Genomic DNA, 67,591 nt, shown 5'->3' with positions numbered 1-67,591 from the left:
ACCATAATAGTAAATAAACTTGTTAGTCAGTTACAATGACAATGGAGGAGAAGGCTTACTGTTACAAGAAAAATTTACTGTATTTAGTGACATCATTTACTGTTAGACACACTATCAATATGCTTTTGTGAGGTTTGATTTTTAGCTGTGAAGGATCTCTGCGACTTCTAGGTGTAAAGAGTGCAACAATCTGTGAGTTGGAATTAATTCTGATGAAAGCGGTGAATTTCCTATTTTCTTATTTTAACTCACGTAGACTAGAAATTCCAGTAGGACTGAAATAAATGTCAAGGTATTTATTAGTGAAAATGTACCACATCAAATAAATCAGAAGCAGGTCTGCTTGGATCTTTGGCTTGACTTGGAATCTGGTAGTCCAGGGAGGCAAGCACATCAGTGTGGCTGTAGGAGCAGAATAGAAGGCAGTAGAAGTAGAAGGCAGAGAGAGGGGAGGAGGTGGGATTCACAGATAGCTGAAGGAAGGAATGAGAGGTCATTGTTTGGTTTGGTTTATGTACATAATTTGCTGGTTTTGATTGGTTTTGGGAGAGTAAGCATGGATATACAGTATTAATTCCCTATCCTCCTATACTCCGGTTATGAAACCACTATTATAAGTACAGCAGTCAAGAGTATAACATATACATGTAGGCTGCACATGTGGTAAGAAGTTGGCAAGAAAACTTTTGACAAATTAGGTGGACTCACAGATAGCGCGTAGTGTTAAAATACTAGAATTCCCTATCCTGTAGCACCTAATGGCTACTGTCTGAAAAGGAAAATGAATGTATTTTAAAACATTCTGTCAATTACAGAGTCCATCTGCTCTGTTCCATGTTAAACATTCATTACATCAGTGAGCAGCGAGGTGCTGATAAGGTAGCAATGCTCTCTGTCTCTTTTTATGACCACAGTATGAGTAATGGACTGAAATTCTCCACCTGAGGGCTCTTGCCAAGATCTAACAGTACTTTGACCCCTAGCTTTGAGTGAGAAAATTGAAGCAGAATTTATGGTTTAATTTAAACAGAACATTTTTCATTCATTTCAGTGGCAAATTTATAGCATCATGTGGCTAAGGAGAAGTGAGAAGTACCCCTCCCCGCCTTCTGCCCATCTCATATAATTGAATATGGGCCTTTTTTTAGTTTGTTTACTGTATTTAGGTGGAAAATAGCCTTTAGCCATGTTTCCAGTGACCCTCCGTAGGTTTAGGTCAGTTGCACCTGAGATTAGCCAGATGCATTTCCATGGCAAACTGACCCTAGCAAACAGCATGTTTGCCAGCTCCACAATAACAGGCTGGCCCAGAGCCCAGGACAATCGAGCGGAAATAAGCAAATTTTCCCAGTTTAAAAAATACCATCACTAGAAAGTCTTTTGCTTACTCCTTGCTGTGTAACAGACATATTCATATATCAATAGAAAATAAACAATACATTGTCCCCATTCCTGTTGTAAACATCTCCATAAATGAAATGTCAGAAGTGGGATATTTTGGGCTTATTGAGAGAAACATTTTCACAATATTTAGTTAGTTTACTTTATAAATATTGTGCACTTAAATGTACCTGTCCATGAATTGCATTGCATTACATTGCAGTATTGTGCACTGTGAATTAATCACAGTATTGTGGATGTGTTCTGGTTCAGAAATGACAGGGCATGGAGAACAGCAAGATTCAGGTCATGGTCTTGAGACAGGTGTTCATAGCAGGACAAGACAGAAAGCACACGCACTGAAAGGATGAAGTAAATAAATCATCCTCTGTCCCCCCTTGTGAGCTCATGGATGGAAAATAACAAACTAAAACAAAAAAGACAACACAACAAAGTAAAGCAAAGACCCCCGCTGGGAAAAAGACCTTTGTTGTCTTTTCTGACTTTTTTTTACTTTGCTGCTTTCAACAGTTCTTTCTCTCACTCTCGACCTCACTCTACCTTTCTGTCTTGTAAAACAATTCATTGCAGCATTTCATAAACGTCAGAGACTGGATTGTCACGAAACGAGCACCTGTCTGTATTATCTCCCAAGGGTTCTGGATCCACAGTCAGTCAACACTATTTGTTGTGATCACTTTGCTGTACATCCTACAAAACAGACAGAACAAAAGAACAAGCTTCCAGACTTCCTCCTTAGTCATATGCTGTTGAGCATTGATGCATATTCCTTACCCTATTTGTCTTATTTACAGGCAAAAATGATACAGTATGTGTCACTGCAGGTGGTGCCAGGAAAGATGTTCTAGAGACAGTAGCACATACGCAGTACATAATACTCAGTCATTTGCAAAGCAAACTGTCCAACAGGGTAACAGCAGAAGAGGAACATTTTGTTTGTAACAGCCATAATTGTACTATAATTGCAAAAACCAGAAACAGTGAGGAGTAATGTGGCCTAGTGGTAAGGGGTAGGGCTCATAACTGAAAGGTCACTGCTTCAGCTCCCTGCTGGGGCACTGCTGTTGTACTCTTAGGCAAGGAACTTAACCCACATTTGCCTCAGTAACTTTCCAGCTATATAAATGGATAAAACTGTAAGTCATTCTAGATTTTGCATCTGTTAAGTGACAATAGTGTAATGTAATGAGGAGGCCCCGTGGCAACCTAAGTGGAAGTGTGGAAAACCACCCTTCACAGAAATGGAATTTGACTTGAGGACCAGGCTTTATCTCTCAGGAGGAAGCATCCACACAGTAAGGGCTGTTGTTATTGGGTTGCAATGCCAAAGCACAGTTCTTACACAAGATAAACGTAACAACATAGCCTTGGTTTAAATGGAATCATGTCCTTTCCTTTCTTCTAGTGAGACAGACCAGGATATGTCACATTGAGCTGCATGGAACTGAGACCCTGACACTGTGAAGTAGAGAAAAACAGTCAGACAAAATGCAGTACCAGTCAAAAGTTTGGACACTCTGACTCATGGAAGGGTTTTTCTTTATTTTTACTAATATCCACAATTTAGAATAATAGGACATCAAAACTATGAAATAACACAAATGAAATTATGTAGTGACCAAAAAAGTGGCCAAAAAATATTTTTTAAAATAAAAAATACAAATTTAGATCAAAATGTCTTTGAATGCATGTTTCCCATTACCAAGTGTGGGCAACCTTAATAAAGCTGATAATAAATGGCTTCCTGATAGCTACAAACCCCATTTTCTATCTTTACTGAAGTTGCCCTTCACCTAACGCGTGACTCATAATCAGAGGTGGAAAACCCCAGCTTCCGAAAGTAAAAGTCCTGCCACGTATGTGTTCCACCCATGAACTACACCAGCTGAATTTAATTAGCACAACTCTTCAGCCAGTTAGAGGAGCTAATTAGTGAAATCACCTTGTTTAGTGAATAGCTAGAACAAATACATGGTAGGACTTTTACTTTCTGAAGCTGGGGTTTTCCACCTCTGCTGGTAATGGATGAAATCAGGTCAATGCCATGTCCTGAGTGAGAGCAATCTGTGTCGTGTGTTTGTACACTGCCCATTCCCTACACAGCAGCAGAGCCCAGCAGCCAGTAATAGTTATTGACAGGTTTTGGTCAACCAGGCTTGTTAATAGATGGTACTATTGATTTCAGTTGCCAGAAGGATGGTGTAAAAATAGTCCCCTTTTTCCTATTGATTTGAGGAAAAGAACCATGGAAAAAACCATAGCATCTGATTCACTGCATTTTAGTTCCAGTCATTGCAGTTTAAGGTCACCGCCCCTCATAGCTCATGTATGGCGTATTATGCCATTTCACCACTGGAGCTCAAAGCATACTGGATCGCGAACAGTTTGTGTTTAATTTGTCAACTACGGCTTTAGTTATTTTTATCCAGCTCAGTCATTTTGGATGATGTCATTTCAGCACAGTAATGCAAAATAAAAGCCATAAAGAGGTGGGGCTATCTGAGTCTACACTTGAGTCTAAAAATGCAAAGCACAAATGAATCCTTTCATCAGCCTGTCAACGATCACTTTATGAGTATTTTGAGGTTGTCAGCCAAATTATATTTATTCCTTACAAGGCATGCCACTTTCAATTTCATTTGGCTGGCTGAAAAATATGAAAAAGAAATACACATGTTGTCTCAGATGACTGTTTCACTTCACGCATGTAAGGCATATCAACTGTAATTTTCCTTTTGATGTCAAATGAGAATTGGCTGTCATAATTGCATTGAAATCAAAGCTGAACGACATATTAAAGAACATAAGACACTCTTTCCAGGGTCTAGTCTACCCTTGCCAACTTCTTTTTAACTGACAGGTTGTACTGTGTAAATTCCGCTGTCTGTGATTTGTCTGAAGTCAGCACCTTAAGCCTCTCATTCAAATTTTGCCATGCATCCTGTTATAATCCCTGTTCCAGAGAGTACTTAGATTAGTTCTAAGATTCCTGTCAAGAATCATGTGGAAATAAAAGACATTTTTTGTCACTTAGCCAAACCAAATGAGGCCATAATTCACTTTGTGTCAAATAGCACATTCGATATTGTTGTAGCACAAAATGTTCTAAATGCCCGTGTATTTTCCAGACCGGAGATGTCAAAAGTGTTACTATACTCCAGTTCATGCGTTTGTATTGAAAGTATACTTTTATACCATTATGTATAGCATATATAATAAAACATGACAGCAAAAGAACTCGACCACCAAATGGCCATGGCTGTATGTGGCCTTTCTAGAAACCTGGAAATTGTAGATTTCTCACAGGTGCATTAACGCAACCTGACTCAACCCTCAACAGCAGTCTCATTCCAGCATACTCTGCAATAAAACAGCTTCCGTGGACAATTTATATTCAAAAGCACAAATTCATTCCTCTGCATTCTTTCACATCATTGACATAAACCACACCCGGGTTGCAGAATCGTGGGCTGAACCGTGTTCTACAGTGCAGTGCACTGATCCTTTCATCGCATCAATATTTCATTGATTCTTTTCAGTCGTGTCCCACGTTCCATTACCATTGTCTATAGCAATGTTAGGGGCTTGCTCCAGCTCCAGCATGTGAAACTGGGACGCACTGTAGAAGTATATGAATTGTTCATGTTGCCAAAAGGGAACATCTTCTGACTCAGAGAAAAATCATTTTGAAATACTCAGTTTTTATGAATAAATTCCTTGGTTTCCTTGGAATAAATTCCTTATTTTAAGTACTTGTAAGAATACTTCCTTGCCACTAGACACTTTTTAAGTCTCCCCTCATTCAAAAGTGCACCGCAGAGTTTGCAGATTGAACAGCAATATTTGATAACCAATGCTCCAGCCTAATTAATTACATCTGTGTATTTAATTCATAAAAACATCAGTTTTTGTTTCTTTTCCTTCTTCAATGAGATAATTATTGTAATATTCTTTGTGTGTTTACATTTTAATCTGACCGCATAAATGAAAGTTAGCACATCACTTGCTGACTAGCTGTGAATTTGTGCTCCTTTCATTTGCATAACCTGAGCCCTGGGCAATCAGCAGCGGTGAAGTTGCCTTCCTCTTTTCCTGCATGATTTATGAAGAATGTACCTGGAGGGAAAGCAATACCTGTGAATGAAAGGCCATCTTTCACTTGGCGCAACCTATCCATCAATTACCTCAACCTGAAAAGATGTGTGGGATATGCATGGCGGTGGCTCCAGTCCTAAAGCCCCTAGTTGCATTTGCAGACTAGTGGTCCACTACACAGATTAGTGTTCACATTCCCAGGTGAATGATTGGGTGACTATAATGTAATGGCGTGCACATGAGAGAGAGAGAGAGAGAGAGAGAGAGAGAGAGAGAGATAGATAGATAGATAGATGTAAATGTTTGGTAAGGTGAAAGTATAGATTTGAGGCAGTGGCCTTTAAATTCAACCAAGCAGTGATCCATAAGACAACTTTCTTAAGCCTTAAGGTTGCAATACTTAAAGCCTTTGAAAAGTGTAGAGTTTTGTTTTTATATGTGGCTGTCTACCTTTCTCTGGCCTTCTTTCACTCCCTGAGAAGAGTGGAATGCTGTTTGGTTTGCCCCTGGCACTTATCACCTCAGGACATCTGGGGTTGTAGATTTAATTAGGATCAGAGAGGACAAAACCCCTGTTCTCTTACGAAAATGTCTGATGACGTGAGACGGACTCACATAATATTGCTTCTGTCTTTCAGTCTGATGAACACATAGTTACATTGCGTTACCATGCAGGCTTTTAGTGCCCATAAAAAGTAGAACAACCAGTGTTGCTTCAATATGTTGTGGTTCGTTAATTCCGGACAAAACGCAGGTCTGCCACGTGTTCAGGCATGTTGTCTGCTTAATGCTTAAATTTCAAATATGATATGGGACTCTGCAATTGATTGTCAAGCCCATTATGTGTTCCTGTCTGAACGTGTTTCTGCTAGTCAAATCACACCGTAAGAAAAGAAGAGTCCATGCAGAGTGTACTGTATCAAAAAAGAATACTTTACATTGTGTTTTTGTGGAATTGCATGCGGGTTATCAGTGATTGCATTCCACTTAGTTCTGGCTTTTTCCTCATATCGTGTGAATTACTTTTGGCCTTCTGTTCCCTAAGCGGTGTCACTTACTGCAGTTGTTTTAGAGAGACAGACTACTGCCAAACACCCCCACCCCCCTAAACTCTCCGAACTGCCCCACACAAATACTCTCAGCATAATAGCAGGATAACAGCAAATTCCCACCAGTGAATGATGCAGTTTATTTGGAAGGCAAGGGAGTGAATGTGTGTGGGAGGACAGGGTGTGTGATTGTGTATGTGTATGCGCCCTCATTCTTTTAACATAGTGCAGTTCACATCTGTGTGTGTCAATGGTTAAATTTGTGTGCTTACAATCTATTTACAAGTCACTTCATTTCCTGACTTGGAAGCTTACAAGTTAGTGTAAACGCTGTCTACAACTCCTCTCCCCCCACCAACCCAAAGCAGGCATCCATTGGCAGTACTGTCACGCACACATCTTGTGTCAAGTTTGTTCAGGGAAAAAGTGTAAAGTGCTTCTGAGTGGTTTTCAGCATTCTAAAATCTCAAAGACCCATATTTCATGATTTTATAAACATGTACAACAGTGTTACACTTTTACATTATTTTTCTGCAAGACGCGTACTAACGCCCCATGAGAGCGTGATAGAATTTTCACATTACATCAGCTCCTTTGCAATGCAAACCACCTTGACCTCAACCACCCAATGAGTAATTAAGATGAATGCACCCAGTGCAGGTTATTTTCCCTCTTGGTGTACTACCTCATTTTCACAGGTGAAGACGCCATGCGAGGACATGTCTGGCAGGACGGTAGTTCAAAGTAAGCATAGTAATTTTTTTTGTTGAAAGCAAAGATGAATTCCCTTAACTGTAAAGACAACGTAAACATTACCTGCACTCCAGTGATAAGAAAACCTTTGTTCCACTTGAAAATGAGTCACACTATGTCACGATAACAGTAGACCGGGAGAAGCAGGAAGAACACAGCCTGCACATTGCTTATTTTGGATGGCATTCCACCTACCGGTTTTGTGGCTTGTCCTTAAATTTGACCAACAAATTGTAGTGGTCCCTTTTTTCATGCTGTACACATTTTTATCTCTATATCCACCAAAGTTAAAATGACAAACTTAACTCTTCCCTGAATTTGTTTTTTTTTTTCAAAATTGAGAATTCAGAATTCAAAGCAAGGGGCTGTTATTAAATCTCAGATATCTGAGATTTGAATTTCTCAGATGTCTTCATTTTAAAACTTCAGTAACTTGCAATTCCATACCATTTCTAATCACCACAAACATAAGAAAGGGGACATGTGTTGCCTTCTTGACCTGTGACAGAATGTGTAAGCAAAAGCTGATATTCAGGGTGAATCTGCCAATGATGTGTGGCAACTTCCCTACCTGCTGTGGATTTCACAGAACACTAGTCCACTCACAACACAATGACTGTGTTTTTGCACAACAAAGGCATGCTGACCATAGAGATGTTTTGCATTTCTTTTTATGTTTTTTTTTTCTTTCGATCTCCTTTTTCGATATCATTGGCATGGCCCTCTTGACCCACCCCTGAATGTGAATGTTCAGAATGTGGACATGCAGCACAGTTCAGCACACAACGAACCCTGAACAGCAATCAAGTGGTATGTCTCCATAGTCTCCACAAACATTATGTATATTTATTTTAAAAAAAAACCCTGCCCACACACCCATGCACACAACTGGTAACATAAACGTGATAAACTATGAACTATGAACTAATGACTATGTATGTTGCTCCACAGTGTTCTGTAGACTTGAGCTGCTGCAACCCAAAGGTGCTGTCATAATATCCTGCCCTGACATGTTCCCCGCTGTAATTTTTGGGCAAACTATATGATGTCATTTTAATGTCCCCCATTGCTCCTACCGCAGTGCATTGTACAGGGGTGACAGCTCCTCTTACTGCTTCCAAACTCTGCCAAGCACATTAGTATATTATACAGGCACAAGCAAGGAGTGTTTTGGCGTACGGACTGTGTGGGCTAGAGGCTTGTTACAACGAAAAACAACACTTAGCATATGCCATTAACACTTGGCTCTCTATACAGAATTAACAGAGGAGTTAAGATGGAGGAGTCACATTACATTCAGGGTCACATACTCAGTGCTGCATTGTAAGTCCCCCGTGCAGGGAGCTCACATAATGTCAACGCCTCTGTGGTAGCATTCCAGGAATGTGAGTTTAGACTGATTTGCATGTCAATCACTGCCTTCCCCCATTGCTGGCAGGAGAAAAGAATGACAGAAGTTACATGAAACAATGCAGTGAACATCTTCAAAAAAGTCTTTGAAAATAGACTGTAGATAAAGGACAACCACACTTGGTGATCTTGATAAAGAGGACATAGTTGTATGTTTACTGTTGTATTTCAAAATATCTTCCCTGTATCTATACAATAGTACAATGCAATAGTTCAGATTGCTACTTCTGTAAAATGTGTTATTCATGTTTTGTATGTCATATCCAGCGTTTATACTGTTAAACATGGAAACATTGGTCTAATGAAATTTAACTGTTTGCTCTCTGTGGATTATGCAGTTTTTTAAACCACCAATTCACCAATTCTTCACCTAGTGCCCCAACCCCCACACTCCGGCTGCATTCTTTCCTTAGAGTCAAATGAAATGACCCCATGCTTGTGAGAGAGGTAGACTCTGCCTCCCCTTCTGAGACGAAAAGTGAGGCCTGTCAAAGCGAGTGTGATTTGTGTCACCCATTCATCTGCAGTCGATTGAGTTCCTCCTGGGCATCTGCTTTACAGTTGTACTCTCTGCGGCAAAGTTACAGGTGCCGAGGTTAATCAGTCTGAGAGATCTCACGCCACGTGCCCGCTTACAGACAGAGACAGACTGGGCTGATGCTGCAGTTAATAAACAAACACAAGGCTTACTCTCAAAACACAACTACCAAAACCCACAAAAAATGTCACCACCGTTCATAACCACGGACATCTCTATGGTCAACAAGTTTTTTTTTTTGACAATTCAATTGCTGTTTTTTGTAGTCCAATGGTTTTGTATGAGCTACAGTTATGACTTTCAATAAACAAGTTTACAGTCACATTCCATTATGCTGAATGGTGCTTTCCACCCTGCTCCCCCGTCTCCATGTGACTTTCTCCCATGTTATGATCACCCAGCTAAGGATAACGTCTGTTACATTGCTAGGCACTGTCTACCATATAAGGGTAAAAGTCTGTCAGCATGCATGAGCCAACCTACAGACCCTCTCAGAAAACAGTCTCGTTAAAAGATTCTGGTATGGGCACACAGTGCAAAAATCATGGCTTTATATGGATTGCCATATGTTTAGTTTTCAGAAAATTTTGGTTTTGTGCCCTGCAAGAGGAAAAATAGAACAAACTCATCCGTCTGCCCTGAGGGCTCAGAATGATTGGATGTTGCCCTTTGTGGCATAAAGCACATTAGTCAATAAGGGTCTACAGCCCATATGTTCGTATATCTCAACATGCAGTGTATCATTGCATACCTTTCAAAACAGATCAGATTTAATTTACATTCTTATTTCAGATTATTGCTGGTAGGCTTCACTGGATTATGGTTGATAATGTGTTACAGTGATTTAGCGTGTTTCAGTTTCAGATTCTGTTATGATAAAGAAAAGCTAATGATTTTCTCATTTAAAAGGATTTATTTGATGATTCCAACCTAGCTTAAAACAGAAAAATGCATAGTCAGCTGGGACAGGAAGTGACTTCATATTCTGAGAGAATGATGGCTGGTAAAACTCTCCGATGGAAACTACTGTTGTATTCTACAGCAAGGTACTTAACCAAAATTGCCTATTTTAAATATCCGTATGTATAAACGTATTATGTAAAAACTGTATACTAATTCACTCAGTATAAAAATGTTTGCTAAGCAACTGTCATGCAATGTCATGGGAGTCAAAAGGCCTGTGGCAATGTGGCAAGCCATGGCCACAATGACACAGATGAACTAAGTTGCACTCTTCTTAGCGTCTAAAAGGCAGGTCACATGTTTCACGGTCATCTCCTCTGAGACACTGCTAGACAGGTCCTAAAGCAATCAATTCCAAACAGTGCAGGTGAGGTGGTGAAGCTGTAGAGGGCTCTGCATTCAGCCATAGGATGTCAATTTATTTGCTTTGTGAATAAAGGCTTCCTTTATATTCATATGTACAGATGTTAAATACATTACAACAGGATGCTTCAGTGAGACAAAGTCACGTTAGGCCAAAGTGATATCATCAGATTCCCTCTGTCTTTCACTGACTTTAAAGCCAATGAAATGTTTCACAGGACATGACCATCATCCAAAGTCCCAAAACCCAAAATCTGATGTTGGAAAGAACTGTTGCAATCATGCCAGAATGATTTAAATAAAGTATTACATGACTTATGTCTTCAACCAAACTCACAAGAGCTTTCTTGCACCTTGTTTTTGATACTGATTACTCTGAGACTGATTCTGTCAGGACTGACTGGTTCAGTTAACAACATGTCACTAACTTTGAGTGAATCTGACATTTCTTACACTATTGTGGCCAGGATGTCAGACAACTGCTGCATTGTCTGCTACACGGATTTACATGCTCTTAGTGGAGCTGAATCTGATGGCAAACGACAACCATATCGAATAAAACTCTTTTTTGTAAAGCCAGTACTCCAACTAATTAAATTAGACCCTTCCAGATGAGACATGCACAAGCCACATTCTGACAAAGCAGACTCAAGCTATTCCAGAGCTCACCATGAAGGAGGGATGTGGGCTGAGTAGCAGAACAGCTATAAAGTGGAGGTCACATCTGTGACTGCAGAGATAGATAGTGTTGTCCTGAGTTCTACAACTGCTGTATCCCCAATAGTGTTACCCTTGAAGTTTAAGAGACATCCATCAAATGCATCATGCTCTTCATATCTTATACCCACTGTATGGAGGGAAGGTAAGACTGGTACAACCTCATGAGCTTACTGATGTGCATGTACATGCTTACATTTGAAAACAATAATGCTTTCCTTTTTCTTACTTTTACTGCAAAAATACAAGATGCACTGCTGTAGATAAGCTTGTAAACAATGAAATACAATGTGTAGTACACAAAAAACAGAGCTGACTAATTATGTGATTCAAATACTTATATTTTGAAGCAAGCACACTTTTGTTTTTGGATTTATTTGGTTAAAAGTAATTTCTAACTTCTCATTATGTAGTAAAAGTAATAATATTATTAGATATTTAATTTTCGCTCTTGTTTACTCTTAACCATATATGCATTGGGAAGACTGACTAAGCTTTTGGGTATATACCGAAAGACAAGTGGTTAACAAGGGCCTCTGCAGGACTTATTCCTCGGAAACTCACCCCATGTCTCTCTCTGAAAGACTGGCTATTAGGGAGCACTCAAAATGCACATAAATCATATTGATCTCACTCTCTCCCACTCTCGGGTTCTCTATAATACTTGTGTGTGCGCATTGGCAGTCAAAACACCAGCACAAAGATGTGAAGCGTGCTCTTTGCGAGCCTTTGATTCCTAATATAGTCTCAGAGACGCCCTGGGACCTGGAGAGGGAGATCAAAACCACAGCCTCTGACAGCCGAGCCCTCCTGGCTCCGGCATCACGGCGCGTAATCCGCACGGCTCAGGAGACTCAGACCTGCCTCGCTTCAGCAAAGCAGGGGCGGACCCAGGGGAGCAGGCGGGCGGAGCATCACCGTGCGGCCGGACAGGCTTCGCAGCACTCCAGCTGCGGGCCCTGGGCACCAGGCAAAGGGATTATTTGTTTAAACCAGGGAAGGTCTTTCCACCACAATTCCCTCCAGCCATAATAAATATCCCATATAAGTGTCTTTCCCAAGGAAACCCCCAAAACACTAGTAGGACCTACTGTATTTTCCTGGCACATGCTAAGTTCTGTTTAATTTACGACTGGAATAAAATATTCAACACTATTGCGCACAGTGAGGTATCGTATTCAGGGTCATGGGGTGCAGGGACAACCAGATACCTGAAGTAACAACAGCTATTTTATAAGTCTTTTCCCTGATGAAAATAAGTAACTACTTTTTGATGTACATTATATATGTATTATATATTATATTTATTTATATTTATTTTAAAAAGGAATTAATAAATCTTACCTACCTATATTGTTACATATCACTGACAACAAACTGGGGTTTCCGCTAGGATTTTTTTCTTGCCGGTCCGGTGTCCGGAAAGAATTTATTTTACCGGACAAATGTGAAGCTTACTGGTCACGTTTCAATAACGGTCTATGTTACAAACACAAATATTAAGTAAAACTAGGTTGACGAAAGAATGACAACGACCTTAATGAACAGTAACGATTAAGCAAAACGATCAGTAACCATTGAAGAAAACCTCAACATTAGCCGCTAAAATGTAGGCTATTACGAAACATCTGTAACCTGTAACATCTGTAGCCTGTTTAGGCCTACATTGCATCAAATGTAGCTTATATGCTACCAGGTAACATTATTTTCTCCTTTGTTTCACTGCAACAAAGTCCTCTGCTGCCGATTTGAAACGTGTCCAATATGTCTTTGCAGCTTGCAATGCGCATAAGCCGCGTCACTCGCTCCTCCTCCAGACGATTTTGCAGCGCCGTCTTAATTCGATTCTGCAGAGAGAAGCCCCTCTCTGCTGGCACGCTTCACACGGGCAGGACACAGGCAATTTTAGCCAGTGTAGCCCAGTCGGGGTAGAGCTTGCTGAACTCATAAATAAGCAATTGTTATAGCTAAATAAATAGCCTTTGTTGTAGCTACGTTTTGTATGAGCATTATTACTGGACATTTTGATCGGCAAGTTTTTATAGTTTTTGTATAAAATTTGACAGGCAAAAACCGGATAATGGAAACCCTGCAACAAACCCTTAGCCTTTACATTTATTCATTTAGCAGACGCTTTTATCCAAAGCAACTTACATAGGTTACAGTTGTTTTACAATGCTATCCATTTATACAGCTGGATATTTACTGAGGCAATTGTGGGTTAAGTATCTTGCCCAAGGGTACAGCAGCGTCCCAGCGGGGATCAAACCTGCAACCTTTCGGTTACGAGTCCTGCTCCTTAACCACTATGCTACACTGCCGCCCTTTAGATTAAGGATCCAATAATATAATTTCCACAGTGTTATATAACTTCAGATGTATAGGTTATAAAATTGTGCTCATTCGTTCTCATTAACTGCCGCTCAAAACACCTCAATGCTGTGTCATGCTTGTCTGAGCACCTCATATCTGAGCCACTCTATCTGAAAGGGCCCTCTTCCGTGACATTCATGTTCCAGGCACCGGCATCAACAATGCTGCTCACCCCTGTGTGTAAACCAGTGTCAATCTCAACACAATGTAGGGTATTAGTTTCCCAGCCTGTGGCCGAGGCCCAACAATGTGTCTAATTTGTTAGAGGATCTGGCTGGAGGGGTTTTTTTCCCCCTCCCAATCATAAGCCAGCGAAATATTTTGCCAAGGGGAAATAATCAGGGCGTCACTGAATGAGGAAATCATTGTCCGCTGCTTCTGACCTGCGGTGAGACGCTGCTGTGCAGATTCTCACGCATGGCCTCGTTAGCTTGGGAGTGCTCCTGTCAGTCACCGACAACGTTCGTGGACTCACCTGGTGAACTGTCTCCAATCCGTCGTGCAGAGAGAATATTTTCTGGTGATTAAAACGTACCCTGGGGGCAGCTGTTGGACAACCTGCAAACACTTGTTCTGCAAAAAAAATGCTTAAAACATACATTGTATTGCCAACACAGCAACCCTTTTTTTGCTTGTGGTGTGTGATATGTGTTAAATTTCAAGATAAAATAATTGTACATTTTCCCCTAAAGTCAAAAGCTATGACTTCACATGAATGGAAAAATCTGAATAATTAATTGAATAATTTAAATGAAGATATGTAACTGGCTTCCACTAGTTATTAAATTGAGTTTCTGAATCCAAAAAAGAAATGAAGATGAATAGTTAAAATTAATGTGTTGAAACAATATTAATGATTAATGATTCATATACTACATGCATACATTCCCCTAGAAGCCAATATAGAGGGTGTGTAAGTTGATTTTCTTTTTTTCTTTAAGGTTCATAAACCCATTTCTTAATCCCTAAATTACTAGAAGATGACTCAATGACATATACTTTTGAGTCTGAGGGAAAACAGATCACTGACAGTCAGCAGGCCTTCAAGCATTTCACAAGAACTGAGTAACTGGTAAAAAAAAAAAAAAACACCTGTTCTGCTTTGCTTAACTAACAGCCATTAATTTTTCCTGGCTGTGTAATGTTTCCCTGGCAGTCAAAGGGGCGATAAAGAGTATTAACATTTGCATGAGTAGTCTTACAGTGGCAGTCAAAGGGGCAATAAAATTAGCATTTTACATTTAAATAGCCATTAGTTTAGTTGCAGGGGGGAACTACACAAATGGTACACCAATGGCCAGTAATCTGGAGATCGGACCACACATTCCAAACGTTTCGGAAATAGAAGGCCATAAATAGCTTGCCTACAAAGTATCTCTGCAGCAGACTCACAAGCAAGATAAATATACTATTTACCTGAAGACATTGTGGCTGAACACAGAAACAAATAATGGTCAAAAGCTCAATTAGATTTCAGGCAGAGTAAATACAATGTTAATGGGGCAATAAATATCCAGTTGGAGATTCAACTTGCACACTACACCTCACTGCTATACCATGACACACTTTACTACATGCACTGTCACACCTAATTTTCTCAGTGTAAATGCTAGTCAATTTCACATGTGAAGCAGGCTTGACCTCTCATGATATCCCATATTCTGTTTTATTTGATATTCTAGTATCTCTGAACCTTTCATATGACTAATGATCTCATGCGGCTTCATAATGACTGCATGTGACTAATTTCCCACCAATAAAGTCCATTTTCATCATAAACCTATTATGTGAAAGGAAAGTACTTTGATTTTTGGTTTTATTCCTAGGATGCCTAAAAACATTATTTCTTCAATGGCACCATTACTGGTCATTATTCATGCTGCTCATTTTAGGAGCCACTGCATTTGCAAAAACAGTCCGGAAGACTCTAAAGCTATGTGGACTCAGAATGTATTACATTACATATGAATTACATGCTTAGTCTTTCCTCTGTTTAACAGGTCAAATTAATTTATCATTGTTAATGTAAGTACAGGTTACTTATTTAAATAAGCACAAATAAACCTTGGACTGAACTGACCCCATGCATATTCTGTGAAATAAATTTAAATGTTTAAGACAGCTGCGTGACAGTGAAAATAATCACACAATGTGAGTTTTCCAAAAGGTTTCATTTTGACCAATTTGGGAAAACCTATAAAGAAGGCAGGCCAAACATCACAATATATTAAAAACTCAAAACATTGTCACATGTCTCAAAGAAAAACAGAGTGTTGTTACAAATGAGGAAAACCATGTGTATACCCAAATACTATGCTCCAAAACCACTTCTGTTTTGCTTGTCAGTCACAAAATAGTCAATGTGTACCATATTTACTGGGATCACAACAGGACAACATTCCAGGATATTATCACCGACTGACCTCTATCATAAAGTTACTTGTTAATCAAAACTACAACCTCTGCACACACACATATACATACATATATATTATATATATATATATATATATATATATGGAATTGTCAATAAATTATTCAAGTTTTAAATTCTTCATATTTATTTACACTGCCTTTTTAAAAAGACTTTGGTATGAGCAATTTAGCTTATTTCACTCCATGAGAGCAATCTTCCTCCAAGTGAAGAATATAATGTTTTGGTCCAATTCAAGGCAACTCTGGACATTAGTCCTGATGGTAGAGTACATTTAATTCGAATTTAACACTAAGATGTGGTCTCGTGTAGTATTTGGCATATGCTGCATTGTAAATTGCACTACAGTTATTAATGCTTTATAGCTCTGGATGCACTTTGTGACACATAGCACCTTGAGCCAAGATACCAGAGAGGCGGTCTCAAAAATCCATCTAATAGCAGGAGATTATTAATGCCAAAACAATCACATAACCCCTTATTAGTAGATTACTTGGATCTGTGAGAATCTTAAATATCTGTCTGTGCCAATGTCTTGCCCAGTGGATACAGTGATGAATAGGAAAAGAAAACATGGGGGTGGGGAACAAATTTTGAATGTTTAGGACATTCCTCAAATTATAGCAAAGGCCATCATAATAATTATGTCATATTTTTGTAACACCCCTAAGAAAAACACACTCGACACATGGCTTTGTCTGGTATCTGTCATCCTGGATCTATTGTAAATAGCTGGTGGTGGTAGTGTATCACAGTGCTGTATCTTTACCGCAGGAACTACAGTTACAGTAAACGGAAATGCCACTCTCAGTTTGAAGCTGGGCGTGTGTAGCAAGGCCCTTTGTTATTGTGTTCATAAACCAAGACTGTGACCTCGCTTCCCAAAAGAAATTCAGCAGCAGGATGGAGCGCCGTGCCGTCGCACACGAATCAGACAGTACGACTGTGGTCGTGAGGTCCGGTACATGCTATCCGAAGCAGTAGTATTCGTCCGAGTCCGCCCTCTTGTCTTTGCAGAGAGGGGGCTTTTCCAGGGTCTCCCGGATCGCCGGCGTTTCCGAGAAGCTGTCGGGGTCCGAGGGGGAGGTGTGGCCCGGGAGGTCCTCGGCCAGGGTGTCCAGGTAGCTGCCGATGGAGACGGCATCCAGCCCCTCGCTGCCGTCCCGCAGGCTCTCCTGGCTGCCCCGCAGGGAGGTGCCCTGGCTCTCAGATAGGCTGTAGAGGCTGCCTGCCAGGCTGCTGTCCCGGCTGGAGAGGCCCCCCTTCTCCTCCATCACCCACTTGATGGACTCGATCCCGTCGTTAATGGACAGCAGCTGGTGCATCAGCTTGATGTCGATGGCGCGGAGGTGAGCCTGGGTTTGAGAAAACCAGGACGCGGTCAAACATTCACAAACATTCACAAAGCCAACTGTGCTACCAGAGCCAGCTGCTGCTTCACAGATTCAAACAGTGTGATGCTTTTTTTTTAACCAAATGTAACATTTTCAGCAATAATCATTTCCACTGACCACCACATCTTCGCTAATCAGACTGAACCACACATTCAAACTAATTTTTTATTCTCATGTAATCCACATTCACGTGGTGACTAAATATAGTTGTGGGTTCCCTTTCTGGTCTTTGTACTGTGTGTGAACTTGACTGTACTGTTACAAGTGTTAGTGACAACAGCCGCTGCAAGTCTCACTGAGTGTAGGTGATGAAACTTGTTTTTAGTAGTGCTTATTATGCTAGTGAAATTAAATTATCGAAGTGAATGGGAAGTCACTGGTAGCAGTTTCACAGTGAGCAAGGCATAAGTAGCATGCAGCATTCTGTTATTCCATTCCACACAACATGATTATCAAGAAAGACTCCAAGAGCAATCTCCAATTGTTTAATAATGTAAACAAGCATCACAGACCCTGTTTTCGACAGATGTTTCCATCACCACCGAGAGTAAAACACAAGCTTACCAACACTGTGTACACAATGTTCTCTTACTGTGGTTACTAATGTGTGTGCATTTGTGAAGAAAAAAAAAGCAAAAGCACTTTTGTCAGGTTAAAAGAGGTGTGTGCATGACACCTCAGTCTAATCATAATGTGCTTTGTCCGTAGCTAACAATTTATCAATAAATAAAAATAAAAATATAGATATTTTTTTTTAATATTACGGGCTCAGTCATGACTGTGATTGATGAGTATAACATAATATGTTGTGAGGGGGAAAAAACCTTACATCAAATTGATGCTAGAAGTTAAGGACAGACCACATTCTAGTTAGAAGCCTAAAACGTTTTTACACATTTGTACCCTACATAATTAAATTTCAATATGAGATTTCACATCTGTATTTGATAAGCATTTTAACTGCCCATGGCCAACAGAGAATACAGGACTGGAAGCCAGGTTAAATATATGATAAATTTTCACAGAGCACTGTTTTATCTGTAATATTGGCCAATATATTGTTCTTTATGTGGAGCCTGCAGTCAAACACAGCACACAATACTTCATAAGTTTATCTCAATCGCTTTATGCACGCTTGAATGACTACATTTTATTCGGGCCTGAACTATTAGTATGCAATTGGTGTAAATAGTGATGACTGACAGGCTGTAATATCTAACTTATGGGTGGCTTTTATGAGGAAAATAATTAACACCACTGCAAGCTTGAACGGACTTCACCTCACAGCAAAAGTTAGCATCAAAGCCAGAACTGACCCTCCTCTGACCCCGTGAGCAAGCAGTGTGGCGGTGGCTTGAAGTGGTTATCCACATCTGCGGGAGTTATGTTTCAATAACATCTGTTGTCTGGGCTGGCGTTGCTGCTCTGCCAAAAACGACATGCTTCCTAAGATCTCCTTGAAATTACACCCGAGGTGCACTGCAGCACGACCTCATATTTTTGAGCAGGGCCTTCAAGCTGCAGCATGCATGGTTTGTTCTGTGCCAGTCCTACCTACTTCAGTGCCTCTGAGAACTGTAAGGCCTAATTGCAATCATGAAGAAAGACAGCTTGTACTGTCCAACTTTTAAACTTGGCTCATAAAAATGGTCATAAAGTCAACAAGTAAAAACAAGATTTTAATTAGCAACGTTTCTGCAATATTCTGTTGATTTAATGAGCATGATTCATTACTTGGTCAAGGAGTTGAAGGGTATTTTTCAAACAAATTATATATTTTTGATGGACCTTTAAAACAGGGCCATAGATATCTTGCCCAAAAAAATTGATGAGACAAAGCATGTCCCCTCAGTTCTAACAAGAACCCAGATGCTGTCAATCATTAAGTATTTAGCCTTTGAGATCCAGATTCTGGATATTTTGTAATACGAGGAAAGCGCAGTGGATGTTGAAGACGCACGTTAAGCAGAACCCAGAGACAGCATGTCTCCAAAACTTATCAGAATAAACATACTCCCTGAACTGCAACAAACATGCAGCACTTAAATAAGTGGCCCAAAGCACAGCCCCTGTACTGTTATCAAAAACCGCTAAGTCTGATAGTGCGCGACAGGCTCTGTAGATGGGTCTGTAAATTTGGCTAAATGACACTGAGCAGTGCTTGGAATCACTTGCAATGCACCAGTTTGGCTAACAATGTAGTCAGCATTTGCTTAATAACAGCAGCCTCTTCTAATGGTTACATCTCACAGGAACAACTGACTGCATATTTGAGTGAAACAGCTGAGAAAACCAGGATAAAAACTGGGTTTGAAAACCTTTAAATTAAACAATGTAATTAGTTTGTTCTGGCAACGCCTCCTACAGTACATCGTTTCCAAGACAAACTTTGTTTTTCAAATGCTGAAATTTTGCATTTTATCATTTTGGCATCAGTGCTGGCTTGTGAGAAACAAGGCCTTCAACATTCCCTAACCAGAGTGAATGTTTTCAGATGGCAGTGAAGTAACTGTAAGTAAAAAAGTGTATCCTGTTTTTCTTTCATAGGCTCAATTTTCCAGATTGATTTGTCCAGGTTACATTTTACATGTTATACTAAAACAGATTTTTTTGTTAGGGAAGTTCAGTTTAAGTGCATTCCTTTAGAGCACAGAGTGACTGCCCCACCTGAAAGTCAAACTTTTAGCCTTCTGGTTATGCGCCCAGTTCCTTGAACTGTACATCACATGTGGTGTATGCGTGTGTGTGTGTGTGTGTGTATACATAGTCTTTTGTTCTATTCTCTTATCACTGTTTTCCTATTGCTCCTGTAGTGTTTCCATCAACAAAACAGACTTGTGATTTTCTTAATTATTTGCACAAAATCATGAAAACTTTAGATATCAGTTTAAAATGATGTGTATAAAATGTATAGCTATACAAATCATAATATTAAAGTCAGCACTCAAAGATAAAATAAAACAAGCTGAAAATTTATTTTCCATGTTACAGACATTACATTTGATAGGTTGCTATGTGAGTGGCTAGAATTGCTGACTTCCCTGGAGTCTGTTAAGAAGGCGCTTGACCAGCAAACGTTTCCATTGTCAGGACTGTGTGTGGTAACCTTTGTGTCAAAAGACATTAGCTTTATTGCGACCATTCTCTTGGTAACAAAGATGGGTGAACGACATCACAGCTGTCAGTGCTGATAAGGATCTTGAGAATTGTTCGAATGGCTCAGTGTCCCTAATATAACACTATTATGGAGGCATCCAGCCTTTTAATGCACTGTATAGATCCTCTTTATGAAGTCTTAAGTAATTTATTGAAACGTTAGCATCAATACAAAGACGACGTTTGGTACATTCAATCAGATAACATATCACAGGGTGAAACGTGCAATAAAATCCCCCTTGTTACTGTTAGTTTGTGCTATAATTGTATTGCTTGAAAACTCCGACAATACACTTAGCAATTGCATACAGGGTTGGACTTTTAAAGCATCAAGAACAATGCCCACTAAAGCTTCTTGTAAATGTTCCGGTGTACTATATTGCATCCAAACTTGAATATACCCATATACCGCACTATGGAGCGACAGCAGAAATTATGAGTAATGCCGAGTTGGTTACGTAATCCATAGGCTGTGTGAAGTCGTGGGTCAATGCCCCTTTTCACTGATAGGAGCAGACAGCTGGATCCAAGCCTAGAAAGCATTAATTTGGGAACTTCTGGGTTTATTAATTTCTTCCAAACAAGTTGAATCATTTATTCTACTGGAATGCAGTATTTTGAACAGCGACAAATAGCTTTAGCAAATAACTAAAACGCTTCTTTCGTTTTTTTTTTTTTTTTTTAGAAAGTCCACAAACTTATTTGCCCAAAACACAGAACAACTGCACCCACAAGGACAAGTAGCAGCTGACCGACTGGAATACCAGCTGATATTTGTAAACATTACAGCGCTGATGTGCAAAGTGCACTGCCTATGAAGACAGCGCGTAGAGAAAACCTTACAAAGTACAGCGTATAAAGCCATACAGGTGAACCAGTACATACGTAGGTTTACCTTTGCAGTCAACACTCACCATTTCTTGCTTCAGAAACGTCATCTTCCGCTGCAAACGCACCGAGGCGTTGGCGGACTCTTGGTTAAGGGGGACAGCTGGCGTCACCGGCTTTTCATCTTTTGTTTCGTGCTGCAGTCCCTCCGTGATTGATCGGATGAGACTTTCAGGAATTTTGCGACCCAACTTTGTCTCGATATCCTTAAAATCCAGCCCGAGATTATCCTCCATTGTGCAAACAGCTGCTGATTTCGTAAAATGTGCAGCTACAGAAGCGCCACGTGATAAGTCGAAGACAACTTTTTTTACGATGTCACCAAGGGTCATTAACTTCTATAATAAGTAAACAGGACACAGCAAATGACTTCAATGAGCGTCTCTGAGTTTGCTTGCAATTGCTACAGGACCATTTCTATTTTAATGCCTATTGCACCGTCTGAAGATCCATTTTCATATAATTACCACGGACAAAGAGACATGAACCCAGTCCATCCATGGAAGGAAGTCATTCAGATTTAACGGCAGGACAGTCCTCGAGGTGGGAGCACATAAATTGTATCCATTTGGGTTTAGGCTGTCTCTGCGCCCAGTCCGTTGGGAACAGAGGTTAGCGGCAGCACACAGTGCGCGCTGCTGCACGGCGCTTCCTCATCTGTTGCAACTTTACACCCTCCGACAGGTGGACCGCATTAACTCCGCCCATTTACCGTAATTTAACAAAAAGCGTAGATTTCACAACTACACCGTTGAGATAGGTAGGGTCAACATACCCCCCCCCCCCAACACACACACACACATACTTTTTTTTTAAATAGTCTTTAGACAATCGCGAGGACCATAAACCATGACTCATCCACTACTTTGTGAAATGTAGAGAGACAACAGACAAAGCTGAAAAGTCAGTCATGCACCCTGTACATGCATGTGTACAGGTTTCTACAGGCGCCAAGGTAATTACATATGACAGCTACATGAATGAATGAATCCGAGATATGAAGGTGAGTTTCATTTTTCAGCTCATACGGTTGTCTGACAAAGCTCAAAAGTTCACTAAACTTATGTATGTATTGCACATGACAGCTGCGGCATATTGAATCCCAGCTATGAAGACGAGTTTCACCTTTTCAGCTCCTAGTTGCTGCAGTGTCTGAACTCGCCGCATACACACACACACACACACAGCTGAATTTGTCAATTGCTCTGGTTTATTTCTTAAAATGATTGTTCATATGATATGAGAGTGATGTTTCAATTTGTCAAGGCTGAGGTATTTGTGCACTAATGTTTGCACACTCGCCCCCTGGTGGACAAAGGAAATCAAGCCTTAAAAAATGGATGTGGAAAAAAAACTGGACAGAAACTAGTTTCTAATACATGCCAAAATGCATGGTTTTGAAAGATCCTTTTGAATACGACTAGCATGACACTGAATAAGGTTTTAGGGCAGAATTCATTCTTGGCCTTGAGAGATACTTACTTTTTTACACTCCCTCAAGATTTCTTTAAGAACATCATGAGAGTACTACAGGATATGTTTTACAAATGTTGTTAAGTGTTTCACATAACAAAGACAGCACTTGAGAGGAAGATAGTGCATCCTCTCTCCATCAAAGCTTAATACACAGAAAGGCAGCTTGTTGTATAGTAATATTTCCCATATTCATCTTGCAGGGATACATTTATGATCCCCAAGCAGCTCATTCATATATAATGGCATACTTTTCATGTGTACTAGCGCTGGCCAAATCTCAAGGTTACCCCACCTCATACAGTTTACTTTTATGTAATTTCAATTACATTGCCTTTGGATATAATATAAACTACAAACATGTCTAAACATGTAGTTAATGCTAATTTCTCATAGGCACTGAGCCAAGAGGATTAAATGTTATCAATTTGTGTTGTTCAGGTGTAGGATATGTGCTAGTGTGCTCTCTTGGTAACATCAGCAGTATTAACATAGTTTATATTGTTCCTGTTTTAAGGACTGTCTCTGAGTTGGGAGATATAAAGCAGAGTTTCATTCTTCCTTTTGACTGGATAAATCTAGAGACTTACTAAAAAATAAACAGACAAAGTAACCTCTTATTTATTTGAAAATATGCATTTTGTTTCATTTCCATGGAAATTAAAATTGTGTAGTTGCTGGGGGAAATGCTTACTAAAATTGTAACAATTGAATAAAATGGTAAACCTTTAATGTCACTCACATTTCTAACAAATACTCCACACAACAACTGACATAGGCTACTTTTATGTCAAAGAAGTTGCTACCTCGCAATTCCAGCAAAGTGCACAACACAAGTAAAGTAAGTTCAGCACCACTTTTTAAGGATGATGGGAGTGGAAGAGTCAAAGAATAAATATTTTAGTATAGAAAATCCAACACATTATGGCTAAAAGCCTTCAGCAATCTCTATGTCAAACAAATATATAAATTAATGTAGAGATTTCTTTTTCTGAAAGGCTTTTATCTGAAATGCATTTTTTTATTAATAATGATATTTTAAGTCACATTAAAAATGTTGCAAAGCACTCCAGATGTTAAATATTGCGAATAACTATTCTACAGTTACTTGAACAGCCAAGAACTATGGTGAGCATTTTCTACAGCACAGAACACACTTACTCAGCATTTATAGATGTAAAACCAATTTTAATAACTTGATTACAGATGAAAAAAATAGACAGGAGACGACTGTAGTGACGGTCATCCTCAAATCTTAGACCACAGACTGAGTTTTTTCCTGCCGTCGGTCGAGATCGTCTGAATACCGCTGATACTGTTCTCCAAGCAGGGGTTGCCGACCTTCGCTTGTGCGATATGACCGTGCACGGACTGCACATGTGGTCACGATGCCAATGATGGCTATGGCAACGACAGCGCCCACAATGGAGATGGTGATGATCTCGGTCAGGGTGTACGGGCGAGCTGTAGACATCATCCAACAGAAACGCTTGGTGAGCACTGTTTCTTAAACACGCATTGGTTTCCTCCCAATAAATATAGCACAGATGTATATCTGAGAGAGACTGGTCCAACATTACATAATGTGTAAAAACAACACAAACCATATGATGGTATACTGCAACACCACAACATTGCACCTTGAACTTATTATCAAATGGATCTCACTTTTCAGCTGTAGTACATGCCATACATTAGAAGATGGAGGATGTAATGTTTTTTGTCACTTTGTTTTTGGTCAATAAGTTGATATTTACTATTTTTAACCTATTGCTGAATCACGGTAGCTGTAATACTCACTTGGCCACTGAACCTCATATGAGTAGCCGAGGTTTTCAGGGGCTGTCACAAACATCTCAGCATTGGTGATAGGTGGCCAGAAAGGAACCATGTTGAAATCTCTGTTGTGACCAATGGGTGCATTCTCCACAGGGTAAACTGCTGCATCTGGAAGAAATAAGTTACACAGTGTTTGTGCACAGAAGTGTCATCCAAAAAACGTGTGCCACCACCCCTTCAATTCAGCTACAAAGAGGCTATTTCAGACAGTGTGCATCTCTAAGTTGTGTCATTTGTTAAGTGGTACCAACATCCGTTTGAGCCATCGGATATAATATTTGGTCAATTTAAATAGTGTCTGCTTGGTATGTCCACAAAAATACTTTCCCCTGAATTCCTTATCTAGAAATATTTATATTGCTCCAAGGAACTTTAACAACTGTCTCAAAATCCTCCCATCACATCATAAATGCAAAACCCCAGCAGCAGGATCAACCAGTGATGATTCATTCAAAGAAATACCCAAGGAGCACTTTACCCAAAGAGCATTTCATAAATATTTCTAGTGCATGCTAATATTAGCAGTATGCCAGAAATTTATATCTCAAACGGTATGCTTCAGTCCAAATAGAAGATAAATATTAAGACTACCAGGGCTGTGCCTTCTGAGCCATTCATCGAAAATGGCATCAGTAAAGGTGTGCAGCAGGACGAAGATTGGGTCATTGGGGGACAGATGAGTCTGCCCTCCGGTGCCATTCAGAAACAGATGTGCCAGATTGTGCAGGCTGCGAACCACAGGGTCGTAGTTTCCTTGCGGCGCACTGTAACCTGGACACAAAACAAAGGCAAACAACAGAACATCAAATCACATATTACATGTCACCCTACATCACCAACACGCGTGAGCTGCTACAACTAAACCACTTTGATTTAAAAAAATCTGTTGTGTAAATACATTACATTACATTACATTTCTAATCCTGACTCTGATTCTGATTCTGATTACATTCATTTAGCAGACGCTCTTATCCAGCGTGACTTCCAGCACAAATGAGCAGAAGTGTACGCATTCAAGTTGGATGAATGGATACACTTTTGTTCGTTTGTGCCGGAGGGGCTCTTGATGGTTGGTTGGTTGGTTGATTATTCAGGGTGAAAGACTGATCGGGCCTCACCCTCGATGGTGTTGCGGAAGCTCTCAGAGGAGGTGGAGTAGTAGGGCGGGGTGTCGAAGGTGTTCAGCTCCAGGCAGTCGACCACGTCCTGTGGCTCGGGCAGCCGCTGCACCATAGGCCTGGCCACGTTCCCGGCCGGGTTCCTCCGGATGGGGCTGCTTTCCGTGTCTGCAGGGCACACAGGGCACACTCAGAGGCAGACCAGACGAAGCTGATGCAACCCAGGCCTCACAGACCGAAAAACTACAAAACCTGCCCATCAGTGGTGGAACTTGGGCATACACATCTGAGTAGCACTGCTGTTACCCTTCAGCAGAGAACTGTGTAAAACAGATATAATTTCTGTGGATAAGCGTGCCTGCAAAGCAAATGAATAATGCAACAGCTTTCTGTTTTTCTGGGTAATAATGCAAAACAAAGCAAAGCACTGCTAAGAACACATCTTAATTGTATGCTGCATTCTTTTTTTGGCATTCCATTCGGCATTGTACCTTATATTTTGTGATACTGTATTACAAAAGAATTGAGGGTAAATACAATAGTCCATGTTATAATACAGCAAAAACACTGACGGAAATAATCTGAAACAGTGGTTTCATACCGAAACCACTGTCACATCACTCTTCCGCAGTGCAAACCCACCAAAGCCTTTAGCTTTTGTTTGCATTCTGGGCACATCCACCATGTTCTATGTTCTTTGGCTGTACTGCATCTGGTACACCCTCATGGCGCTGTATATAGGCAGCCAAAATACAAGTAGAAATTACATTCCTGGCTGCATCAGAATCTGCATATTTCATATAGGCATCAAAACTAATAAAACTGAGTTGGAATACCACATAAAGGCCATAGCATGAATTAATCTGAACCACTGTCAACTAAAAATTTCCACACCTTTTTGTTGATTTCACATGCATGCCAAAAAGCAGGTTTGATCATTTTCCCTGCTCTTTCTGCAGACAGTCATATTGCACTTTTTCCATTAGGGGGCACTGCTAATTAGCGTTACACACTGGTTACAGAACAAAATAGGGAGAGGCTGAAAATCTGTTGTTTTAGCTGTTTTAGACAGACACAAAAGTGAATCAATAGGCTAAAAGATAAATGGCATAATTCACTTATTGGAAATGTTCTGCAACTGAAATAAATGTGACATGAATTCTTGAGGCACAATTTATTGCAGTACACTTGAGACTGCTTGGAGTCCACTTAGGTTTCTTGTTTTTGTTTCCACCTCAGGAGCTAATTACTTAAGGAGAGTCTTTGACTGTACAGGGTATTGAATAACCTTTTTTGCTGCAGATGTCTGTCAGCTGCAAGATAAAAGGCGCCTCTGAAAACCTCTGAACACCGTGGATCTCCAGAATATGGAGAGCAGATCACATCATATCCTCCGAGTTGATATACTTTGTGTGCGTTCACACATATGCACACAAAGTATATCAAACTGAGATATGTAAAATTATAGTAATACAAAAAAAAAACTTTTGTGAAAATGAGGTAAAACAGAAGTCAGACTTATTCGGTTAATTTAGCAGGCTCACACAAACAAACCAGACACCATGCAAAACTTGGTGCAAAATAAGTCTGATTGAGTCTGACTGCGGTTAATCGCAGAGGCCAGCAGGGATTTCTCCAGGTCTGGCTACAGCCAGTCTTAACGATTCCCTCCTCCCTACAGGACTCCGCTCGTATCAGGAGGTCAAAGTAACCATTTCATGGGAGGCAAACGAATGCTCTGATGCGTAAGAGGATTAACAGGAAACATGGGCAACAGCAAAGCACGAGAATTCCGGTCATGAGCTGTCTTAAACCTTGGCAGAAAGCAAATGCATGTAGGTAAATCTTAAAAGTCTGGAAATCCACATTTTTTCTAGTGTTAACTCAGTAATCCATGGGCTTTGAATATACTATATTTGTATTACTACGACAACAACAACAATTACTACAACTACAACTACTAGTACTATTATTATTATCAGTAATATAATAATAATAATGCATTTATTAGTACATATTTAGTAATACTACTAGATATTAGAGGGTTTTACTAAACCTGTTTCACTACACTTTTTAATTTTCTAAAGATGAAAGAATAATTTAAAAGTTTTTTTTTTTTTTTTTTTTTTAAAAAAGAAGACAGAAGAAGACAAGAAGTCTGGATTCAGTACTTTAAACCGACTTGGATTCTGAAATCCAAATCCGGTCTCACTCTGTGTAGGCCCATTAGCGTTTAGTTCAAAGGCACTCAGGGGGGTTCTTTGAGGAAGATGTTTGGTTGGATGTGCCAAGCATTAATCAGCCAGCCTTGTGAGGCCTGCTGACTTTGCGTGTGCTCAGTACAACTTTCCCTGAGGGTTCATTGACCAGAAAACTTCAGACGTATTTTAAGGTCCAATTAGATGTAAACATTGTAACAAGAATAACAGTAAACAACTTGATAGTGTTTTTCATAGAAGAGCCAGAGCGGTGCACTCACACTGCTTTTTCAGAGAACAGTTCTGGAATAACAGAGTGGTGAACTTACTGGTTCTAAGAGAACAGCCTTGGACTAACAGAGTGGACTGCTTAGACTGGTTCTCAGAGAACAGCTCTGGACTATCACACCGGAGACCTCACCCTAGTTCTCAGAGAACAGACTTGGACTGGGGAGAGCGGAGTACTTACTATTACAGATTGTCCCCAGTGTATCGTAGTCATCCACACTCTCACAGACCACTCTCCACTGAGAGAAGGGTGAGTTGGAGCTGATGGTGTTTGCGTCAAAGCTGCTCCTGGCCCCGAGCAGGTCATCTGTGCAGATGTCGCAGGTGTTTCCGCCGATAGCGAAGTTCCAGTAGGGCAAGGCGAAGGATGGATCCTGGAGCATGTCCTACATATTCATGAAAAACAATTACAGCAATGCAATCTTTACTGTCAGCAGAGCCGACATGACACAATGTCAACATATCACACCAGGATAAAACAGTATATTATGTCCATGTTTACAGCATATCTTCAGAATGTCTGTGTGGTTGCATCACCAAAGTAATGTCTGTTTACGGACAGTGTGGTTATAAAAAAAAAAAAAAAAAATGTTATGTGGTCTGGCTCTGAAGAATCTATTAATTTCTAAACTGTTGAGATGTTACATACACAATTATGAACAAAATGTTCTCTTCACACTGTTTATCTGATTTAATGGTAATTATAACTTATCTTACATGCATATAAGGTGACTTTCTAAAGTGTGAAAGATGATTAAAAATAAGTACAAATTATTATTATCAACAATTATTCATCATATGATAGATGCATTAGCACAGATGTGTCATTTCCATCTTCTCATATGTACAACAAGGCATATTAACTACTTACATGCAACTAAAATTCCTGTTCAGATCTGACTACAGAGAAGTTGTATGAGAAATAAACTGATACATTAAGAAGAAAAATATAACAATAATAATTATTATTACTGTTAGCAACAAAAACAATAATACATACATAAAAGCCAACCATAAAAGTCGAGACCATAGTTAAAAACTGTCAGGACAATAGACTCATTACTCTGCAGCTGTAATGAAACATGACATTGTGCGGCATGTCAGCTGCCTCAGTTGATATTAAACCTGGAGCAACTGTCGTCTCAGATACAGAGAATCTGCCACCGTGTCGCATCTCCTTTACCTGCATGTCTCGCTCCAGCTGGAGGAGGTGAAACCTGTGCCAGGTCACGAAACCCGGGCCCTCGTGAGAGAAGTCCACCCCTCCAAAACTCGGCTGCCCGGCTCCCAGGAACGTCTTGCTGACCGAGTAGTAGTGCGACCACACGAAGTAGTTGTAGATGGTGATGTTCTCAAACTGCATGGTATTTCCATCGAGCCCGAATACTTCCTGGTACCTTCTGGTGGCGATGACCAGGTCTGGGTGCACCGTGGTCTTGGCCTGGTTCAGCGCGTTCACGAACGCCCTCTTCTCGTCCGCACTCATCTGCATCACGTTCCTCCTGACTGAGGACAAGGCAGTACTCATTGCAGATCAGCAGAGATTCTTTGCACTGAATAATCACTAACAACATGCCTCATTTGCCTGTTCTAGGGACATGCGTTGGAAGGGAGACAGAATTAAAATGCATAATTCAAACAAGTACTCGGTAGCGAACGTTTGATTTCAAATTACAATCCTCATGTGTGATGCTCATCGTTTTTTTTTTTTTTTGTTGCATGGAGTGTGGCGAAATTCTATTTCAATCAACTGTTTTCCAGAAAAAATCTCCTTTTCCCAAATGCACATCTAAAACGTTTTTTTTTCATAAATAGAGCTTTATTTAGTTAATAGAAAACATTTTACTTTACAATGGCGTTATAACAATCGATTCGTTTTAATATTGCATGTCTACGTTGTCGTGTGCTCGCTCACACACACCTGTACACAGTTTGCTTTACCTTACCTACAGATACGCGCAGGTCGCAGTTAGCTCCGCTGAGTCCGTGTTTGCATCGTCCACAGTTGTAACCCGAGAAGTTCCCGTTACATTGGCAAGTGCGATTGAAGAACCTGAGGGGCCAGCGCTCACGGTCATCCCGGCCATCGTGAGGGTACTGGGGCCCGTGGGGTCGCCTGTCTGCGTTGATTGATACACATTGTCCTCTGCCGGTGCTGGATCCGCACTCGTCATTCGGAGCCCCAGTCGGAGACGGACAGCACTGACCACTTCGGAGTCCCTCGGGGGTCACACATTCTCTGGGAAACTGGGCGCGCACGAAAACTGCGCAGAAGGCGACCAGGAACCCATACTTCCACATGCTTACAAGAGAAGAAAAATACAATTACCTTACATTTTGCAATTAAGCGAAGTTATCACCCTCATTCCTACAAAATCATATTCGCCACCAGTAATATACGAGAATAAAGGCATGTTTCATAATCTGACTTGACCACTCCCTGAATAAAAGATAAAATGGTTTTAATACTTTAATACTTTTAAAACGAACTTGTTCAGAAATTGCGTTGTATTACTGACAAACTTAAAAGAATCAACTTGAGCGTGTTAACTATCTACCTTCTTTCATTAGAAGTCTGCGCTGTACTAATGGCCCCTCGGCAGACTCATACGCCTGTGCTCTTAAATACCCCCATAATGCATGACTGCCAACGTTTCAGATCTCGTGATCGCATCACATTTCCAACAAAAGAAAATAAGTAGTAGTTTTGTGAACACGGATTCTTCGAAATATGATTCTCTACAACAGAAAAAATGTACACACTGAATATTTTTCTTCTGCTTAAAAATGCAAAAGGTCATGCATTTTCCTTAGCAGCATTGCAGACAGCAAAGTGATATTGTTCATAACTGATTAATTTGTATTGTTTTTTTTAATCCTGCGTATGAACAAATATTATTGTCTATTGGTTTATTGATTTATGTATCCATTTGAACAGTGCAGCTTGTAGATACGTACTCTATATGTTTAGAGTCCCCCCTCTCCCTGTGGCATATTTTTAAAAATAAAGAATAAAGGTATGATAAAAGAGACATCACACTGTATTGGAAAATGATTTAATTTGATATTTCTTCACATGTCATTGTGGGACACAACATAATTGTATCATAGACATGCATATACCAGTACAATCAATGGCAATATGTCAATGTAACACTTTTGCCCTTATACATGGTGCAATTAATTAAATATACTATATACTGTTTTGTTCAAATGTAAGATTACAATATGAATTCTAGTTATTATTTTTTGCTAAATGTTAACTTTCTTCCCTGAACTACAACAGTTCACAGGTGGACCCAGTAGCATATAATTATTCCCTTTTTTTCACTTGTGCCGTATATTACACTGAAATATGTATGTATATTTTGTGTGTTAGCATGTTAAGTTTGTGTGTGTGTGTGTGTGTGCACATGTGTAAGTACATTTGTTTATATGTGTATATATATGTATATGTTTATGTGCATATGGGCAGGTAAGCATATGTTTATCTTTTTATGAATGAGTACAGTATGAAAACGTGTGTGTCAGAGGTTACAGTGGATGTATTTAGATTAAACATGAGGTAACTTAAATTATGTCAATAACTATATAGCAAAAAAAAAAAAAAAAAAAAGAAAAAAGCAACACAGGGACATAATGTACACAGCTGTGGAAGCACATACAACATTAAACATATTCCAATAATTAGCCACTCAGATATAAGTACATAGGAATTCACTTGACAAAAAGAATATCTATATACCATGTGTGCCCAAATGAACATCCAACAGTGGATAAGTTTTCTTGCTCAAAGAGTTAACTGCAGTTGATTTAGCCACACAGTAACACAGCATTATCTTGACTAACAGAGATCCTACCAAAGCAAGTCACAAATATGGATTAGAATAAGAAATATGGAACATTGGACAGGAACGAATGGGGTCTCTACAGAACAGAAGTGCGGACATCATCCACCTGGTCCTCAGGACAAACAGCATTCTCAGGGGGATCTAGTGGAATATCTGCCATGGTCTCCTCTTGTTGCGATTGGGACAGATCCAAGGTTTCAGAAATAGCATTTCTGAAAAGGAAAATAATAAGCATTATATACTGATATCATGTGTATTATACTTCATTAACGTGGCTTGTCAATTGATCAGCATGTCAAGACTGTAAGGAGCAATGTCCCATCAAAACAACAATCCAGTTTATCTGCAAAACATTCTATTTCAATATTGTTGCATGGTCTGGCCTTGAGTTTTCACTGTCCTCAAAACATTTTTCAATGACTGCATAAGTTAACAGTATGTTAATATTTTATTCTTCTACCAGATCGGGTAAGCACATAAAACTGGATAATATGTACTGGAAGGAGTTCTTTCCTAACAAAAGAATATCACTAGTCACCGCGGGGGTGAAATTTGTTTAATATCTTTATGAAATATACACGTAATAAATAAAAAGTTAATTAATGGGCGCTCGAGGTTGTGCAGCGCTGCCATGCTTGAGCTCAGTCTCGTGTCGGTCAGCTGTTTTGCCGGAGGCGGGAAAATTCCTGGTGCAAATACGTAGTAAAATACACAGACTGAGCAGAAAGGAGTGATTAGACCTGTTGATGGGTATGTTTTTAGAAATTTATCTATATTTTGCGTATATCACCATACTTGTATCATTTCCACCATGTTTTTAAATGGGTTTGAGCGGACGGGATGCCTTTGGAATATTTTTTATTGACTTTATCACTTCTTCTTTATCACCACTTCTGAAGGCAACAGACTTGAATTTTGAACGTTATTCCGTCCTCTCACCCCCACCCAGGTTAACCGTTAAACTACTGTACAGTTCCTTAAAAAACCTGCCATGAACACATAAAAGGTTTCATGTCGTTTTAGGGTGCGTATGAAATGTCTTCGGAATCTGAAGGTAACGCAATGATTTGTTATTTTTTTAACTCCGAAGTTATGCATTACGAAATAAGATACAGCTCCATTCAGAAGCGGACAGTCTGATAGTATACGTGGCATCATTTCATCCGAATTTCTGCAGAATTAGAAAGGGTAGTAGGAATACAAATTTCCAATCCAGAGTATAAAGCCCAACACTAGGAGGGGAATACACCTTTTTAAAGCGAGAAAGTGTGAACTTTGATCACTAGTTTTAAAGGACAAAGAGTTTTAATTATAACGAAGTAAAACTCCGTTATGAAAGCGGCCCTCTCTGTATAGTTAGCAAAATCATTATTTTAGGATCTGGGTCAATATGTACTTAACTTTAAGGTTAAGGATTTGCACGCATGTGCTTCAGTTGAAGAATCAGCACTTGCTTGCACATTCCTTTTTGTCACGGTTTATAAGGTGACAACGGATGTCTTTGTATTAGGTGTATTCGCCAACGTTTTCTGAAAAAAAAAAATGGACTTGCTAATGTAGGCAATGTATTACACTAACATACATTACATTCCAGGATATGGAATTTATACCTTGTTACAGCAGTGTTACTGTAACAAAGAAAAGTTACAGTGGTGTCTCTATTTTTAGCACGCTGCTGTCCAACATTGCAAGTAGGTGCCGTCTGGATTTTCACCACATTGCGAACAGGCACATTTGAGCGAAATTGCTTGTGGAACATCACAGAGAATCGCCGGTATTAGACAGATGGCACAGAGGCTGAAAATTTAATGTACACTCTGCCTGAAATCTGGATTTCTGGAGCCAGAAGGTAACCATTGGAGAGGGTATTGGCTGAAATAACTTAGTGCGTGTTGCCCTTTCCACGACTTGTATCATGATTTTTTTTTATTTTTAGATTATCCATAGGTTTTCAACAAGACAGAGTAAATAACAGACCCCCACTCAAGGGTATGGGTATTAAATTTGGCATTAATAGGCCATGCTTTTGATTCAGTGTTTCCTTTGGAGTTCTTGCCAAATTTTCTTGTATGCACACATGCGTGCATGTACGCACATTGACGTGCGCATGCAGCATGCGACGACAGGGACACCTGCAGGAGAGCATGGTTTCCACCTACTGTTGTATTTGGTCTTCATCGGCAGTCACAGCGTTCTCATTGGCTTCCTCAGTCGTAGTCTGAGCTGCCTCACAGTCTTCTGATGCCTTTGCTTGCACAGCCCCACTGAAGAGGGAATTAGTTTGTTAAACATTACTCGATTTTAAGAGTAAAGCCCACCATAGTGAGCTTTAATCCCCTCATACATCCACATAAAGGTGGCGGCGAGATGCTATAAACCTTGTATGGCGCTTCAAATGAAGTGGTCATGGGTTCAAGTACCAGATGTAAGACTGATGTTGTGCCCTTGATCAAAGTAATTAACCTGAATAGCTTCAGCAAATATTCCAACTGTGCAAATTAAAGCTGCCCTGCATAAGAGTATCCAGAGAGGAAGGTAATTTTATCTGTCCTTTTATTATTTCTGTGGAAGGATGCTAAAGGGATTCTTAACCACCCCCCCTCCCAATAAGACAAAACCTGTTACTTCAGAGGAAACAAAATGACAATACTAGTGGGTGTTATTAAATTCTATGTACAAAAAAAGAGCACATCTGATCATTATTTGACCTACATTTTTATCTTTTGATTGCACTTTTCAGAATTGAAAAAGCAGCCCACCTGGTTGTTTTTTTCTTACACTTGAGAAAGTAAACAATAATAACAATTGTTTCCAGAAACAGAAATACTGCAGCAGAAATTGCACCAATCTTCCAGGCTTCCAGACCCAAGCCAGCACCCTCTGCAAAGAGAAGTATGCAAAATGAAGGAGAGAGGGAAAACATGGCCAGAATAAAGCACAATATTTGCCCTCTCTATTTGGAAATACAGTGGTATTAGTAATGCACATTATGTTTAAATTAAGATTGGTGCCAGTAAAGTGACATAACTGGAGGTTAGAATCTCTGAGGAAAAAAAAATCAATAGAGTTTCAGGGTGATGTGTCATTTCCCTCTCCCAAGGGCTGCCATACCTGTGGTGTCAGCAGTGGCTTCTATTAATTCGCCGTCATCTGCTGTCTCCTCTTCCACGAGCGGGATAGAGGGAGTGGCAGGGATCTCCTCCACGTCCACGGCATTATCCAGAGTTGGCACGGCCTCGACGGGGACCAGGTTCAGGAGTTCATCTTTGGACGTAATAATCTCATTGAAGTCATTTGACTCCTCGCCGATCTCTCCCCCCACGGCGTTGCTCTCCTCCTCTGGGCTGACGATCGCGGGGCCTTGTGACTCCGGTGGCACATAAGTATCAGCTGGGCCCAGAGTCAGATCTGTGACGGGGGGCAGACATTTAGCATTCCAGCGAAAATTACGTTGAGGCCTCGTATAGGTCACGGTGTGGCCTGTGGAATGAAAATAATGCACCCGCAAGACATACGTGCATACCACCCCACAGCTCATAGCTGCTTCTGCAAATGGAGAAATGTGCAGCTTTGGCATTATGGACTGACCACATTAAAAATATAACATGCTGGCTACCATGCATCAGCATTAAACTGTCTACTCCTTTCAGAAAAGCAGGTTACTCAGAATATGACCAAGTAGCATATTGTGCAATGTGATTGTCATACCATTGCGTTTGCTGTTTATTTTAGGAGCTATCTGATTGTGTAAAGGTATTATATGTGGAAAAAAAAAAAAAACAACAAAAATGTCAGCTTGATAGTACCGTGTTATTGATGTAATATCCTGCTACACTACACAGATGTACATTTTCACTCCAGGATGCTCTCCGAAGCTCACAATTGGTTAATTCCCATGAGAATGTTCTACCTAGCTGAAAATATCACATGCTGGGCAAAGTGCTAATCTGTTCTGTGTAACAGAAAGCAGGATAGAACTTTTTTTTTTTCTTAAAATCATATCTGGAAATGTGACCCATGACCTCACTGTTATCCCATCACATTCCTCCTCTCTAATTGAATCTAATGAGAAAGACTTTGAAGAGCGATTAAAGGGACCATCGCTGTTATGTTTAATGATTCATAACATCATGCTTGGTGCAGTAAAATATGTGCTTCACATCACATCTTAATTTATACTGGAAGACCTTTCTTTTGTTTTTGTTTGTATGCAAATTGGATAAATTGCTGTTGAATTCATAGTGATGAGCAATTAATATATAAAGGTAAATACCACAAAATATGTCCCACAGCAATAATGAAATCATATATAGTCCAACAGTAAATTGAACAATTCCAATGTCATACCCCATACTTTTGGAATGGTATGCTTGCAAGTTACACAGAGCTGCTCTGAATATGTTCATTTAGAGCAGGGTTAATAATTTCATTGAATCATATGGTACTAAAATGATTTTCTGTTACTATGTAGTACAAATTCAGATTAAATGCATGTCTGATTATCAGTGATTGAAAATTTTTGCATGCCACTGACACAGGAAAGAGCACATCATGATACATGAGAAAATGAGATGAGTGTTCTGTATATTCTAGGCATAAAACCTGGAAGTTACCTGGTTCTTCAGTCTCACTTGCCTGTGGGGCCCCCGTTTCATTCCCATCCACTGCCACCTCCTCTCCAGTCTCCTGGACAACCTCCACTCCTACCTCCTTGCCGGCTTCCTGCACGGCCTCCCCCACCACCTCTTCTACAACCTCCGCTTCAGCCTCCGCTGGCACCTCCTCTGCTGGTTCAGCTGCGGCCTCTACCCCAGCGTCCTCGCCAGCCTCTACCGCAGCCTCCGATACAGTCTGCTCTCCAGCATCTCCTGCGGCCGCCGCTCCACCCTCCTCCGCAGGCATCTCTACAGGCTCCACTGCCACCTCCTCTCCGGCCTCTGCTGCAGCCTCCTCTGGAGCCTCCTCCGCGGGGGGCGCTACAGCTTGCTCTCCGGCATCCGCTGCAACCTCCTGGCTGACCTCTGCAGCGTCCTCGCCAGCCTCGGCCTCGGCCTCCTGCACCACAGCTTCTGCTGCGTCGCTGACGGCCTCTTCCGCAGCGGCTTCCGCAACGTCCCCCGTGCTCTCCGGTGCTGTCAGGGCCACCTCCGTAATCTGCGGCTCTTCTGCGATGACTACCGTCGGTGGCAGGTTTGATTCAACGACCAATGGAGCGTCAGAGGTAACAAGATCTAAAAGAAAGATATCCAAATTAGAATATAATTGGTACGTGCAAATTCTACTTAGATGCTATTGCAGGAAGTTATTATGACGGCTCAAACCAATAACATTTAGTAGTGAAGTAACATTTTCCCCAGGTTTTGTACTAGTGACCCTCCTCCCCAGTGATTATCTGTGGTACCCAATCATTTTTGTAATCTAGGTATTTTGTAATAGGTATTGAAACCTTTTGTCATATAAAAAACTCATATAATTTACATCATGAATTGAATTCATGATGGAATGGTAGCATAAAGCAATTAGGTTCCTCCATTCATCAGAAGAGTGAATTATGCAACATCCATGTTACTTATACTTATTTATATAATTCAATTCAATATAGCAGTGGTATAGCACAAGAAAATGCATGAGTGGACCTGTCAATTTCCACCATTTCATGTTTTAAGTATGAGAAATGAATATCCATAAAACTGAAAGCAGGATAGCTAAATTAAAAAGCAAAATGGAACCAGCATACCTTGAGACTTGCAAATTTGCAAAAGTAAGATGAAGAACAATCCTTGCCGAAGAGAAGTGTCCATTATGCTTCCAGAAATCCTCTCCCTCAACGTATGTCCAAAAGGTGGATGAGGCACGTAGACCTCTCAACAGTCAAATAGTGAGCAAGAAACTCTGGGTGGTGATATTTAGAAGCGAGACCTGACGCCATGTTACATATTGTCTTTCAATGTCCCCGGTATTCTGCAGACTGGAAAAGTTGCAGATTGCTGTGAAATACTTAGCAGGATCGTACGACTGGCCCTCCGAAAATTCAGCGGCATGTGGCACACACACACAATAAACCGTAATATAGCAATTATATGTGAGCTGTGACCTAGCCAGTAATAAATGATATTCTGAACACAGGGAATGGATGCATCTTACAGTAGTGTTTCCTGAACCTGGAGAAGACCAATTAAATCTATACAAGCATATACACAATAGTATGGTATGGTTGTAATTACTATTATCATTTCACCACTTTTGAATTCCATTTTGTGTCTGTTAGAAGCTGTTGCCACTCAGAAGAACTGTCCAGGTAGTTTCCACAAATATTAGCAGGTTATGTGGACAAAATAGTTGATGTTGTTTGCTCACAAGGATTTTTAAGACCAATGTTTAGGATGCACATTGTCTTTGGTTTGAATTATAAAACAGAGACACTTTTGTTGCTGATGGAGGGTATATATACAAAACAGCAATGAGAGAGAATGTTCCATGATGATGAAGAATATCAGACATACCCTGAGCACTCTGCATACTCCACAGGTTACGCATTGTGCGTTTTTTTGTGACCTTTTACGTTTGTGAGAAAATATGGCTTTGCATTTATGTATATATTGAATTGTTTCATAGGAAAAAAAAAATCTCTCCACCACCGGAAATGCAATTCCTAAGCATTGCTAATGCGGCTTATGAAGCGTATGTCAGCTATTCAAAAATATTCCGTTTATTCTAGTTTCCCTTGTTTACATCTTTTTTTTGCAACACTTATTAAGTAAAACATCTTCAGCAATGGGATCTTAACACTTTAAATTGAATTTGATTTCAGTATACCTGTCATACACATAGACCGCTGAAGTGGTAGCCCTAGTAAAGTAGTGACATTAAGCGACTTTGAAGTAGTGGTACTTGAAAGCAAAATATTTGAAAGCAGTCACATGCATTTCATGTTGGGGTTTGCCATACCGGGCTGTGTGTAACTTTGTAATTTGTTCGTGACTACAGGGGATTACAGGACGTAATCCTTCTTGCCATTCATTCAAACGCAGGCTACACACAGAAACTGCTCAGTCCTACCAACCTAACCCCACTTGATTTATGAGAGAGCCAAGGAATGCACTTTCGCAGTAGCATGCATTGCCATCTCTCAGGAGTGGTGTTAATACAAAGCACCGTGCTGAAGTCACATGGTCTGGCTTTCACGGGTTTAGTCAAAAATTACAGACAAAAGAACTTAAAGTACACCTTGGGCTATTCCCTGGAAAATCATTTAAAGTTTACAGTACCTAATAATTATGATTGAATATGCACATTTAATATACATGGGGTTTGGCAAAAAGAAAATTTTAATACAAATAGACCTAAACCACACCCACGGAATTTAGTTGGATGTACCATGGGTTTTATTGTCTTGTAGAATCACCCCAGCTGCCTTTTAATTTTACACGTATTTATGAATCGTAGGAGCAGAGGATGTTATAGCTTTCTCCTTTGTGGAAACTTTGCTTTACTCTGCACTAGATTGACATCAAATTTACATTTTGTCATTTCGCAGATGCTCTTACCCAGATGTTATATTAAACTCTGAACCTGGAAAAGTAACACAGTTGTTAAAGTAACACATAATTCCAGGCCACCTGCGCACAGTCAACCTCCAAAATAGGATAACAATGAGAGCAAATAACGTTTTTTAGAATATAAAAATTGTATCTGTATGTACCACAAGAATGTGAGATGTTGCGTCAAGGTTTTGAGTCATATAACCTAAACGTGCTTAACAGGCTGTCGTCTTTGCTGTGCAGCAGATCTGATTTAGCATCTGTGTTTTAATTTGTTAGGCTCACTGTGTCATGGGTCAGAAAGCAGCAGGCTTTGGTCTCGGGTCAGCTCTGGACATTCCAGATGCTTTTTTTTGGGTGTTCACCCTGTCACAATAGCAATGCTTTAGCCAAAAAAACAGCATAGACCTTCTGTGAATGGCTAACCCATTTCTTTGTTGAACTGTAATAGTGATACTGTTTAGCTAAGTAATTATGTTTGTTTTGCGGTGTTGTGGGACTTGTTCATGACGAGATGGATGTTTGGCAAGCTGAGACAACAGACAGCCGAGCTGTAATCCACTGTTGGTGTTTCATTTCTATGTTCTCTTTGCTGACAGTTCTTTAGCAGTTGGCTACAACTTTCTCATACAAACCAGCTGTGCTACAGCACTTGTGTAGCTACGTTTGTACTTGTTATGCAATCTCTGTGTCCCTTGGCTATTAATACCCCATAGGCACTCAAACAGGGCTGTGGAGAAGGCCCAGGGAATAATTCTATTCTCTTCTGTGTTGAAAATATGCTTTGAATGAATGAACTTTTTAAAGTTACTAAGTTAAAAATGTATTTGCTCATCCAATAAGTTATATATAGTTGGCTCCAATGTACAGTTTTTTTTACTTCTGTTTTAATTTTCTGAAAAGACCCTGGAAAATAGCAAATCACGTGAGAAGCTGTGACTGTAGCTTAATATTAATCTTTGCCTTTGTTTAGAAAAAAATCCATGACTGAGATCTATGAACACATGGAATGAACTGTTCATGTGACCCATTTGTGGAGTTCAGCCATCCTTATTCATGGGATTACTCGTAATTGGACTCATTCATCTGCAGTGTGACTGATATTTGAGTTTTTTGTATTGTAGTAGGTTAACCATCAGAATACACAACTTTCATATTAGATGATTGAATCTGTGTACAGATAAATCTTACGCTCCTGAAACCCAAGGAGTTTTTCAAGTTTGCTTCAGTAGCTTTATGCAGCTTCTACCAAGCATATCATGCTCATGTCAAAGGATTGTTAGCATTGGTGCCACTGAAAGTAAAATAACTATATGTTGCAACAAAGATTCTAGGTAAAGCTGACCTGAAAGATGAAAAGTATGTCAGGTGAAAAGGTCAATGGCATCCTAACCTAGTTAAACTTCATGGATACGTTAAGAGTCCTGCAACTTTTACTTATATTTTATGTTTGTATGTTCACTTTCTTTTTTACATTCACTATAGCTTGATCCGAAATAGATCTTCAACAGAGAATTTGTGTTTAATAAAGGGAGCAGCACATTAAATCAGTCTTGACAGAACTCTCATCAGTTTAGCGTTGTACCAAAATTCTTCTTTGATTGCCTTTGTGCTGACCTACCATTTAAAGCTGTCTGTTACGTAACCTCATCCTGCCAGCTCATGAGAGGTACAGTATACATGTACAGTACTGTGTCAGGATGGAAATGCATTTTTCCTCACCGCATATTCTTGTGACAAAAAAACTAACTTTTAATCTGTTCACACTCCAATTAAAAAAATCTGTTGGAGTATTCAACAGAAATTGTGATTTTATGCAAAACAAGATCTCTGAAGGTGGCCTACTTTGCCTGGTAGTCAAAAGGTTCATACAATTATGTAGTAGATCCATTCAGAGTTAGCAGGTGGGTCACAAGTTTGATGTGATTCAGGTCATATACACCCTGAGAAAATATACAAATAAAAGAATGTTTTTATCAGTCTGGGTATGTACCACACATGAATGTCTTTACGGCAGAAGTCAGATGACCCCCTTCGCTGGCTCCCACTGAAAAGAATGACCAAACCTCATGACGGGAACCCCGAGGAGCAGAGCTGCACAGAACATTACATCTTATTGTTTCTGCAGACGGTCAGGGCTAAGCCTCTTTCTACCGCAGTATCGTTGCACACGCTACCGCTCCACTCTGGTTTTACTCCGCTAGCTGCAGAGAACAGAATCCCATGCATTTCGCAGTTCCGTGTTGGAATTTCAGATGGCTTTTCCATTTCTCACCTCCCTTCTCTGCCTTTGCTCTTTATACAGTATGCTACATACACTTTTAATGATACAAATGGTGTAATTTACCATATTATCTTTGTGGGGCACAAAACACCTCATTAAGAAACCTTGCTGTAAACTTTAATTTGGACACATCTGGCACACAGTTATATTGAACATAGTTCAAAATGTAAAACCAGTAGTTAATTTGTTAATTCAGTAAAGCTTATTACAGCTTTATTAGCTTGTATAAATCTGGAGCTTAGACTATCAAAACTGTTGGCTACAATTGCTGTTATTGTGGGGAACATTAAAACATTTACGCTGTTAGCACTATGAATGGGAAATCAAATTGCAGAAAGCTCAATGAGGTTTTAATGAAGAAAAGATGAACAGGAAGGCGAGCACAGTGTCTCTGCTGCAGGAGGAGGAGGTAGAGCTTGCCAGCACCGGGTCAAGAGGCGATAAAACTGAAGTGAACACACTTCTCAGTAAGCTGAGAGTCAGGTTTATAACCAGGGCCTTGTGTTTTACACGGCATGCCTTCCCACTGGCTTTTGTAAATCAGTCCATGGGACATCTCTGTAGCTGTTAGGTCTGACTGATCAATAAATCCAAGTGTGTTAGCGTGCAGCTTAGCTAGCCAGGGCTTTTCCTTTGAATGTTGTCAAGGCTTTTTGACGTGAAACGTGAGCGCAGGGACATTAAAAGCTGTTTGATTATGTGCCAAAACAGTGGCGTTGTCTGCAGCGGAAGCCTGCTCTTCATTTCCCTTTAGAGCTCTGCTATTCAGAGCGAGCGGATGCTGTGCACGCAAAAGGTGCCACAAAGTAGACACACTGCTCCTGTATGAAGAAACCCAATTAGGTCTTATCCATTGCGTTTCCTTCACTCTAATTTAAATCCAAAAATGAAATGAAGACTAAACATGTCTCTTGATGGATGTGCATGATTTACTCATCTGAATATCATTTTTTATATGGATTTATTGCTGGTGAATTTTCAGCTCTTCCTATGTAGCATATTATGATTGTGTGCTACTAAGACATGTTTCTGTCGAGCCATATTTGTGCAAATTATTTCCAGTTGCAAAGAGAAGTGCATGACAAAAAGTGATGTAAATGACATGATTCACTTATTTTGCTAGTGAATAGCGCTTAATTTAATAAATCAGTTTAATAAATCAATCATATTAATAAGAAATTATCATGTAGTCCATTGCGATGGTAATGATAATGGTATTGATGGTAATCATAATAATTACTAATCTTTATCATAATTATTATTAATGGCTGGCACCATTAATGAATTTATTTCTTAAATATGTTGAAATATCAGTATATTAGCAGATCACATTGTTCAACACTAAGAGTATGGGACAAGAATCCATAATAGACTGAAATTGGATTTGATTTATAGCAAGCCGTAATGATGATGAAGTCATCAGCTTTCATGATGTGGCAGGGAATTACCTGAAATTCAAAAAAAAATGTTCAGGATGCTTTGTTGTTTCAAATGTTAGTGATTAGAATTTCAAGTTAGACAGCTAGCTACCCAGTTATACATAGTTGGTTAGTCATCATGACCTCCTGCATGAATTGCTGTAGCATGACATGGATAACTATGGCTGTACCTGAATAACTATGCTGGTAAAGGGATAGGTTGTGATCAAGCATATAGTCAGACCTGTCATACAGCTGGTCAAACAAGGTTATCTGTCTAGTTTAACTATGTAGTTACTTTTGATGAAAATGCCATGTGTTATTATTTGGACATTTTAACTCAAAGCAATTGTTAAATATTTCCATCCCTGTGTTTTGTTATTTTAGAATTAGATAAGTTACTGGGTTTCAAACATACTTTTAGAAGAGGAATATGCTACCAGCAGGTGTCCCCTAGTCCCAAAGGATCCCTAGACAAGAGCAACGTAAGGAGGTGTGGGAGCATCAATATATACGTTATATTAGTGTGGAAATAGAGAGCGTATTTGTTGTGCTCTTGTTGAGTGGAGGTGGGGTATTGCAAATTGTTAGTAAACTTATTGCTAGTAGAAGTCCCACTCGTGCAACAAGGAATCATTGACAGTGGGACTCTTCTCATGGACATAGTTAAACAGCCAGGGGGTAATTATGACAACTTTATTGCCACCTGGAGGCAGGACAGGGATCCTCATGCAAAATATTGCCTGGTTGATGTCACCAGATTTCCATCAGTTGTAGTACACAGGTAGTGGGGCCTTTGCTTTACGTACCATTTGTGTGCTGATTTCATTGCTTATGGAAAAACCATGTGTCTTCTCTGCTGTTCAATGCCCGTTTTTCAAGTGCTATTAATATGTTCAACTTGGAATGCTACGTTACTACCCGTAATTACTACCACTTCTAGCTTGTACCTTGTCTGGTCAACCATTGAAACCTGGTCATGCAGCGCTTCTAATATTCTTGACTCCTTATGGTTTTTTTTGCTTGTGTTGTACTCTGCCTCACTTGTAAGTCGCTTTGAATAAAAGTGTCTGCCAAATGAATAAATGTAAATGTACCATGTAAATGGGCTATGTAGTATTATTTAAATCTCTCCAAAAATAGTTTTGACTTTCTAGGGAATTCAACAGGAGTCCACTTTCCTTCCCGTTATTGGATGCTTTTCTGGTACAGCGGTATTTACAGATAGTGGAACCATTAATTATCATGTTCACAAGTTAGATTGCATATATTAAATCATAAATTGTGTCATTCCATTAGTCTAAGGCAGTAACACATTCTGTGATTGTTACTGTTAGCCAGGTTAGAAAAGGTGTTCTGCTTCCCAAAATGTTGTAAATGATATTAAACCCAATTCACTACTAAAGTATGTTGGGAGCAAAGAGACTATTGTTTGTAGTGGAGTAGTACTTAATGTAGTACTTGGAGTAGTACTTAATCTGTGATGATAGCTGGACTGCGTAGTTGGCTTATCAGTGAATGTGAACAGAGCCGACCATTCCCATGAATTTACACAAATATAGCTTTAGTATTTGAAAATGTGAAACAGGCAGGGGGACATCGGATAGTGTGGGGCAGGGTGGGTGTGCAGAATTCATGGGAAGATTAGTCATGGGACTAGTTCATCCTCACAGGGTAGTGTCGGAAACAGATCTTCTGACTGGCTATTAGCCTTGCCCTTTGGGATGCTTGGAGAGGCAGTATCATGAGGCAAAACTTAGCAAACTTCCAACAGAGCAGCTCATTATTGTTTCTGTTTGAGGTGCTTGTAATGCAGTTTAACCAAACACTGAAAGTAAAAACCAAATGCTGAAACAGAACAAAAAAGAGAGCATAAACAACAGCTATTGAAGGAATACTTTGGGAATTGGGCATCCCAAATTCACAACACAGTCAACTTCACCCAGCAGTCCTTTATTGATTAATAAGTACAGAGTGGCACTGAGCCTGGTAGTACATATAGATATTATTAGTGGCTTCAGTGTCTAGTAATTTTAGAAAGAATAAAATCATGAAAATGCCTTTTCAATGGAAATCAATTCAAGTGCAGCTGAAAGGGGGTTATAGGAGGCGTAAATTCTCAATCCTCTGTTTTCCCATAATACTTGAGGTGATTAATTTCAGCAAAAGTGTACTGCTCCCTTACATCAGACACTCATCACCATTCATCTTACTGCAAACAGACGCAGTGATTGACAATTGATCTGTGATTATCTTGTACACCTGTGGTAAGATTTTAAAGTTAGGCATAAAAAGACTGCCATCTGAATATCACCATTTCATTGAAGAAGGCAGTGAGTTCAAACATTTGAGTCTTTATCCTCATCTTTACTAAAAATATTGAGTGTGGATCTTTTATGAATGCGGTTACTGAAAAGCTTAATAAAAAGGTCTTGGCAGTAGTGGAGCTCTTGAGGAAGAATAAAGACTTGGCACATATTGTAGAACAAATGGGTCGAGTGTTTAACAAAACCTCTTTGTTACCTAAGCTGATCTTTAAAACATTTATGAGGGTTATTACACATTTAGTGAGATTTTGAAAGTATTTTTCCTTCTGAATGATACATGTGATTTCAGATTTTAAAGGCTTAGAAAATATGTGTACATAGCACTAAGGATAAATGTAAGACATTCATTAATTTTGTATTTTTAGATACAGCAAAATAACATTCACCATATCTTTTGTACAATATGTAGTGTTGAAAATATGTTTTACACTTATTATGTGTATGATACTATGTGTATTAAATAGTTAATTAAATAAATGAATCTTTTTTCATACTATCATCTTTTTTCATACTATCATCTTTGTATATGTGTATATTACACAATTTTTAGATTTCAGATTTTATCAGCAGATATCTCTGTTACCTAAAATAAATATTAAATGTAACTGAAAAATATGGGGGTGGGGATATGAGACATTTAGTAAAAATAACAAAATTAAATTAACACAATAAGTTGGTATTGACTGCATATTTCTTAAAGCTCACATTATGACTAATCTCATTGATAGCATGGTCACAAATAAACACACAGACAGAGAATGTGAGTCCTTCTTTTCCTCATTTGCTTGTGGAGTGGACTTTGGCCTCTATTACCTCTGCAAGACGATTACAGTTTAATGACGATTGCCATTCAAACGCTATGATAAAGATAATGATAACAATCATCTGTGATGGAACGTGCTGTAGATTTCTTTTTTTCCGACCTCCACTCAAAGGCTGACAAAAGGTGGCACGATATCTTCTGGCGATACAATATCATCTCACATATTGGGCACAGTCCTTTCAGCACGTCCCCTCCACCTTAAATCTGCCCATTTCCAATACTGAAACAATTCCCATCAATTATGACCCAATTGTGGGCAATAAAAATGATGTAGTGCCACTGCTCCCTGTCACTTGATTGCTTTTTAACCGTAATTAGTCTCATGGGAATCCTCACAGCAGTAGAGTCTGGCCTGTCATCGGCGCAAAGTGCTTCCTCACCAATATCCTGCATGTGCAACAGGGAAATGAGAATATAATTAGAATACACAAGAAGTAAGGTAAATCAACATGAGATTTAAACAAGGCCAGGCTCGTCCATATGAGCTTGAGACAACTTTATGATTTTATTCAAAGAAAGACTCTCTATCACTCTCTCTCTCTCTCTCTCTCTGTCTGTCTCTCTCTCTCTCTCTCTCTCTACATATATGTGTGTGTGTGTGTTTGTGTGTGTGTGTATATGCGTGTGTGTTTGATTAAATGATTGGTGTACAGATCAGCTTTAATGCAAAATGGCCTGACACACCCTCATTCACAGTTTGTTTAATTTGAGAGAGGGCTGCTGGTTCTGTCAGAAAATCAGCCATGTTTTGAGCTTGTTTGCATAGTGTCTGATTCGCGCTATTGATTGCGCTCAGAGTTGGGCCTGATCCTCTGTCTTTTGTCCCAAGGTGGGAAGGAGCTTGCATTACCTCAAAGTCCCCAAAAAATCAAAATCCCAAAATGAAAGACGCCTTTTAGACGAGTTGCCTAAACCTTTGAGCAGGTGTAAAGCAGCTTGGCGTGTCCTTATAAGTTGAGGAAAGATGAACGAAGCCTGTAAACTGCAGCAAAGGCCTTTATCCATCCGGGTCTCAGCACCATGGAGTTGTTTGGGAAAGAAATGCATGGCGTTGCTCACAGTGTGGTGCAATGGTAAGTATCAGGACTCTTACCTGAAAAGTAACTAAACGTAGCTGTGTCAATGGGTAAAATTTTAAATTATTTACATTGTTCTAGATAAGAGCATCACCTAAATGACATTAGTGTAATTTAATGTGACTGGCAGCGTTTACTTCCAACTTGATAGTGCCATCTCAGCTGATGTTAAATAACTTGACATTGAGAATAATGACCACAAGCATGCTTTACAGAGCCTGTGACACATTCTAACATGGCCATGTCCGAGACAGGATGGATAGCAGAGTCCCAGAGTCTGTGATATGAGGCAGCTACAGCACATAGTACTGTCCAGGTACAGTACCTGGACAGAACACATGTTTGTCATATGGCACTAACCCGCAATTCATCTCTTTCAATGAAGAATGCTAAGAAGACAAGCAGACATCAGTCTTTTGTATGATTTGGCCAGGCACTGAACCCATAACAAGCATGAAGACTCAAGCTCAGTGAACTGATTATACAAGTCAAGGTGCAACACAAATTGCTTTTTTTCCCCCCTTAACAGTCTACATCATTGATGTAGGCTAAAGCATATACCCTTCACGCCATAAATCCGCAAAACAATATTTTCTGATAACCTCACCTGATGTGCCTCGCTGCGTATTGCTATGTCTTTGCTCCAGGACGACATAGTACGCAGTGATTCACCTGTTTTATCTGGCTCATTCACGGGAGCAAGCAATTTGCTATCTCTCCATTATGTCACCTACCCAAATGTATTCCATTTGTTATGTGCGTAGGCTGACCATGGTGAAAGTGTTCCTGCAAATTTAATGCCTATTGAGACAGAAAATTGGATGTGCTTCTGGGCTGCGATATGTGCCATGTCAGAGAGCTGCTGGTATCTGCCAGAGATTAATTACAATTAAACGTTGGAGCTGGTCTCACTGACAGTCCCTTTCCTGTCCATATTTCCTACTAATTGGAGTCTGCATCTCAGGAAAATCCCAACTGTGATGCTTTTAAGAGGAACCCAGAGAGTTCTTCAGTGACAGGATGAAACCCAGGGAAAGTATTTAGCTGGATGTATGGTAACCAGCATTTATAAATGGCCTTGAAAGGGTTATCGCCATAGTATGTGTTTGCTTTGTCCAATTAAAAATTCCCCAGGGGTTTTTGTTCAAATGCTTAGACTTTGTTTTCCCTGAAAACCTGAAATTAATTCGAAGTTACAAAAAGAAATTTGTGTTAAATGATCACTGAAAGGTGAAATTGTCACATTACATTTTTACAGAACAAACCTTCATGCTCATCAATACTAAAATTGTAGTGTGTACCCTGACTTTGACTGCCTTAAATTTAAATAATTTCATTTATTGATAAAAGCCTTATAGCTGTGACTACATGAAAAAAATAAAACAGAAACCTCAGACTGATATTTTATTTTTTTTTTTGGAAAAGATTAATTTGTTGTTATGTGTGGGAAGCATAATAGCAATAATGTTTTGGTCTAAAGAACATTAGCTGTTGCATATATTTTTCCTGTGGATACAGCTGAAATCCACATGAAAAGATAATTACAACATTGTTATTCACACTTACAGACAAAATGTATGGGGGGAATGTTTCAAAGGATATTGTTGAAAGGGATTGTTGAAAAGAAGCAAGAATAATGATTAAAATTTCATCTGCTTTAGTGGGCTTATTTCAGTGTTGTAGTACACACTACCTCATTAGAGCCACTGTTATACCAAACTGATGATTAACATCAGACAGTGCTTTATGATGTAGTTAATTGTATGCATGTGCTGATGATTGCATGTTTTTAAGAGGTAATACACACAAGTGTGAAAAGTTGACAGTAATAAGCTTATCCTTTCCTCTGTTGTTCTTGGTGTTTCTGTTTTGTCTCTTTGAATGCATGGGCAAGTAGGCAGTAGAGACCTAGATTCAATCAAACCACATTCCCCTCTGTCCTTATGTTTCAGTCACAAATTCAAGGACGTTTCTCCAGTATGCTACATTAACAGCTCAACAATTGCCTACATTAACTTCAACATTTAGTGAACATGTAACATTTACTTTAATTTGTTTCTCAAAGTTAAGGACAAAAATGCATTGCACTTGAACTATATCTGGGTCAGAGAGTATCCTTGTTACCAGTGTCACATGAGTGGCCATTGTGAAATCTGTTGTTGTAATATGCATTAGTTGACTCTAGAGGGCACTGTGCAGTAACTTTTAGACAGTGCTAGAACCTTTTCTTCATAAAGCTCTGTCTATTTGCAGAAGAAATCTGTATCGCTGTCCACATATTAAGGTACTCTTGTACACAAATGAAACTAGATGTTGCAACCTCTTATTGTAAGTGCATGAGAATACTAATAGCTCCATTCTTCTTCTTCTTCTTCTTTTTCTTCTTCCCTTTCTTCTTCTTATCATTTTTATTATTAGAAGTACATACCCCTTCTAGGCTGACTTATTGTAATGTAGTGCATGATGACATCATTCACATCTTGCAGGTGGGAGAGCAGCTGGTGAGCTATTAGCAGGTATGGGTCCATTATATGACTCAGTCCCAACAGTTAGCCAAGCACAATAACCAAGAAGGCTTTCAAGGTTACAATGCGTGCCAAAGCCTCTTGAACCACTGTAGGAGGTCAAAAACAGATTTCTTTATTTTGTATTTTGAAAGTATTTTTATTACGAAAAGCGCAATCTAAATAGTGCGGGTCAATACCACAGTGTTCTGGGAGAAGGTTGGAGGTTGTCAAGTGTTACACTGAGGTTTTTCTGGAGGTCTTGGAGGCAGTGCAAATTAGTCTCCAGGGTGATAGTGAGGTCCTGGCCAGGTGAGGACGTGTGTGGATACATCTCGTCTGGCATGTTCAGGTTGAGATTGAGTTAGGAGAAGGTTATGTAGGTGGAGATTAGATGAACTAACATGAGTAAAAAAAAGTCAACACGGACAGACGGTAATGTTAGAATAAGTAAAATCAGTATTAGATACAAAATAAAAAGCAATCCAAAGCAATCCTCTGTCAAAAGCCATGGAGATGTCCACATGGATCACCACAAAGGAGAGTGAAACAGTTTAGCTGGGGTCTAGGAGACCAGAACACAGCTGTTAATGAACAGGTTAATTTCAGGTTTTGATGAGATTACATTATACACACACACACACACACACACACACACATATATACATATATATATATATATGTGTGTGTGTGTTACTGCATACAAGCTCAGTCTATTTTATTCATGTTTTTGTCTCCATTAATTCTTGTTTTTTAAGTGCAGCATCTTCTGATACTGGAAGTGTTGTACATGTGCTCCACAGTAAAGGTTGACTCTTTTTTTTTTTTCTCCTCGGCTGAATAATCCCCAGCCAAAGATCAAACAGGTTCTTTAGACTTCCTCTCCCGGCTGCAGATTACGCACTGTCGCTTTTGGGATTTCTGTTTGAGCGATCCGGTCCATCTCCTCAGCTTCTCACTTCTTAGGCTCAGGCTGTTTTCCATATGAACGCAAGCATGCATACACGGGTGCCTGGCTAAACCACAGCACTCTGGCTCCTTAAGCCCCCATCCTGCACGGATCACAGGTTTAAACGTTCCTTTTGCGTAATTCAGAGATCAGCACCTAAGCCCCACTGAAAGGTTCCCAGGCCATACGATAGAAAGAAGTTATTATTAGAAATGATCATTAGTGGATTTTCCATCTGTAACATAACACTTGTAAAAATGAGCCAGTTGTAGATGCATGTTTAAATGGCCCTAATGCTACTGTGAGTACACTAATTTAGACAAATTGCATCAGACGAGCGATACGTTTTTAATTCATAGAAACTAGACAGTACTGCCATAAAGTAAAATAAAAAATCACTCCACTTATATGAATTCACAGTATGCTATAGCTGCCTATTAGTTTTTGCCTAAATCTAGGCCTTGGATTACACTTGGATTCAAAATGGATCTGAAATACTTTATCAAATTGTTTGCTACTTAACATTATACAGCAGTTAAAAGAATGTACTAAAACCCTGGCCTCCATGTTTGCTTTTGCAACTTTTGAGAGCTGAGAGAGATATTATGTAGCTTTGCTCTTTCACCTTTTGTGGTGTCCTGTAAACCAGTGCTCATAGCTGTCTGTACAAACACAAAATGAGTATAACACAATAATTGCATTGGTTTCTGACCTCTACACTCAAGTGTGTAAGAAACAAATGAGTCTCTACTCCCAGTAAAGGAGTTTTAATTGGCTTTGTTTACAAACTACAATTCCCCATGCCTGTGTAAGTAGACTGCAGTCATCGGTTTTACTAGTATTTTTTTATTTTACCATTTGAACAGAACTTTGACAACTCTGCAAGAACTGCGCCTGGATGTCCCTTTAGTCCAGAGGTGCCCAAATTCTTTCCTATGAAGGGCCAAAAATTAATCTGCATGGAGGGCCACGGGCCAAAAATAAATCTTGATGTTATGTGAAATTACATTACTTTAAACATGTATTATATTTTATAGAAAATTAACATTCTAAATCTAAAATAAAATTTCAAAATAATAAAAACACAACTCTTTAATCTGCTTAACAGTAATTTTATTAATTTTCAGAGATGTTTGTCAAAAACATAAAACATCCATATGCCTCTTTTTGGGAGCATAAGCATATTTAAAAGGAAAGACACCTTTCTGACAGAAAGTGCATGCAATTCAAGGTGCTTTAGGAAATTAAACTGAAAACAGCTGTATTGTCCACCTTTGTAATCAAGAGGCAAATTTGACTTCAGCTTGAAAAATTGACAAAAATATAAAGTTAAACATCACAGTGACAACACTGAATAATAAATCAATATTGGATATTAAGTTTACATTGAGCAACATTTAAGTTACACATCATCACAAAATGCCCCCATATGGTAGCTAATGAGCCACAATATCAAAATGTATTAATGAATATTAGCTTCTCATTCACAGGTTCACTTGGAATGATTTGGTAATTTCATTTTATAGTAACGTTGGCTAACTAATATCACCAACAACAGATTATTGATTGGAAATACAACAGAATCCATTAACTGGGCTGCTAGATTTGGCATAATTATTTTGTCTAATTGGTAGTGATTTCGCACTGACTTGTGTGACTGAAATGGCAATAGTTTTGTTTCCTTACTGAGATCGCTTCAACTTAACAAAATAAAGCATGCATTTTAGCGATCAATTTCAATACTCATTCCTGCGCAGAAATAGCCATGGTTTGCTTCCACAGTTAGCAGTTTATTGTAAGTAAACATTTGGCAGAGTGGTGTTTTAGTGCTTTTTCCAAAGGTTGTCAGGAATCGGTTTTTGATAGCGTGTAACATGATTTCAGCTTTTTATGTGACGTCACTTGAAATCAGACTGGCAACCCTGTCGAAAAGGTCGACTGTAGTTTATCACAAAGACACGCTTCTTTAGTGCATTTTATTTCCTATTCAACCAGCGCTCGCTACACCCCTGCCCCTTTCTGCTTATTTCTGAACATCAGTTTTAAGGGGCAGGTCATCTTTCCCGAAAGAACGTGGCAGCGGGAGCACATAGCTCATGGCGGGCCAAAACAAAGGTTGGACCGCGGGCCCCAAATTGGGCAGCCCTGGTTTGGTCATTTCTTAGATTTACTGAATCTTTAAATTTAGCAGCCATATTATTAATTCAGCCATCATTTTCTTAAAAGTGAAGGCCATCAGGGAAAGCTTGTCTCAAAAGCACTTGTCTTGAGTCATGTAAATCTGGATTCTGGTGCCCAACATTTTATTGTATAGGAGTAAGGTAAATAAAATGGTATGGTCTTCCCTTTAAAATTTTGTGGACAATATATGGTTTTGAAACTTTCTCTGTTTCCAGAGTCCACAACTGCACAGCCCCATCTAGACCAGGTTCACTGCCCAGACTAAACATTGGGACATACTCCCTGGCTCAGTATTTCTTTTATCTTCCATATCAAAGCTCAGTAAGTCATTCAGATGGTGACTGTAAACAGATATATGGACATGAGATGAAAAATTGTCATTTGCAGTTTTACTCATTTCATCAGGCTGCACTCAGTGATCCCAGTGTGTTGTTGCATAAATATTCATACAGATTTATTGTTTATTGTATGGATGGGCATTTAGTATTTGTACAGCAAACTGCAATATTTGCAGAGTTAGGCATTTGTGTAAAGAACTAGAATGTATTCCTTGAGTTATATATGGGTCTTATTTAATTTTACTAACAGCACAAAGGCACATGTTATGCAAATTATTCATTATAAGCATTATAAGTCTAACTCTTCATGCTTTTGTCATACCATATATATTGTCTCCCAAGGCACCATAAATGTGGTGAATTGAAGTCCAACAAGATTTGGGACAAGAAGACTGTTGCATGCTTCACTCAACATTGTGTAAATCTGTGCCAGTGACCTCTAAAAACATGATACTATCCACAGTGGGTCTTAATTACAAACTACTTGCATGAAAGCTTTCAGTGGGTCATTTGCATTTTTGCTGTCCATGCACTGAGACTCACAATAGCCTTGGGAAAACTCACAAAGCCAGTCTCAGCATCTTCATTAAGTCTGTGAATTATATAAGGAATTATCAAACAGACTGGATGTCACCCCATTTTTAATATGTTCTCAAATACATTAAATCTCACACCATTGCATGTGGGCATAAGGACTTCCTTACTGTTACAGATTTGGAGCGGGCTGGATCACAGCCGATCGAACAGAGGTAAATGAAGTAAAAGTTTTCCAAGGACTCAGTCTAGACATCAAGATGAGGCTGAAAGAATTTCAAACAGTGACAAGAACTGTGCAGGTCCCAGCTGTCAATTAGACATGAACAGAAACACTCTGTTCTGCTAAAAAAGACAATTCCTGCTGAGGAGATGTGCCGTCAGCAGGGAACACTCCATCTATCGATATTTCCGGGTCCTTTGAGATACATTTTGCGCCTCTGGATAATCCTTTGTTTGTCATTAAAAAAAGAAATGCTTTCAAACTGTGGTTCATACCTCAACACAAGGCACAGCACAATGGGATGCAGAGCAACCTCTTGGATATGTAGTGAGGTCTACAGACTTTTTCTCACTTGGCTCACTCCCTGGAAAATGGAATAACATATCATGTATTCAATTATGTCAGTCTGAATTTCTAATTAAGTTATGACTCAATACAATCAATGCTGCCATGAAATGTCACAAAAAGTCAGATGTCCATGTCATTTAATACATTGGTAATAATGATTTCACACATGCATGCTTCACATATCGCATCCAATTGAAATGCAGATAGCGGTTTTACAACACCAAAAGGTAAAGTGTGATAGCGTAATTATATGTTAATTTAACAGGGCATGATTGTGTTTTGTTTGTGCAACCTATTTGTATATATAGCAGCTGAATAGGGTAGAGTTCAGCTGCAAATGCATTCTTGACATGTTCATACAAGAGCACAGTTGTCACTGTTAGTGTACTGAAATTTACAGGGTGTGGCAGTGCAATTTCTGATATTAAGTACATTCACAGAAAACAATTTAATATTATGACATGGAGACCGATTGTGAATATAGCGGTGGTCTCGTCATTAGTTTAAATCTACTTTCATTTGAACTATGATGTCATATTCATAAATGGCACAAGGGGCTTGTGGTTGGTTCACTAATATGAATCCCCAGCTTTGCTTTGGAAGCTGGCCAACCAACCATGGGACAATTAATATGAACAAAATACACCAGTTATTTCAACCGGAATTTTAAACAATACCACTATTTGTCATATTATATTTAGTTGTTTCTGATATACCAATGAAACCTTGAAATTGGATTGTACCATTTTGTAGAATATCGGTCCATGATCTGAGTTTAGGAATCCATGTAAGATGCAGCCACATCTGAATAACATATTCTTTTGTATGCATTTCAGATTTCAACTGCATTTTAAAAAAGGTTGAATTTTTATTGTCATTCTCCATTATACACTAAAACAGGCAGTATCTATGAATCTGTAAATTGACATTAGGAGTTGCAATATTCCTCATTCTGCTAGTATGTATACAGCAAACAGTGAAATAATACATATTTGATTTCAAAGCACATAGACCTTCAGCTGTTACAAAGAACAAAAGATCAGTGTTTACAAAAAGGATGGAAGAAAAAAATGCATAAATCTGTTTTGAGTTAGACAGAGCTCTTGAGACATGTGTTGTAATTCACATTTTAAACTCAGCTACTTCTCCAGTGTAACCAAGGTTAGGGACCTCAAGGGAAGCTGAGAATACTGCCAGATCGTCTTGATGTAAGAGTAATGTCAAGTTACTTTATACTACATCTGTTCACTGAACAATGGCCGCCCATGCCTTCTTCCTAAGCTTGGGTACGAAACAATAACCGATCTGTTTCCTTTATATAGAACAGTTATATAACTCACTATTGTGGATTATGTAAGATGCTGTAATCAATTTTTTATTTTGGCTTTGTTTGATGTGTCTATAATTGGATATTTATGTTTTGCAGCGTTTTTTTTTTTTTTTTTCTCAGAGGTTTTAAATGCGCTTTGACGTACATTCACTGTCAGGGAGCTGAACATGCACAAGTAGAGCACGCGTTTGCAAACCCTTCATACAGGACAGTACTCAAGGGTGCTTCATCGACTGCTTGGATTAAGCAGTGGAGGATTTATTTGTTTCAGGTGTCTGGGAGGTTTTTTGAATTAATACAGTGGAATGTGGTTTGATTAGACTTCTTCTGTAGTGCTAAGTTCTACTAAACTGCAAGTAGGGTATTTCTTATGTGGACTTGTTCTAGGCAAAATAATAAATAATAAAGGTGGAATGAAATGGAGAGATCAAAGAGACATTCTGGTTATAGCACTTTGTGAAACAAATTATTCCAACAAGCCCATGAGTTATATTTTAATGATGAAATGATCAGTGATATGACATTCTATGTGATGCCCCACAGATGAACATCAGCTAATGTAAGGAAATAAAACAGAAAAATTCTCAGTTAATGATGCCCAGACAAGTCAATGAAGAGACTGCTTCAAGCGAATTGTGATATAGTATGCATTTTAGTTTGACCTGCGGTTATATAGAACAAAACCTGTGAGTTTGTGTGAAGCTTTGGGCAAAACAACTGCTTGCATAATGATTCCAAGCTTTAATCACCTCACACAGAAGTTTCCATACTACCAGCCTACATACAGAATAAGTACACACTTTAATCTCCCAAACAAGTTTTGCAGCCTGTTTCCTTAACAACGTCCAGAGACTTTGTTTCCTTTTCAGTCTAATTGCAATGCACTTTTCCTTTAACACAGAGTAATTAAAGGAAAGTTTGTGAGCCTGGGTCATTGACCAAAATGGAAATGTGGAAAATTTAAAAAATTCTGAATATTACTACAGAAAATTGAGTTTTATATATATTTAAACAGCCTAATGCCTACCGCATTTTCTAATGTAGCGTCTTGAGGAATTGTTCGCTGTCAGAAGATATAAAACAAACTCTGCAAGGACAAATTAATAGGAAGTGAAAATTATTATTTTATTTCATCATAAACATCCAGTGACGCAGAATCTGACAAGCCATAACAACGAGCAGTTTTATGGAGTGGAAGCGTTTGTATTAGCAGATAAATCAGGGTTTCGATCATGAATCGACCAAGGACCTGTGATGTTATAACCTATTAAAAAAGTCAGTAAAATAAATAAATAAGTAAATAAATAAATAAACAGAACCTGTTCAAAACATACTGGCCTTCACTGAACGAGTATAGTCATAATTCAAAGCTATGAGTAAACTTGGTTTAAAAGCCCACACATTTACAAGAGTGCTTTCAGTCATTCTCACACCAGCTAAGATGGCCTCACCAAAAACAATTGGAGACACACACACATACAGTATATGAGTGTATCTATACATATACAGTTTTACACGAGCACAGTGGCAGATGGAGCCCCAGTATTTACAATCCAGATGGTTCCCAAGGTAGTGTAAAAGCTGAGACGAGACCATGAAGAGTACCTGCATTACATAATATAGCATCTCGTTTTTATAAGGCTTTCTCATTCATCAACACTGTACCATGTCCATTGTGGGTATCTTGTATTGTCCATTTAATTGTTCATCATTCTAACCCAGGAGTTTAGACAGTTGTTTTCAAGAATGTCTTTTTCTAACTTAAATTATACTAACACTTGTGTTTCATGCACAGTGACATGGGACCCTACATTTGGAAGATGAATGCAGTGGTTGCTAAAGTGTGTTTTTCCTATGTATTAAGGGGTAGATAACCCTGGCCCTGGGCTGCTCAGAGAACTCTTCTAAACCTGCTGAACTGAACTCCCATGTATTTAATTGGATCAGTTATCAGGACATGTAAATGCAAGTGATTTTGTGCTCAAGGAACATGAGGAAAACCCTATAGTGTTTTAACATTTCAGAGGTTCTCACTCACACCTTTCACCCTGACAAATGTAGCAACACACTACTATGCTTCCTGAGTGTGAACAGAACATTCTGTCACTTCAGACCTCGGCAAAAGCCACCCTAATGTGAGATTTGAGTGTTAACAGTATGAACAATGGGCATGTTGTCCCTGTTTGCTTGTCTTTGCTCGTATTCATGATGGATGCAATCGCTGAAGAGGAGAATTGCACCGCTTGCTGATCTTTCAAAGCAATTGGAGATGCCAATTGGTGTCTTCATTGCTAAGCATGTTGCTAATTAGCAGAGACTGAATAATGGAATGGAAGAATGAAATTACTTTGTGTGCAGTTGCGCACTGTGCAACTGCTGCTAGTAAGTTTACACCCTGCATATTAGAACACTAAGCAGTACTAACAACAGGCTACACTACCTACTTCTAGTCAGATTGACAAGTGTGGTTATCTTTCTCAAAATGAATTAATTGTTAAGAAAGTAACTTTGCTTTGTACAGTGCTGTTACAGTCAAAGTAAACCTTTCAAAACATTTTATAACAGAAAAAAATATCCAATACATTTTCATTATTCCTATAAATGATGATATTCTTTAGTGCTAAAAAGCCAAACAGGAGTGACTCACTGTCCTTTTGCACACTTAAACATTTAACTACAAAATTATGAGTAAAACAATCTATCTATATCTAATGCATAAAACAGTAATTGTTACCATGTTTTGTTTTTAAATAAGTCTTTTTTTGAACCAATTCTCCTATTAATGCTTCTCACCAACTATTGTCATGCCAGTGGTATGTATAGTATGCAGTATAAGCAAGTATGTTTACGACCCAAACAGTGACAGAGCATGTCTATTGTCAACAAATGTAAATGATAGGCTCTCAATATTGTGCAGTAGTGTAATAGTGAAAGTAGTACATGATTTCTATATTAAAGGCATAATGTAGAGAGAGCGAGAGAGAGAGAGGTGCCATGTTCAACTTGTCAACAGTCACATGGAGGGCAGGTACAGTTTAATAACCATGACTTACAATTAAACATCCTGAATATCTGAAGGATCAATAGCTGAAACGAGGCCTACCAACTGTAGTTGGCTAGTTATGGTTGCCAGTTTGTTATCAGGGAAAATCACTGTATGTCTTTACTTCTGCTTTGCTCTAACTTTGTTTGCTACATTTTCTTTAAAGATGACAAAGGGCTAACAGCCCTCTACAGTTTTATTTTAAGCTTTTTAGTGAATATTTGAATCCTCAGCAACACATCCCATTGACCTACTGAGTGCTGAGCACATTTTGTCTGTTATGAAGCTATGAATGGTACAGTACCACTTTGAACAGCAGTTTGTGTTGTTGTGCTGCCAAACATGTCAAATAAGAGTGCTGTGGAGCTCTTACATGAATGTACCTCCTTTTTGTCAAAAACTACAATATACAGTACTTATGCTGCAAAACTTTAGCAAAGAAAAGTACAAAAAAACACATTTGTCTACCTACTAAAGGCACCTCTCATAATGCTTAAACTTTTTGCAGTTTGGGCTTTGTTATTGCCTTATTTACAGTATTTTATGTAAGAAGGAAAACACTGTGGTAAGTCTGTAGCAAGCATTGTGTGCAGATGAACTAGGTCCAGCATCAGTGAGAAAACATTCACTTGGAGCTGAAGATTTTCCATTTTCAACATTTGTATACTGTATTATGAAAAGCAAAACAGCAAGTAATGGATGGTCATGTAATGGGGACCAGATACATGTGAAAAGCCATGTGACATCTGCAGTCAGGCTGTGAGGTTTCTCAAGGTCCACACATGAATAGTATATGTGGGCCCGCTTGTACTTTAATCAGGATTTAATCTTGGTGAAAAACACTGGGCCACATTGTTACAGAGAAGTGCAAAAAAACACCTTCAAAGTCATATGTCTGCCAATCCATTGCACAATAAATTGGGTTGCATTGCAAATATCACTTTCTTTCTAGTAACCATCAAGTGGTGGAGAGTACATCACATTACTTCCCATATGAACATTTAAACGCTGCAGGCATTTTAACAGTGCCAGAATATCCATTAATATGCATTGTATAACCGTGTGAGGTCACAGTGATCCCTGGTCCAAACTGCTTTCTCATACAATACAGTAGTAATCCATCACAATTACAAACTGGTCTTTTACGTTTTTCCACGTTTCAGATTATGATTTCATCATTTCAAAGTGTTCTTTTGATCTTCAATGTAGGTCATGTAATAAACCTTTAAAATTGCACCATGGCAGACACAATAATTTTAGTTTGTTTATTTATTAGTAGCGCCCAGTTGACCCACCTCAGGACCTCTATTGTAAGGACCTTCCATCAAATGTTTATTTCTGCGTTTATCTGACATTTTCTTTCATTTAAATGGCAAAATTATAACTACCAGAAAAAAGCAAAAAATATTAGTAATTGTGGAATTTACCAGTAATTTTGGTAACGATTCATTTTTAAACAAGTTCAGCTGAGCAGTGTTCAGAAGGAACGTCAACTGCAAAGTGTGTCACCTGCCAAGAGAGAACTACAGATCTAATTGTTGTTTGTGTGCTATTTTCCATCGCTCAAATGAAACATTCACAGCATCCCTTTCATCTTTCAAAATATCACCTTGGAGGGTGTTTTGTTCGATGCAAGTGTTTTATATATAGTATTAACAGGAGGCTAGCCTTCCTTTGATTGACTGGATGAAAGCCTTCTGTTTTTTGTTTCTGTCAACTGGCAAATTATTTGGGGAGGAAGACATCATGGAATATTGCTGCCAGACGTAAAGTACAGGATTACATGTGAGGGAGATTGCATGGAAAAGGTGACAGCTTTAGTCTGTTTAAAAAAAAAAAAACTAATTGGGGACAATGCATGTCCCCAAAGCCTTATAATGTTCTTAATAATAATAATAATAATAATAATAATAATTTTGTATGCTGCTTTACAAAAGGTAGAGGTCCACAGTGTGGAAACAATGCAACATATTTCTCTGACAGAGAAAGGCTTCAGCTTTGCACTATTCCAGTGTTCTTATCCCCCTTGCAATATCATGGGGTCTGACCAGTCATGTTCCTGTCAACAGCACTGAAAATTGTAGCCCACACGTTTGCATTCTACAGCTGTCTATCTGTCCATATCTAGACATGAAGTGTCAGCAGCTTTTGCCCAAAAAATAACCACTCTACTGTGAGCTCTACAGCTCTGAGACCCATCGACCTCAAAGAAGGATAGCCCAGTCGGCTGCCACATGTGGACTGAGGCTTTGAAGAATGGCTGAAAAGCACCAAATGTAGTAGGACAGTGATTGCCTTTCAGCAGTACAGGGGTTCAATGTACGGCTGCCACATACAGAAATCAGCACTCCAAAAAAAAGAAGTATATATATGCTAAATGTTCTATCCGTCATCTGTTTCATTTTCACTTTATGACTCTTGTAACCAGAAATATACCATAAAGCCAAACAATCTATCATTTAGTAGGTCCCAATCTATAGAATTAAATATAACATCCTTCCTTCCCCAAAAAATGCTTCATATATGTACACATCTTCTGGCCATTTATAGAAGCAGAGATGAGGAATAAAGGTCAAACAGTGTAGTTAATTTGGCACAATCCAAATAACTGATCAGACTCTTTTAAGAATGGAGCTGTTGCTAAAACATTTTAATTCAGTGAGAATGAGAACAGAGAATTAACTTGTACATGAAATGCATCGTTCACCTTGCTTACAAATGTTCTCAGGATCCTTTCAGGAATCCTCTTACATTTGCTATTTTCATTACTGTGATGGTTAAAGTGTTGTTTTGAGACCTTTATCTCTCATTGGACACTTACAGTTCACTGTTGAAATTTGAAATAATCCTTGCTCCATTGATTTTTTTATTTTTTCAGTGAAAATAGTGGTTCCATGTCATAAGTATGGAAGCATACAGTTTAATAAAATTTATTTAAAAAGCGCACATTCAGAAAACTGGGTTCAGTAGAGTACCTGAGGCCACCTGGACAATAACAAGCACAATAAAGAAAACAAAAAGTGCACAAAACAACAGAAACATAGTCTGCACAGTTACTCATGGGAAAAATCGTTGAAAAAGATTCACACAAAAAGTTATTATTTTTTGTTTTACGTTTCAAATAGGTAGTTACAGCAATAAATCATATACCTCCATAGTTTACATTACTAATCTTTTTTTTTTTTTTGCAGTGCATTTATTTGAGAGTGCAGAACCACCTTTTAGAGAAATGATGAAAGGTCTATCAATCTATTGTGCCGACTGAGCCCAAGGCAATGAAGCTTAAAACGTTGACCTTGAAGATTTTACCTTGAGGGGTGTGGTGCGGAAAATGTGATCCTCTCCTGTCTGATTGGAAATGGTTCCAGCAACATGTCTATATTCCATAAAGATCTTCAAGCCACTGGGCAGAGTTGGCTCTGGTGCGTTTTTCAGTGAAGAAATGTGCTGGCCATAGCTGAACTTTAAAATTGAGTAAATTGTTTTCTTTTTGATGGTGTAATGCATTATTTTTACAGTACATCAAGGAAAAGGTGTTCACACTTTTGATTGTAGTTTGATGCCATGCTGACAAGGACTTAGAAATGTGACCTTCAATGCAACATTTTTCAATTTTCACATAATATTCAACTCCTAACTAGTCCCTCCAAACCTGTATGACAGTTAAAAACTACCACTACTACTACTACTACTACTACTACTACTACTAATAATAATAATAATAATAATAATAACAACAATAATAACAATAAAATGATCAAAAAGCAATTATTTTTCTATATGGTTTATGTGCTGGAATATAATGTTCTGTGTTCTTGCATTCATCTACAAGTGTCAGAATAGAAATTCAGGTATATATGTGTGTGACCTAAAATGAGAAAGAAAAAAAAAAACAACAATGAGTGTTTTTTTTATTTGAACTACACAAGTCCTTATTGAACAAATATTGGACGACCTTTCGATCTCATCCAGCAGTTTCCCTTGATCAAATAACTCTGTCAGTAACCACTGTGTGCCTAGGTCCTACTTCTCTGATTCCTGGTGACCTATAAAAGAGAATGGATTTGAAGTGACCAGGAATATTGCTCCTTAAACTGTGTTACACGCCAATGACTAAGACAACACATTTCAACTCAGATTCAAAACACAGTTTATTTTGTGCTTATCCAGAGTAACACATTTAATCAAGTGCTATTTTTTAAAGTTTAACTATTTCACAGTATCTCTTCAGTGAGCATTTTGCACAATGTTGTACAGTTTGCAGGACATAAAAGTGCTGAAATATACTACTAATCTTTTAAAAATTGATATGTCGTGCACACTGTATTTCTTAAATTAGCATTCCTGTGGGAGGAAGAAGAAACCTATAAGTTCAAGAGAAACCTGAGATTTCGTTAAAAAAAGCAAAAGCTGGATTTGTCATTGTGATCCTGATGGACTGAAGGGAAGTAAACCTCATCTGCACCTTGAGCTTACTTCAGATCATTAATCTAAAGGCCACGTGTGAGGATGAATGAGGAGGTTCTCTCAGGTTTCTAAGGTGGAATTGCAACATGACGTGTTCAATGCAATAATCCCAATGAATCATTTTGGAAGGATGAAGGAACTTGGGCAGCTGTACTCTTCAAAAGAACTGCGTCTTGACAGGCCAAATGCCTTGCTTTCATCTGCATGTCAGCTGCTGCTTCAATTACACTCATCCACAATATTTGCCTGTGAAACTTTAAGTCAAATTTTATTAGTGGTGCAGGGGTGAATGGAGTTGGCAAAATATTGCATAATGTCTTGGTGGAATGATGAGCCTGTTCCTTTTAAATAAATGAATATCAGTCTTCATACTTATGCAGTTACAAATGGGATGTGTCTAGGTGTATAGTAATTTTATACTCTCTCTGGACTCCACTTCCCATGAGCACCTTGGTGAAGCATCACACAGCATTTTCCTTTTTAAATTCCTAAAAATATCTTGCAGCCAGTAACAAGATATCATGAAGACTTCCAGATGTTACTTACTGTAATGGATTTCAATAAGTGTTTCAGTTTAAGAGCACTTGTTACAATGCCAAGACATTTATTGTAGGGAGCATTAAAACACATACATTTATTAATTAAATAATAAAAAAGCACTCCCTCCTCCATAAGGAAGCAGAGGATAAAAATGTGGTGATGCTGCTTCCACTAAATTCATATTTTTTGTGAGACAAAGAGGAGCATGAGTAGGCAATTATCTGTCTGGACTGTTGTATTTTTATCTTCCTGAATTTAATTATTTGCCTTTGGAACAGAATGTGACTAATTGAATGTGCAGTGAGGTATAGAGGAAAGAAAACAGGGCCATTAAGAACAATAAGAGGACAAGGCTTGTAGGGGGGTCCTTTAGAAACCACTGCTAATTGAGCTTGCAGGGGGTTCATGATACTTCCCACAGCAATACACCAAATAAAGCCCAAATTCACGCTGCTTTTTTTTTTAAACTTTCCTAATTGTTTTTAATTTCATGGTAAATTTACATTGATTACATTGTTGCTCTCATTTGAATTTGTCTGTTAGCAGGGTTTATGGTCAGACACAAAGTCTTGAGCAAGCCTTCTTTTCCATGTATTGAGATCTTAACATATCTTAATGCTCCAGAAGGCAACCAAAACATTTTATGACACATTTAAAGTCTTCATCATGTGGGGGCTACTGAGCAAGTCATGTGCTGTTAGGCTGATGGTAGGGAGGTTGCTATAGGCACTTCTAGAAATCAGTATGTGCTAAAAAAATAAGCAAATGCTAATGCATCTGTGCGAGCATTTGAAAAAGAGCTTTCAAAGAACCAATGTTTTATCAGGTCCCGTTGTACCACAAGATAAAAGGACAACGTTGATAAATCATTTCCTCTACCTGTTACCAGTGCACAACGTTTACTGTTGAATAAAATGGAGGGTCTTGACACCACTGTAGCAATACTAAAGTCAATAGGTATGGGATACTGCAGGATGTTATTGCACTGCAAAACAACTTTTTTTTTTTATTTGATTGGTCAGAAAATGTCTAGGCTGTTAGTTCATGTTGCTGTTTTCCACCAGTAGATTCAAACTTGGACATGGTTTCAATTGATCTGTCTGAAAATGTCAGTGCCTTCTACCACACATTGCCTTAACATTCTACAGGAACAACTGTCAGAAATCCAACGTAGAACAACATTCTAAAAGTGAGTTTGATGGTGCTAGAGGTCTCAGCTGAAAGAAAAGTGTAACTCACTAAATTTGATAGATATTGCTAAAATTATCAGTAAAATTAATTTCTAAAAAGTTTTAGCTTTACCTTAATTTTTGCTATCAAGTGAGATGTTCTGTACCATAAATTTTCTAGAATATAATGATTATTTGAGCTTAAAACAATCTGCCCTCACTAATAGCTCAAGAGAGGAATCAGCCTAAGGCTTAGCAGTGTTTCTTTCTTTCAGAGCCAAAACCAGTCTGTGCATTCACCAATGTGCTAACAGAAATTAATGAAAAGGCACAGGTTTCCTTGTGAAAAGCGACAACTTTGACAATCATTTGCTTTTGTGTGCTGTTTGACCAATGGAATTTAAAGTAATATGCAGAATGAAATGTTTGTATCTGATCAGTGCTCTGTGGAAGTATAAAAATGAGACCAACCTTCATACTGTGTGTTTAGACTGAAGCACTCTTTTATTGAGCTGATATGTAACACCAAATAAAATTCACAGCAGGTGGCTGTTCTGTTTGCTTTTAGTTTAAGTGGTTTTGACTTCACTATAGCAATCAGCTGTATTATTTCAGCATATATGTTCATTTACTTATTTATTTACTTACTTTGCAGCTGCTTTATGTAAGCTAGTCTGTCTCAATCTGAGACACAACATTAGTTTTGAGAGTTCAGATGAGGCAGCTTAGACAATTATTTTATAGTAACTTGATGATAACACAATTCACCAGGAAAGCAACATAAATTACCAATGTAAATGAATAAAATAATTTCATATATTTTATTGATAATGTTTGAACATACAAAAAAACATGGATGTCATGTTCGCATTGTGTATATCTATATGGCTTCAATTGTAAGGGTGAGGGTTTCAGCCATGGTCTCCTGTTGCATCATTCTTGGCACCCTGTGACTCATTTGGGAACCTGGGAGCTGCTCAGCTAACATCAGGGACATGCGCCTATCGTCTGCTTGGAGTCTGGTTCCCGATCAACTGATGAGACTCGTAGTTTGAAAATTAGTCATAGTGGGTGTGTGTATGTACTGGACTTTCATCAGACTCAGGTCACTATGGCATTTGGAGAGGTGCTGGTGGCGCAGAAGTTGTTGAGCTGAGAAGAGCCTAAAACACAATTGGCAGTTGAAAAAGACAAAGAAAACATGAATCGGGGATAAACAAGCAAGACAATAAGCAAAGCCTTAAGGATCGCCTTCTCAGGACATAATTAAAGGGCAAAAATAACGATCTGACACCCTCTTTCTTTGAGCTGATAACAAAACATTGTCGGCTAGTATACGCATATGACGATCCATATTCATGAACTACTAAAATATCCTAAAGTTGTCTTCTCTGATCCAGGCTTCCAGTTCCTCCTGTAATTTTCTAATCGGCATCATCTATACCATCTTTGTTCTCTGGCTAATACATTCTGACTGGTTCAAAGGCATGGTAATTAGGCTTGTGTGGTTGTTAGGAGACCAATTACATTCATGAGTTGTACTTCGATTGAGGCTCAAAGATTTTGAACCCTTCCCAGATTTCCCATCAGCCAAAGTTGACCCAGGCAGAAATGAAAGACAGGGAGCGTAATGCAGCCTTGAGCAGAACTCTTCATTTAACCCCTTTGTCATAATGAATCCAATCCATTGGAAAGATCTTACAGGAAGATGGTGGAGTAGAGTAGGGTTATGCACATTGCCTTAAACAGCTGATCTTCAGACTGTGTGAGCACAGATGTTGGGTTGACAGGTTAATAGTGTGGTTAGCCCTGTTGCGTGTCTGCTCGTTATTAGTGACATTACTGTGTATCGGCACATTACTGTGATCTCAGCTCAGGCACATTAACTGTGCTTGGTGACACAGCTGGTATCCCATGCCATTTCGGCGTTGTTTGCCTACCCCTGGTCCATCTTCTTTGTGAGTCAGTGAACAAAGGATTCACCATAATTAGCCTGTAACAATGTAGTCAGAGTTTGACTGATTCAGCTGTACAACCAAAAAGCCCAGGTGTACTCCACGTACTCTGTGAACAGCATTGCTGAGCGCAGGTATATTTATGTGTTTGTGAGCGATGATGTAATGACTCCACCATGCATGTGCTGGCACAGCTGTAAGCATAAGCCTTAAACATGCAGATATTAGTGTCCTTGCACA

The 67,591-nt window shown here is 39.0% G+C and overlaps 2 protein-coding genes across 3 annotated transcripts; both read right to left on the bottom strand.

Annotated features, from left to right (window-relative positions):
• Positions 1–16,328: 16,328 nt before the first annotated feature.
• LOC118769849 (leucine rich adaptor protein 1-like) lies at positions 16,329–22,177 on the bottom strand. Its single transcript, XM_036517198.1, has 2 exons — positions 21,561–22,177; positions 16,329–17,451 (listed from the first exon to the last, which is right to left on the bottom strand). The coding sequence occupies exons 1-2, from the start codon at positions 21,864–21,866 to the stop codon at positions 17,065–17,067; spliced, it is 693 nt and encodes a 230-aa protein (XP_036373091.1). The 5' UTR covers positions 21,867–22,177; the 3' UTR covers positions 16,329–17,064.
• Positions 22,178–24,262: 2,085 nt separating this feature from the next.
• On the bottom strand, positions 24,263–30,751 carry tyrp1b (tyrosinase-related protein 1b). 2 transcript variants are annotated; one of them, XM_036517074.1, is made up of 7 exons: positions 30,397–30,751; positions 29,634–29,956; positions 28,632–28,836; positions 25,965–26,132; positions 25,435–25,617; positions 24,808–24,954; positions 24,263–24,471 (listed from the first exon to the last, which is right to left on the bottom strand). In XM_036517074.1, exons 1-7 carry the CDS (start codon positions 30,749–30,751, stop codon positions 24,263–24,265), a joined length of 1,590 nt encoding a protein of 529 aa, XP_036372967.1. The 2 variants fall into 2 exon arrangements, with proteins under 2 accessions (XP_036372967.1, XP_036372966.1); XM_036517073.1 differs by having other exon boundaries at positions 25,438–25,617.
• Between the last annotated feature and the right edge of the window lie 36,840 nt (positions 30,752–67,591).

Source organism: Megalops cyprinoides, chromosome 22, assembly GCF_013368585.1.
Source record: "Megalops cyprinoides isolate fMegCyp1 chromosome 22, fMegCyp1.pri, whole genome shotgun sequence".
NCBI classification, from domain to species: domain Eukaryota; kingdom Metazoa; phylum Chordata; class Actinopteri; order Elopiformes; family Megalopidae; genus Megalops; species Megalops cyprinoides.
Note: the sequence above shows the minus strand (reverse complement) of the source record. Positions and strands in the feature narration are given on the sequence as shown.

Coding starts and splice junctions, on each gene's coding strand:
- LOC118769849 (XM_036517198.1), bottom strand. CDS start 21,866: ATGACCCTTGGTGACATCGTAAAAAAAGTTGTCTTCGACTTATCACGT. Junction 17,452..21,560: donor CGTTTCTGAAGCAAGAAATG/GTGAGTGTTGAC, acceptor TCTCAAACCCAG/GCTCACCTCCGCGCCATCGA.
- tyrp1b (XM_036517074.1), bottom strand. CDS start 30,751: ATGTGGAAGTATGGGTTCCTGGTCGCCTTCTGCGCAGTTTTCGTGCGC. Junction 26,133..28,631: donor ACTGGGGACAATCTGTAATA/GTAAGTACTCCG, acceptor TGTGCCCTGCAG/ACACGGAAAGCAGCCCCATC. Junction 25,618..25,964: donor CTTCCGCAACACCATCGAGG/GTGAGGCCCGAT, acceptor TTTTGTGTCCAG/GTTACAGTGCGCCGCAAGGA.